The 60,948-nt window shown below is 47.4% G+C and overlaps 3 protein-coding genes across 3 annotated transcripts in view; all 3 read right to left on the bottom strand.

The window, feature by feature from the left end:
* Window positions 1–203: 203 nt before the first annotated feature.
* Window positions 204–31,556, bottom strand: ACADVL (acyl-CoA dehydrogenase very long chain). The gene is made up of 20 exons (XM_080979755.1): window positions 31,385–31,556; window positions 30,492–30,570; window positions 26,543–26,617; window positions 21,745–21,817; window positions 19,836–19,900; window positions 19,231–19,365; window positions 17,976–18,120; window positions 16,987–17,116; window positions 15,263–15,388; window positions 14,474–14,672; window positions 12,990–13,094; window positions 11,895–11,981; window positions 11,618–11,680; window positions 10,136–10,237; window positions 6,690–6,787; window positions 4,790–4,862; window positions 3,702–3,774; window positions 2,238–2,310; window positions 1,715–1,790; window positions 204–998 (listed from the first exon to the last, which is right to left on the bottom strand). The coding sequence occupies exons 1-20, from the start codon at window positions 31,447–31,449 to the stop codon at window positions 861–863; spliced, it is 1,980 nt and encodes a 659-aa protein (XP_080835881.1). The 5' UTR covers window positions 31,450–31,556; the 3' UTR covers window positions 204–860.
* An 8,799-nt stretch (window positions 31,557–40,355) lies between these two features.
* Window positions 40,356–58,424, bottom strand: DVL2 (dishevelled segment polarity protein 2). Its single transcript, XM_080977666.1, has 15 exons — window positions 58,230–58,424; window positions 57,307–57,376; window positions 56,729–56,883; window positions 55,537–55,646; window positions 55,273–55,405; window positions 53,311–53,401; window positions 52,970–53,039; window positions 51,144–51,283; window positions 50,912–50,988; window positions 50,756–50,823; window positions 50,326–50,460; window positions 47,629–47,760; window positions 47,293–47,469; window positions 44,919–45,143; window positions 40,356–43,670 (listed from the first exon to the last, which is right to left on the bottom strand). The coding sequence occupies exons 1-15, from the start codon at window positions 58,415–58,417 to the stop codon at window positions 43,195–43,197; spliced, it is 2,247 nt and encodes a 748-aa protein (XP_080833792.1). The 5' UTR covers window positions 58,418–58,424; the 3' UTR covers window positions 40,356–43,194.
* Window positions 58,425–60,830: 2,406 nt separating this feature from the next.
* PHF23 (PHD finger protein 23) overlaps window positions 60,831–60,948 on the bottom strand; it is a 9,805-nt gene continuing 9,687 nt past the window's right edge. The window contains exon 5 of the mRNA XM_080979841.1: window positions 60,831–60,948. This exon is cut by the window's right edge and continues 1,420 nt beyond it. The gene's annotated coding sequence lies outside the window, so the exon portion shown is untranslated.

Genomic DNA, 60,948 nt, shown 5'->3' with positions numbered 1-60,948 from the left:
GAACACCAGTTGTTGGGAATCGCAAGTGGCAAAAGCATGTCTGCATACAGCTTCTGGGATTCCCACAGGGGAATCTGGTTGGCTGCTGTGAGAACAGGACGCTGGATTAGGTGGGCCTGATCCAGCCGCAGGGCTCCTCTGATGTCAACACGTGCATTACACTGGACAGCTTCTCTGAAAAATCTATCCCACTTCAGCAGCTCTTCAGATTTGTCGATGCAATTTAATAGGTTTTTTCTCCCGCAGAAAATACAGCAATCAGAGGCAGAGGGCTTTATACTTGCCGCTGATTTATAGCTAAACTTTCCAACTCAAGTGGCTCGTGAATTCTGGGACGCCAATGAAATAGGCAAGCAGCTGGATTTAGGAGTCTGGTACCCTTTTGCAATTCAGAGAATTCTGACCTCAGAATTTATGATAATTGCACTGGGGACGGGAGAAGAGTCTTCGCTAAGGTCACGGTGCGCATGCGTGGAGGGGAAGATTTGCCACACTCTCAAAGGAAGCCAAATACAGAATTCAAATGAAAGCCTCTCCCCACTCCTTCAAAATTCGACCTACTACTTGAGCACAAGAATAGCTGAGATTCCTGCATTGCAGGGGGTTGGACTGGATGACCTTCTGGGTACCTTCCAACTCTACAATTCTGAGATCATACTCTAGTCTTCACGTACCCTGCCAAAACGCACAGGAGTCCATTAAGGCATTTATAAAGCAAAGAGGTATATTTCTCTTGGGAGGGGGAATGAGCTACGGACGGTTGACCCCTCCTTTCTGAATCTGCAGGCTCTAATCGTTACATCTCTTAGGGCGGGGGCAAAGAGGGTGTAGGAGGCAGCTCCAGGAACAGCTGGCGCGCCTCAGATGCCCAGAGGGTTGTGAGAAACCACCCCTTCGTTTTCCACCAACGCCTTGGAGATGCCCCGGAGGTTCCTGAAGAAGTGGCGCGTGTTGTCGGAGCGCAGGGAGGTCAGGTTCTGAGTGATGCGGTCGTAGGCCTGAGTGGGGGAAGAGAGAGAGATGGAGCATAAAAATGGTGGAGGTCTCAGCACATAGTACCAAGTCTCCACTCTCTTTGATGCGCCACACACACCTTTGCTTAAAGTAATTATTGTGCCTCAGGGTTTGTTTGTTTTTCTTCCTCCCTCCGGACCCATTTTCCTTTTGTGCTATGACTTTTAAATTGTAATAATAATAATAATAATAATAATAATAATAATTTATTATTTATACCCCACCCATCTGACTGGGTTTCCCCAGCCACTCTGGGCGGCTCCCAAGAGAATTAAAAGCACAATAAAACATCAAACATTAACAACTTCCCTAAACAGGGCTGCCTTCAGATGTCTTCTAAAAGTCAGATAAGTTGTTTATTTCCTTGACATCTGGTGGGAGGGCGCTGCACAGGGCAGGTGCCACTACTGAGAAGGCCCTCTGCCTGGTTCCCTGTAACCTCACTTCTCACAGGGAGGGAGCGAGACAGGCACTGCCTTATAGTTTACATTCATAAGCCACTCAAAGGGTTGTCCAAGAGTGGGATTTTTTAAAAAATGCTTTAAATAAATGAGTAATACAATCACAGCCCCAAGAGTGAAGCATGCACCACTGATTTCTGGGCAGAGATCACATAAAACAGGGATTTTACCACTGATTTCTGGGTCTAAAAAACACAACGGCTGTTCTCATGCAAAGCAAAAACAGGGGCGCTCCTTACCTCAATGCACCAGGTGTCGCAAAGCATCTTCTCATGCTGGGCTGTGGGTTCTCCGCGCTCCAGGGACCGGGATGCCCTACCAGGGAAAGTCAGAAAAGGCATGAGAATTTGTTTTGGGGAGGGGAGAAAACTGACCCCCGAGTTTTGCAGAAAGAAGCTTTCTTGAAGGCTCAGATTCCTGCATTGCAGGGGGTTGGACTAGATGACCCTTGGGTCCCTTCCAACTCTACAATTCCAAGATTCTAGGACATGGCCTGCCAATGGGATTTGGGGTGGGGGACTTATCCTCGGGGCAACCAGAAGAGGGGAAGGGTCATAGCTCAGTGGGGGAGCATATCTGACTGCATGCAAAAGATTCCAGGTTCAATCCTTCATGGCATTGCCAGTGAGGGCTGGTAGAGACTTCCCACCAGAAACTCGGGAAAGCTGCCGTTTCCAAGTCAAGGTGGACAATAGAAATGAATCAGTGGGTGTGACTCAGTATACAAGGCAACTTGCTATGTTCCTGGAAAATAGGCCTTACCTGGAGAGCACCACAACCATGCCATACAAATCAATTGCACTGTCAGCGATGCGTTTCAACACGAATTGTTCATCTGGGATTTGTGGGAAGGGGGGAGAAGAGCAGAGAGAGAGAAAACAGATACCAGCAGTTATACCAGGAAGCCAGAGAGGGATGAATGGAGATAAGCACAGCAAAAAAAACCCCAAGAGATCCAAGTTCCCAGGATCCTGTTCCCAATAGTGGGCAGCTGGGTTCTCTTAAGAAGCCACCTCATTCCTGCTGCTCCTGCAAGGAGTCCATGAAACTAACAGCTCCTCTCCAGTTGCTTACCCTCAATATTTGATAAAAATGCGACTGAATACCAGTTTCTGGAAACCTCAGGAGGGAAGCTCTTGTGCTCAGATCCTGCTTGCAGACATCCAAAAGGCATCTGGTTGGAAGTCCGCAGGCAGGACCTGGGTGACCACTGTGAAAACAGGATGCTGGCCAAAGTGGGCCTTGTGGTCTGATCCAGCCGATGGGCTGTCATTATGCTCTAGCCCCCACTGCACCCCTGCAAGTGTAGCTAAAGAATCTGGGGTTGTTCATCTCTTTTGCGCTTTAATTTAATGGGATTAAAACTAGCTTTGATGACAGATTTATAGAACCCCTTAAAAAGGTATGGGAACTGGATATCGGAACACAAATTCTTTGCAGGGATGGGGGGGGGGGAAATGTTTCCAGTATTCTTAGGGGAAACTCCTTAAAATTACTACACAGGTGGTATTGCACTCCTCTGTAAATGTCAAAAATGTTTTCTTCTATATCCTCTAATTGTTGGAGGGGTTGCAATAGACTTGGCAAACTTTTCATTTGTGGTGGAAACTTCAGTTGGTGCAAGATTTTTGGAATATAATTTTGACCGAAATGATAAATATCACTAAAGAAACAATACTGCATGTTGTCCAAAATAAACATTACTGAATATTTTTGAAGAGACCAATGCAAATATACTGTAAAAAGAACTGATCTTATATATGATCCTGGCAGCATGAATAGTAATTGCAACTCAATGGGAAACTGCCCCAAATCTTACACTGGAAACTTGGCGCTACTCATTCACAGCTATCATAAAGAAAATTATGCGTAATTTTGAGATTTTGACAAGGACTAGAACCTACAGACCCCTTTTATATGGTTTGCCATCCCTTTATGACATATACAGCGGAACCACCATTTCCAAGGCAATCTGGAACTCTTGTTTGATGAACTGATATATGTTGATAGTCTTCACTTGGACTTTGTTATCTTAACTCATGTGCAACTGCATTCATTGTACGTGCCTATTTTACAGTTTTGCTTTTCCACCTTTTCATCTTTGCCCTGTTGTCATCATTGTTGTCTCTGGTTCACATACATTATCAAATGAAGTAATAATTTGAAAAAAACTAACCGAAAGAGCACGGATGGTGCCATTTTGGCTATTAAAAAACACACACTCACCAATAATCTTTTTGCCGTGTTTCAGAATCTTCTCTTCTACAACAGCACCAAAAAGATCGATCGCCCGTACTGCCTAAAAAGAAGGAAGAGGTTGAGAATATGGCAGCCAAAAGCCATGCAGAGGAGGCAACTAAAAGTTTCCCTCTCTCTATCAGACACGCCCCCCCTCACAATTCCAAACACATTTGTCAAAATATAGATAAAATCCACAGGTTTTGTTTTGTTTTTTAAATAAGAATACATGTCTGAATATGACTAACTCTCTCCAGTTTAGTGCTTTGTTTATTTAGCAAGATAGAATTGCGGGAACCTTTTGGAAAAAGTGTATTTCTGAGGTTTGATGGCTCATAACACCACTTTTTTTTTTTTAAATAATACCATAAAATTATCTTCATTTGAAAGTAGCCAATGAACATGAGTGTTTAGAGAGCCAATCAGGTGTTATGAGCCATCAAACCTTGGAAACAAACTTTTTCCAGAAGGCTTCCACAATTCTGGCTGCTAGTGTATACTGCTGGGGGGAAAATCTCTATGCAGTTTATAAAGTGCAGTATTCATCAAAATTAGCTGCGTAAGCAAGGCAAAAAGAGAGAGAGAGGGGTAAATTTGCATTTTGTTACACTGGTTTTGCCAATGTTGCTTCAGAACCTGTTTCAACATGCTTGCAACTTGCTCTCTAGTATTCATCCTCAAAAATCAATGTAAACCCTCGCCCCACCCAAAAAACCCCATGTCATTTGGAAGGTGGAATGTAAATCTGTGCAATAAAAAAAATACAAAATAAATCCTGCTTGGCTCTTCAAAAGGCAAGTGGAGAGCTAGTGTGGTGTAGGGTGCCGGGCTAGGACCTGGGTAAGATCAGGGTTCGAATCCCTGCTCAGCCGCGAACCTCACAGGCTAACCTTAGGGGCCCAAGTCACTGCCTCTCTCAGCCTAACCTACATCACAGGGTTGCTGTGGGGTTCAAAGTGAGGAGGAGGAGAACTACCCTGAGCAAACTGGAGGAGGAAAAGTTGGGATAACGATGCAATCGATCAAAGTGCAGAGGATCCAAAAAGATCAGCTGGGTTTCAAACGCCACCACTTACCCGCTCACCGCTCGAGTCCAGACTTGGGTGCACTACGGACTTCAAGGTTATCCCCGTTCCTAAACCGGCTTTCCTGGAAGGGGCAGGAGGAAGACAAAGAGGGCATGATTCTTAGGGCAAGAGAAGGTATAGAAAAAAGGAGAGCCCTTAAAATAAAATGCTTTCAGAACAGTGCCTATCAGGAAGGGGGAACAGAGACACACAATGAGAGAATGACTCAAACCAGGACTCCAGACAGGCTTACAAAAATCATGAATGATGTGGAAAGACGGACAGAGAGAGAGAAATGGTTCTCTTTCCTCCATCTACTGAAAACTCAAGGTTGGTTCGGCAGAAGGTAGCCGGCGTTTATAAGGACGACAAAAGGGCGGTTGGAGTTTATTTGTTTCGGTCATGCAACACGTGACTAACTTATGGAACTCACTGCCACAAGGCGGAAGGGGCAGCTGCCACCTGTCCAGATTGCTTTGAGAGAAAATGAAGAAAAAAGAGAGGCAAGGATTAAAACAGATTCACTGGACAAGGAAGAGGAGGAGAAGGTGATGAAAGCTGAATGTGGGGCGTCCGTATTCAGAGGCAACGTAACTTCCAGTGTCCACATAGCCAGGGCCTGAAGAATCATGGAGTCATCTAGTTTAACCCCCTGAAAAGCAGGAATCACAGCTAAATGGGGGGGGGAAGGAACCATTTTATGGCCACATCTCCTCATACGCATCCTCCAGGGTGGCAGGGGAGAGAGATAAATGGTCAAATTAGGTCACATTACTTCGTTTCATTTACTTAAACAGCCCTGGGTCAGGTCTGCTAAAAATCCCATTTGTTATATAAATTGGGGGCAAGGCATTGCCATGGAAACTGGATAGCAGGAGAAAGGTGATAGCCAGTCTGACAAAAGGGGGCGGGCAGGCCTTTCTTCCCCACTGTCCCCTGGCTGGAGGGGATGTCACTCGAGGTGTCTGCATGTGTGAAAGAGAACAACTGACTTGACAGCTTTTGCAGTCACGGGGGGGGGGGGGGAGCTAACAGCATGGGGGGGGCTGGTCACGTCCCCCAGAATCTGGTGGGAAGGCAGCAAACTTGGACACCTTAGTTAAGAGTTGCAGCTACTCTGCCTATTCTCCCCTGGATACAGGTGTAATTAAAACTGTATGCCACAAACAATCTGCAGCTATTGTTGTCGTTTATTTAATAAAATTTACAGTGGTACCTCGGGTTAAGTACTTAATTCGTTCCGGAGGTCCGTACTTAACCTGAAACTGTTCTTAACCTGAAGCACCACTTTAGCTAATGGGGCTTCCTGCTGCTGCCGCGCCGCCAGAGCACGATTTCTGTTCTTAACCTGAAGCACTATTTCTGGGTTAGTGGAGTCTGTAACCTGAAGCGTATGTAACCCGAGGTACCGCTGTATACACCGCCTGACAGCAAAAAGCCCTCAAAAAGCTCTTACAAAAAAGGAATTTTAAAAATCAAGTGAGAAAAATTAACAAGAAGGGGTCGATATTGGGGGAAAGGCACTCACTTAAGTACTTGGGTCCCAAGCCATTTACGGCTTTAGAAGCTAGCATTTCCACCTTGAACTGGGCTTGCCAGCTGACTGGCACCCAGCCCTGTGCTTTTAAAAAAATGGCGCTCCATGGTCCCATCATGTTGCCCCTTAGCAGCCCCATTCTGAGCTAGCTGCAGCCATCTCCAAGGGCAGCCCCATGTAGAGTGCATTGGAGTAGACCAAACGGTAGATCACTAGCCTCCAGTGGCCTCATTCAAAGGAAACCACCCCAGGGTGCACTGCTGGAACCCCGAAACGTATTCCCGCTCAGGGATGGGGATATGCGCAACAATTGCATGGCTTTAATTCTGTCGTATGCCCACCCGCACCCCACATCCCTTGGGGGATCCATACCTGCGGACTCGCTTCCCAACCTCGCTGACTATGAGCCCAGCGTTTCCAAGAGGATTCTTGATGGCACGCTGCAACCCGCGGAGCTCGTTCCCGGCGTTCTGGGGTAGAGAAAGAGGAGAGGAGAGGTCAGCACGAGGGAGTGGTTATATTGAAAAGTCAGGTGGATTCCGAATTGAAGAAAATGTTCCAACTAACATTTGTAAAAAAAGCCTGAAGCATTTCTGTTAGGGATTGTAGGAAAAGACCTGCCAAGGAAATTGAAGAACATGCCGTATTTTTCGCCCTATAAGACCACAAGACGCACCTAGTTTTTGGAGGAGGAAAACAAGAAAAAAAATATTCTGACTCTCAGAAGCCAGAACAGCAAGAGGGATCGCTGCGCAGTGAAAGCAGCAATCCCTCTTGCTCTTCTGGCGTCTGGGATAGCTGCGCAGCCTGCATTCGCTCCATAAGACGCACACACATTTCCCCTTACTTTTTAGGAGGGAAAAAGTGAGTCTTATAGAGCAAAAAATACGGTATTTATGTATGCGACAACGGCGGCCAGAGTCTTAATAGCACAAGGATGGGAGAAGGAAGAAATCCCGACAAAAGAACAGTGGCAAGAGAAACTGATGGACTATGCGGAACTGGCGAAATTGACATACAAACTGCGTGATAAGGACAACTGTGATTTCAAAGAATGGGAACCTTTAGCAAAGTACTTAAAGAAACAACAAACTGAATTAGACTCCTTTGCAGGTTTTGAATAAACATACACAAATTTATTATGGATTATATAAAGACAGATAATTTAAGGACCTTTACAATTTTATAATATGCAAAGAATAACATGTGCTGAAAAACCAGAGAGAGGAGCTGAGGGAAGTCTGAGTGGGGGGAGGGAGGGTGGTTTTTCTTTTTTCTTTTTTCTCATGAGGGGGAAGGGAAAAATTGGTGGCAGGAAATCAGGATGATATGTTTTCGATAAAGTGTTATGCTGAGATTTTGAATAAAAACTATTTTTAAAAAAAGTCAGGTGGATTTCAGGCTTTGAGGGCTCGTAAAAAGGTAGCAAAAATGTGTCTAGACTACTGTGACACGCTCTAGATAGGGCATCCCTTGGTGTTGGCTCAGAAACACCACTTGGTCCAGAATAGCGAAGCCCCCCAGAATACGTATGTGAGATCGTAACAAAGCTTATTCTGCAGGATCTGGCTGCCTTTACGTTACCAGGCCCAAATTAAGATGCTAACGCGGATGGGGACACTCTTTAATATTTATTGCACTGATATGCCACCTTGGAGGAGACTCTTGAGAGTCCCATGGACTGCAAGAAGATCCAACCTCTCCATTCCGAAGGAAATCAGCCCTGAGTGCTCACTGGAAGGACAGATCCTGAAGCTGAGGCCCCAAGACTTTGGCCACCTCATGAGAAGAGAAGACTCCCTGGAAAAGACCCTGATGTTGGGAAAGATGGAGGGCACAAGGAGAAGGGGACGACAGAGGACGAGATGGTTGGACAGTGTCCTTGAAGGGACCAGCATGAGTTTGACCAAACTGCGGGAGGCAGTGGAAGACAGGAGTGCCTGGCGTGCTCTGGTCCAGGGGGTCACGAAGAGTCGGACATGACTAAACGACTCAACAACAACAACATGCCACCTTCTCTCCAAGGAACTCAAGGCGGCACTGACATGCTTTCCCCCACCCTCACCGAATGCCCACAGCAACCTTGTGTGGTAGGCACAGTTGACAGGCAGTGACAGTGGGGGTTTTTGTGTGCCCGTGTTCATTTCCAGGAAGCAGTTCTGGTTCCAGGAACTGTGGCAGCATTTGAACGCGTGGTTGCAAAAAGCAGATACAAAAACAAGCAAAAAAAGTTCCGTTTTTAATTTGAAAGGCAAAATTAACCCACGGAACTTACAGCCACAGGATGTGGCTTCTAAAGATGATTAAGCCACACTCACGGAGGGAGGCGATGTCTGTGAACAGCTATTACTCACAGCTTAAACACTAGGGACGCGGGTGGCGCTGTAGGTTAAACCACTGAGCCTAGGACTTGCCGATCGGAAGGTCGGCGGTTCGAATCCCCGCGACGGGGTGAGCTCCCGTTGCTCAGTCCCTGCTCCTGCCAACCTAGCAGTTCGAAAGCACATCAGATAAATAGGTAAATAGATAAATAGGTACCGCTCCGGCGGGAAGGTAAATTTCCGTGCGCTGCTCTGGTTCGCCAGAAGCGGCTTAGTCCTGCTGGCCACATGACCCGGAAGCTGGACGCCGGCTCCCTCGGCCAATAAAGCGTGATGAGTGCTGCCACCCCAGAGTCGGCCACGACTGAACCTAACGGTCAGGGGTCCCTTTACCTTTAAACACTAGCCAACAGGGAGCTGCAAGGTTGTTTTGTAAGAAATCCACTTTAGCCATTGGGAGCACTGCTTTTACTGTTTTGGATATGAATTTCTGTAAGCTGCTGTTTATTTTATAAAGGAGAGTGTGATCTCTCTCTCTCTCTCTCTCTCTCTCCATATTAAAAAATCAACCAAACAAGCAGAGAGAGAGAGAGTGGCTGCCCTCACGCCCTTCCTGTGGGTCTGTCTCCCTGAGGCATCAGGCTGGCTCCTCTGCTAAGATGAACGCTGGAATAGGTGGGCCTTATTATTCTTCTTCTTATTAAGAAGAAACTCAATACAAAAAGTTAATAAAGATTGGATAATTTTTAAAGAATACATTAGAAATTGCTGTGATAATGCTAACCTCCTGGCAGACGCAGAATGAATCATGAAAAAAAAAAAGAAAGTATATAATAAGATCAGTTGGAAGAAATGGAAACTAAAATAATGACAATGAAATGCGTACAGTTTAACAAAATGTAATATAGCACAATGAAAAGAATCGGAAGTTAGTGTCAAGGGTGTGTTTGGTGTGTTTAAGTTGTAATTTGTGTAGTGTGTATTGGTTGTGTTGTATGTACTGTCTAAGTTAAATGTTATTAGTACAGTCATACCTTGGGTTACAGACACTTCAGGTTGTGTTTTTTCGGGTTACGGACGCGCTGAAACCTGGAAGTACCGGAACAGGTTACTTCCGGGTTTCAGTGGTCGTCCATGCGCAGCAGCGCTAAATCACACTTTGCGCATGCGCAGAAGTGCCGAATCGCAACTCACACCGCTGCGGATTGCGAGCGTGCATCCCGCACGGATCACGTTCGCAACCCGAGTGTCCACTGTAATGTGCAAAGTGATCTTAATTGACGTATAATAAAGTTTATTTTTTTAATTTTTTTTTAAAGGAATAGATGGGCCTTAGGCCTGATCCGACAGAGCTCTTCCAATGTTCTCATCAATGGCTGAAAGCCACGGGGGCAACACAGAAGCTCCGCCTCCCACCTTAAAAAACACTGCGCTCTTTCCTCTCTTCCTCCTCTTCCCCAGATTCTGAACCACAGACACACATTCCCAACAACCCACCTGAAATCCATTGAGCGCGACAAACAGCCGCAGGATGTCATTGGTTCCCTCAAAGATCCGGAAAACTCTCAAGTCACGCAGCACACGTTCCACTCCGGCATCCTGCAGCAGAGCGAGAAGAGAAGGAGAGGAGGGTCAAGGTGGACAGAACCAGGATTCCCCCACCGGTTCTGACCTTAACATGGGGGGCTTTCAATCCAAGGGTCTGGATGGCCCAGAGTCCTGGGCAAGGCAAGTTTAAAATCAAGAGCCTGAGCATGAACAGGACAGATTCAGGACGAGATGAAGGAAAGAGAGCTCCTTCACGCAGTGCATAAACTCTGGAACTCCCTGCCACAAGATGGCCACCAACCTAGAGGATGGAGGAGAGGGTTGTATACGTTGTGCCTCCACTTTCAAAAGCAGCCATGCTTCTGAATCCTAGTAATCATACCCAGCCTTTGTCCATCTCCTATTTGGGGGCAGGAGGTTGCTTTTGGCTTAGAGTCGCAAGGCCAGGTTTCATTCATTTCAGAAAGGAAAATCTGGGGCTGAGCCACAAAGGCCAAGTTTTGGAAGGATTTCAGTCCTGGCAACCTGGACTGCTGGTTTTCCAAGTCTTGGAAAATTGCTTTGCTTGGGGAAAACACACACACACACAGAGAAACAAATTCAAGGTGTCCCAGAGCACTCGAGATTAGTTTCCTCACCACTTGGTTTAATTTTATTTCAGATACAAATACAGGTCAGGAATGTCAGGTCCCGTGAGTTCATGCAAATATCTGGATTTAGCGTCGCTTAGAATTATCTTTTGTCTCCTTTATGAAATAATTTGTAGTTGAAATTACAACCCAACCTCTCTCTCCTTTGCCCATTCCTTGATTTCTTATCAATTCAGTAAATTACAAAGCCGTGTTTTCATTTCTTCTCTTTGTATTTTTCTGTCTGTTGTTATTTTATTTATTTCATAAATTTATACAGTGCTCGATTGTTTTTAAAAAAAACCAACAACCTCAAAGCGGTACACAAAGAGAATAAAACGAAAAGTAGCAGTAAAAACAACTCCTTAAAAGCACTCAGAAGATTAAATCAGCAATAAAGTGAAATCAGATTAAAACATACAGCAACGTTCTACGTGTCTGGGCAGGCTTGTCCAAAGAAAAATGTTTTTAGCAGGCGATGAAAAGAGTACATGTCAACAGGCAGAGAGTTCCTGCGCGTAGGTGCTGCCACGCTAAAAAAATTGATTTTTTTTAATGAATGAGGAATGGGTATCATTTTGGCACCTGGAATACTGCCAGTTCCATAGATCAAAGCGGTCAAATGGGCATAGAGGTGGTACGACAATCTTTCACGTATTTACTTGCCTTTATTAAAAAAAGGGGGGGGAAATCGTTTTGGAAAGGAAAAGGGAATGAAAACCTGGAACTACGAACACTGTGGATGACAACTGCTGGTTTTGGAGAAGGTGGTGGTGGAAGAGATTTCTCCCAATTGACTCACCTTCATGAAGCCCATTCCGCCCATGACCTGGATGCACTCGTCTGCAACAGTCCAAGCGGCCTCCTGGGCAAGACAAAAGGGAAAGGGGGGGAAATGACTCTGTCTTCTCAGGCTGTAAAATGGGCGCACTGAAACACCACCAGCAGCAGCCGCCGCCAAGGGAGATGGTCAAAACAGAGGGACCTTGCCCGTTAAAACAGGGGTGCAGCCAAACAGGTGACCGACAGACAAGGGGGCAAGGCCACCTTCCCCATTTCCCACCAGGCCCCTTTCTCACCGAGCCAAAGATTTTGCTGATGGCCGCCTCAATCTGGAAGTCGGTCGCCCCTTGGTCCATATTCGCGCTGATCATGTATGCCATGGACTGTAGGGAAGAGGAAAAGAGCCAAGGGAGTGAGATTCTGCTTCAGGGGTCAGCAAACTTTTCCAGCAGGGGGCCGGTCCACTGTCTCTCAGACCTTGTGGGGGGCCGGACTATATTTTTTTTGGAGGAGGGGGAAATGAACAAATAACCCACAAATAACCCAGAGATGCGTTTTAAATAAAAGCACACGTTCTACTCATGTAAAAACACCAGGCAGGCCCCACAAATACAGTGGTACCTTGGGTTAAGTACTTAATTCGTTCTGGAGGTCCGTTCTTAACCTGAAACTGTTCTTAACCTGAAGCACCACTTTAGCTAATGGGGCCTCCTGCTGCTGCTGCTCCGCCAGAGCCCGATTTCTGTTCTGAAGCAAAGTTCTTAACCTGAAGCACTATTTCTGGGTTAGCGGAGTCTGTAACCTGAAGCGTATGTAACCCGAGGTACCACTGTAACCCAGAGATGCATTTTAAAGAAAAGGGCACATTTCTACTCATGTAAAAACACGCTGATTCCCAGACCATCCGCAGGCCGGATTTAGAAGGCGACTGGGCCGGATCCGGCCCCCGGGCCTTAGTTTGCCTACCCACACTCTGCTCCATCACTGTTTTGAAAAAGTCTGCGTCGTAACAGGATGCGCTGAAACTAACAGCTTCTGGCTGCGTCCTGTTAATTTCACCTTTCAGTTTACAACCCTTTGGGGAATTCAGTTGCACTCATCCCCGCCCCCCCCCCCCCCCCGGTTGGCCACTGTGAGAACAGGAAACTGGGCTAGATGGGCTTTGGCCTGATCCCGCTACAGGGATCCTCTTGACGTTCTTCTCAAGTTCCTAGTCCTTAAGAAGCAAAGATTTAAAGGCGCGTTGCCAGGCTGGGGGAAGGTGGCGGGTCAGGACGGGCTGCAGTCGGGGGGCTTTGGTGCTGAGCACTGCGCTTTTTTGGCACGCCACAGCAGTTCACGTGTCGCTGCCCCAACCTCATGTGCTAGCTCACTTTCGCCCTTGCGCTCACCTCTGTCACGTATTGTAAAACTGCCATGCGAGCCAGTTTCTCCTTAATTCCCTCGAAGTTGTGGATTTTGTCTCCAAACTGGGTCCTGTTTGCTGCGTAGTTCACCTTTTTGGATAATAATAAATAATAATAATAATATATGAATGAATTTATTAATACGGTCACAGACCAGCGTCAACACACACAATATCACAGATCATAAAAAAAAATCAGAAATACAGAGGTCAATATGAGTGTAACAAGGATTTTTAATTATTAGCGTGCCCCCTGTAATTAACATTTGGGGGTTTGGTCATTATGGGATAGCACTTGCTTCCTGCGATTAATTGCAGACGCACAGAATTTGGCTACATTTAATGTAGTCTTGGGATTCTTGTCCTCTAGCAGTAGTTTTAAACTATGGTGTTCCGATTCTTTCCTGGACTTTTGCAAGACAGGTGTAATAAAAGTCAAACGTATATCCTCATAAAGACGGCAACGTAATAGTACATGTGAAGCAGTTTCAACTTCCAACGAGCCACAGGGGCAGACCCGTGCTGTGTATGGTTTACCCTCAAATCTGCCCTAATAATAATATATTTATACCCCGCCCTCCCTGGCCAAGTCCTGGCTCAGGGCACCTAACACTGAATATAAATATAGTAAAAACATTAAAACAAAAAACAAAAAACCAGTGGATTAAAATATAAGTTAGAATACAGTTTAAAATGCAGTTTAAAATGAAGCCTCATTTTAGTGGTAGCCTATAGATCAAAGCCATAAGGGGTAAAGGTAAAGGGACCCCTGACAGTTAAGTCCAGCCGCCAACGACTCTGGGGTTGCGGCGCTCATCTTGCTTTACTGGCCGAGGGAGCCAGTGTCCAGCTTCCGGGTCATGTGGCCAGCAGGACTAAGCCGCTTCTGGCGAACCAGAGCAGCGCACGGAAACACCGTTTACCTTCCCACCGGAGCGGTACCTATTTATCTACTTGCACTTTGACGTGCTTTCAAACTGCTAGAGAGCCAGCGTGGTGTAGTGGTTAAGAGCGGTAGTCTCATAATCTGGGGAACCAGGTTTGCGTCCCCGCTCCTCCACATGCAGCTGCTGGGTGACCTTGGGCCAGTCACACTTCTTTGAAGTCTCTCAGCCCCACTCACCTCACAGAGTGTTTGTTGTGGGGGAGGAAGGGAAAAGAAGAATGTTAGCCGCTTTGAGACTCCTTAAAGGGAGTGAAAGGCGGGATATCAAATCCAAACTCTTCTTCTTCTTCTTCTAGGTTGGCAGGAGCAGGGACCGAGCAATGGGAGCTCACCCCGTAACGGGGATTCGAACCACCAACCTTCTGATCTTGGCAAGTCCTAGGCTCTGTGGTTTAACCCACAGCGCCACCCATGTCCCCCAGCAGATATAGGAACACGCTAAAACACCAAGCATTAAAAAAATTGGAAAGAGGGGGGTCCTCTTCCAACTCAACAAACCAAAGGTACTATGAGACTTCACTCACCGCTTTGCTGATCAGCCCCCGCATGGTGCCGGCCGTGGCAGCGGCCATGCCAAACCGCCCGTTGTTCAGGATATTCATGGCCACCTTGAACCCAGAGCCAGGGGCCCCTATGACATTCTCGACAGGAACACGGCACCCGTCAAAGTGGACCTCGGCCGTGTTGGACGCCTTGATGCCCATCTTCTTCTCTGGGGGTCCGCTGGAGGGGGGTGAGATAAATACCGTATTTTTCTGTGTGTAACACGCCCCTGTGTATAAGACGTCCCCTATTTTCGGGGACTCCAAATTAATAAAATGGGGGGAGATTGGCCAGAGTTGTTAAGCTGTTTTGGGGGATGATTGGCCAGAGTTGCTGAGCTTTTGGGGGGGGAATTGCCAGTCCCCCCTATGCACTATGTATAAGACAATCCCCAATTTTAAACCTAAAAAAATAGTCTTATACACGGAAAAATACAGTAAATGCATTTAACCTTTAAATGCCTGCAGGAAATTTTTCTACATCGCCAAGCACTGAAGACTAAGGAAGCACCTTCCTTTAATAAGTTAGTGGAGAGTCCCCAATTTTAAATGTTCGTGTATGCATCATTTGCAGGCATTCTTGTAAATTCCCCGTTTTTTAAGTGCAGAAGCTTCCAAGTTCAATCTCCAGTGAGCAGAGCCAGGAAATCTCTCCTCCTGTGCGTGGCCTGAGAATCTGGAGAGCAGCTGAGAGCCAGAGCAGGCAATACTGGCCCGGGTAGAGGAATAAGCCGAAGCTGGAGTGAGCTGGCTTGCTCCGATACTACTCACCGTGTGACGCCCCCAAAGGCTCGCTCCACTATGAAGGCCGTGATCTTGTCCTTCACTTCCCCAGTCGCCTCGTCCTTGATCTTCGTTCTTGCGAAAACGGTAAATATATCCGCAAGGCCGCCGTTGCTGCAAGAGATTTGCCAGTCAGGGGTGGGGGGTTGGCGCTCGTAACTGCAGGACCACAGGCAAGCCTCCAACCTCACATTTGAAGGTCTATATTAATATATTTGCGGCTGCCCATTCCATCTGGGATGAATGGCTATGCGAGAGAGAGGGAGAGAGCCCCTTTGGTGGTCGCCCGCCATTTTGGAATTCTCTCCCCAGGAAGTCCCAACTGACACCTTCCTTATCGTTCTCTTTTTGTCACCGGGACTTTTTTTTAAAAAAAGATTCTTTAGATACCATTTTAAACCTCCTAAACCAGGCATGGCTAAACTTGGCCCTCCAGCTGTTTTGGGACTACAACTCCCATCATCCTTGACCACTGGGTCCTGTTAGCTAGGGGTGATGGGAGTTGTAGTCCCAAAACAGCTGGAGGGCCGAGTTTGGCCATGCCTGTCCTAAACTAACACACACAAGCAGTTTGGCAGCTTTTAACTTATGGTGGTTTTTCACATCCTGACATTTATATTTTTTTATTTTTGGGGGGGATGACATATTTCATTTTGATTTGATACCTGCATTCCGCGCTTTTGCAACAACACACGTCGAGCTCAAAGAGGCTTTGGGGTTTGGGGGGGGAAACATTGCAAACATTGGAATATCAAACACAGCAGTATACAAAGGAAGGAAACTGGGGGGGGGGGGAATTCATCAAAAAATAATTAATACAAAAAAGTCAGTATATATAAATGTGTGTGTGTGTGTGTATACACACGCACACATATAAATACATACACACACACACATATATATATTTATTTATTATAGATAGATATAGATAAAGGTAAAGGGACCCCTGACCATTAGGTCCAGTCGTGGCTGACTCTGGGGTTGCAGCGCTCATCTCGCTTTATTGGCCGAGGGAGCCGGCGTACAGCTTCCGGGTCATGTGGCAGGCATGACTAAGCCGCTTCTGGAGAACCAGAGCAGCGCACCGAAACGCCGTTTACCTTCCCGCCAGAGCGGTACCTATTTATCTACTTGCACTTTGACGTGCTTTCGAACTGCTAGGTTGGTAGGAGCAGGGACCGAGCAACGGGAGCTCACCCCGTCACGGGGATTCGAACTGCTGACCTTCTGATTGGCAAGTCCTAGGCTCTGTGGTTTAACCCACATCGCCACCCGCGTCCCTATATTATAGATATAGATAAAAACAAGTTCCTTTTTAACCAGGCCTTTGGTTGACCTGATCAACATCCCATACCCTTTTAAAATATGGCTCTTTTTTTGGGGGGGGGGGTATTATTGGGTCATTGATTTTATTTTTATTCTTCATACTGTGATCTTTTATGTGAACCACCCTGAGACCTCTGGCTATAGGGTGGTATATAAATTCAATTAAATAATAATGGTAGTAATATATGATCAAAAGCGGCAGTATAAAAAATATCCAAAATATACTGAGGAAGGGGGTGTTTTCCAACGAGAAGTGCGGCAGGTTCAAGGCTCTTTTTGGTGAAATCTCTGCTCCAAGGTGGGTGGCAAACACTCCCCCCACCCTGCCCCAATCCGTGCCTCCTCCTCCTCCTCCACCGACCCACCCAGGCTGGCCCCCAACTCACCTGATCCAAATCTTGCTCCCGTTGAGAGTGTAGTAAGTGCCGCAGGGGCTGAGCTCAGCCGTGGATCGGATGGAAGCTGCGTCCGAGCCGCTAGTGGGTTCCGTCAGGCAGTACGCAGCAATGGTCTCACCTAGAGAGTTTTATTTTATTTTATTTTTTAAAAAAGAGGGTCGTCATGGGAAGACAGAGGCACCCAAAATACGCACAGCCACCTTTGCCTACAAGGTCTGAAGCGGCTTCCAAGTTTTGTGCGATATAAGCATGCCTCAACCCTCGTGATCCAAATAACACAACCCGGATGGGAAAGAAGAAAAAAAAATCCCGACCAGGGAAGAACAACAAACCAAGTTGACGGACTATGCCGAAATGGCCAAATTAACTGGAAAGCTAAGGAACCAAGATGATACGAACTTTAAAAAAAGAATGGGGGGGAAATGTATATAATTTATTTAGGAAACTACTGTAAGCAGATGAAAACACTAGCAGGATTTTAATCTCACTTGCAAGGTAACAAAGACTACGGACAATTTACATGGAGAGAAAAATGTGGATAACAGGCTGCTATGCAAATGTAAATATTGACACTAGGACCCTGGAAGGGAGGGGAGGGAGTCATGAGATTCAGAGAGATCTCGCAATATGGATTTTCAATGGATTTTATTATAAGTTTATATATTATAACTATTTCAAAAAATAATAACAACACAACCCAACCTTGTGCATACACAAAAAACACACATACACCATGATGAAAGGGAATTTAGGCAGGTAAATGGGATGTTGGGCGGTGAAAGGGGGAACTTGTGAAGCGAGGAACCCTTGAAGCGGGGATTCACGCAGCAGGAGGGACCGTGTTGCAGGGTGCACTTCCCTCCCTCAACTTCCTCCCTCAGCCCCTTATTCTGCCCCTCGCCTCCCCATCGCCTGTCCCTGGTTATGATGTCTCTGCCCCTCAGCTCCCCACCCCCCACAAGGCCACGACCCCTTACCTGTTGCCAGTTTGGGGAGGTACTTTTCCTTCTGCTCCTTGGTGCCATAGAGGAGGATGCCTTTAAACCCGATTGACTGGTGGGCCCCCAAGGTGATGCCCACCCCCAGGTCGTGCATGCCGACGAGCTCCACCATTCGTGCATACTGTGGCAGGAAGAGAGAAAAAGAAGGGGTGTCAGCCGTGAAGCATTCAAAGCTCTCTTGCGCGCCTCTGAGCATGGGCAGAGCACATTTTTCTCAGCGGCAAGAAAGCTCAGCCTTCCTCAAAGCAGGAAAGCCACCCCCATCCCTGAAAGGACAATGTCTGAGAACATTCCATGACATCACAGCAACTTGACCAATGGCTGCACAGAGCAGCAGGAAATCCCTCTAAGCTCACAAACTTCCGTGTCGTTTCCTTCCTAGGCATAGCTGTCAACTTACAGATTTGAAAATAAGGGACCAGCAGCCAAAATAAGGGATTTTAGTCAACCAGCTGAAATACGAAGTTAAAAGGGACCAGATAATTTGGGAGAGCAGCGCCGGGTTTTAGCCCTTCGTTTCCAGAGGTTGCTGCTCAAGACACCAGCTGATGAAACACTGCAATTAAATAACTACAAGCATTAACCACTTTTTACGCAAAACGAAGTCCAAGCTACGAAGATGCTGCTGCAGTTCTGTATCTTTTCTCTCGTGCTCCATCTGCAGCTCTCAGTTCCATCAGGCGGGGCGGGAGGAGGGGGGGGAAATAGCGCCCAAAGTAAACCCGCAGATCAGACCATCTATGCTAGTCTACCACTACAAATCTATGGGAGAAGCACTTGCGGTCCTTCCTCTGCTTTCCCCCTCTATGGTTAGCCCTTGGAACACCTGTCTGCGCCTCCGCCTCCTCCTCCTCTCTCTGAACTGCTTTCTCTATGCTTGCCCTTGCTCTCCTCTCAAGGCTCCTCAGTCCCCGGCGGGGAGGGGTTCCCGGGGGCCGAGGCTGGTGAGAGGAGGCCGGAGGGGGGCGGGCCAGGCAGCCAAGCAACACAGTTGGAGCCTCCCTCCTCCCTGGCCGGCAGGGAGGGAGGGAGGGAGAGGAGCTGCTTCCTTTGAAACCCGGGAAATTTAAGGGACATCATCAACAAGGGACAGCAGCGGGACACGGCGCTGGGATAAGGGAGTTTCCCGGCAAATACGGGACGGTTGACAACTATGTTCCTAGGCTTCCCTCCGAGTCTGGTACCATTTAGGGGAAGGATGGGGGGGGGGGCGCCAGCCCTCGAGCCTCACCTGTGTGTTGCTGAGCCCCAGGCCCCCGAGCTCGACGGGGATTTGCAAGCCAAAAGCTCCCAGCTCCTTGAGGCCTTCCATGGTCTTGTCCTCCACTTTCTCCAGCGCATCATTTTTGGCCGGGTCGTTCACCTCCTGGTGGAGAGAGGGAGGAAGGGAGAGTCCGATGATGGGAAAAGCATCTATTTCAACCAGGGGTCGGCAAACTTTTTCAGCAGGGGGCCGGTCCACCGTCCCTCCAACCTTGTGGGGGGGGCGGACTATATTTTTTGGAGAGGAGGAAATGAACGAATTCCTATGCCTCACAAATAACCCAGAGGTGCATTTTAAATAAAGGGACACATTCTACTCATGTAAAAACACACTGATTCCCGGACCTTCTGCAAGCCGGATTTAGAAGGCGATTGGGGCGGATCCAGCCCAAGTTTGCCTATCTGTGATTTAAACCCATTCTGCGTTTCCCCTTGCTGTTGGGAATGTGTCCCCCAAGGTTCAGCCAAAACCTGCCATTTCTCCTCAATTCCCACCCACATAATTCTGGCCCTGCCCTAATAAATTATTATTACTATTATTATTAAGACAGATGCCATTCTGGGAGTCCTCACCTCAAAGAACCGAGAGACGGGGCCCACGAGCTCTCTCAGTGTCTGGGCTTGATCTTCATTTAGAACTGTAATAAGAGAAGGGAAGGAAAACATCAGCCCCTGCTAGCCTGCTAGCCCTCCTAGCAAACTGCTTTTCCAAACCCCAACATGCACCTTGCGGCGGAACCAATTTGGATTTCCTTGCCTCCTGCTTTTTATACTCTCCAAGCTTTTCCCATCTGAGATGGCTGGCTGCATTCTCTTAACTGCATGCCAAGCCGCATTGTTTTGAATATTCGTTTGGAAGCCGCCCAGAGCGGCTGGGGAAACCCAGCCAGATGGGTGGGGTATAAATAATCAATTATTATTATTAAGGAAAAGGGGGAAACTTAGCCCTGCACACCTAGAGTTGGTCTTTCCTATCCTCAGCCAACGTTCTTAGACTTAAAACGCAAACCCACAGACCTCCCTCTGCCTTGCCCTTTACGGAAGAAGGAAGCGAGATTAAGAAATGTGTTTGTCTAGGACAGGGGTCAGCAAACTTTTTCAGCAGGGGGCCGGTCCACTGTCCCTCAGACCTTGTGGAGGGCCGGACTATATTTTGAAAAAAATAATAATGAACGAATTCCTGTGCCCCACAAACAAACCAGAGATGCATTTTAAATAAAAGCACACCTTCTACTTGTGTAAGAACACCAGGCAGGCCCCACAAATAACCCAGAGATGCATTTTAAATAAAAGCACACCTTCTACTCGTGTAAAAACACCAGGCAGGCCCCACAAATAACCCAGAAATGCGTTTTAAATAAAAGGACATATTCTGCTCATGTAAAAACACGCTGATTCCTGGACCGTCCGCGGGCCGGATTGAGAAGGCAATTGGCCTGGATTTGGGCCTAAGTTTGCCTACCCATGGTCTCTAGGACTAGGTCAGGCATCCCCAAACTTGGCCCTCCAGATGTTTTGGGACTACAACTCCCATGATCCCTTGCTAACAGGACCAGTGGTCAGGGATGATGGGAATTGTAGTCCAAAACATCTGGAGGGCTGAAGGTTGGGGATGCTGGACTAGGTCAAACATGGGCTGCTGATTGAAGTGCCTAGTCCTCATGAGAAAAGTACAGGAAATGAGGCAGACCCAGGACTCAAAATGAAGGGGGTCTTGGGCTGGGTTTCTGGCAGGTGTATGAATTGCTATTATAATATTATTATTATTATTTGCATTTTCTTTCCTTCTGTATATAATTTTATTAAGTTTTCAGTTTTACAATTTAAAATACCCATTTTACATCCTTAAGATACCAATGATTTCCCTTCTTCTCTTTCCATGGTTCATTTTACATCTCACAAATCCCTGCATATTTCACAAAAACGACACCATTCAGTATTCCATTATTGCACCCATCAAAACTTGTTTACACTGCTGAATTGATCTTAATGCTGCCCGCGTTTTCAGCTGTACACAATTATTTCCCATATAGTCAATAAACGTTTTCCAGTCTTCTTTAAAAGTATCTTCTTCTTGTTCTCTCATTCTATATGTCTGCAAGCTGGGCATATTCTGTCAACTTAAGTTGCCATTCTTCTTTGGTTGGGACCTCGCTTGTTTTCCATTTTGGGGCTAACAAAACACGGGCCACAGTAGTGGCGTACATAAATAACCTTTTTTGACACCTGGGAATTTCAGTCTGAATTATCTCCAAAAGAAAGGACTCTGGGTTTGTTTGGAAAGTACTTTTAAACATTTTTTTCAATTCATTATGGATCATTTCCCAATAGTCTGGACTATTATTATTATTATTATCTACATGCTGCCCATCTGACGAGGTTACCCAGCCACTCTGGGCAGCTTCCAACGAACTAAAACACAGTAATACATCAAACATTAAAGTCCTCCAACCCATCTCCTCTCCAAGCCCCTGGTGTTTACCTGAAGGATAAGGGAAGACTTGTTCTGTGTTGACCTGGCCCTTGAACATCCCAACGGCAAATGACTTCGACTCCTGGATGGAGAACAAGAGGAAGAGTTGCAACACTTGGGGCTTCTTAAAGTTAGAGGAAATGCCAGCGAGAGCCGCCATGACGGAATTCGATAAAATCATGCATATCCCAGAGAAAGAAACAAACGTTTTCTCCCTCTCTCACAGCACTAGACGCTGAATGTTGGAGGTATTCAGGACAGATTAAAAAGGAAGCCGTTCGGTAAACGATGCATAGAAACTCTGGAACTCCCTGCCACTGGAGGGAAGGACGGCAGCCAACATGGAAGCCTTTAAAGATGGATTAGACCAACTCAGGGAGGACAAGTAGTCAGGAGGGCTCTGGAGGCAGTAAAACCGTATTTTTCACTCCATAAGACGCACCAAGTTTTTAGAGGAGGAAAACAAGAAAAAAAATATTCTGAATGAAACAGTGGATGTATTTTTGTGGTTCATGCTATGGCCACAGACACGTGATCTGATGATGAATTTGGGGTGATCCAATGCAAAAATCCTGAGGATCCATGGGCTTTTACCTCCCCCCTCCCAGGCAGCCTCCGCTAGCCTCCCTTATCTCCCTTCTGATCCCACAGATCAGCTGTTTCCGTTCAACACTCCCTTCCCTCTTGTTTGCCTTAGTGTCTGTTCCTTAACTGGAGCAGTTTTTTGCTCCTCCTTTTCTTCTAATTTCTCTCCTCATTGCTTTGGTCTTCCTGTTTCCCCCCTTTGCAAGTTCGCTGTCTTTACCTCCCCCCTCCCAGGCAGCCTCCTTTATCTCTAGCGCCCCTTATCTCTCCCTGAACCGATCAGCGGCTTTGTTTCAACACCCACTTCCCTCTTTCAAAAAAAAAAGAAAAAAGAAAAAAAAAAGCATGACCTGCTTTTTGCCCCTGGGCAATTCGACTCCAGGAACCACGCATTCGCTCCATTAGACGCACAGACATTTCCCCTTACTTTTTAGGAAGAAAAAAGTGTGTCTTATGGAGCGAAAAATACGGTACTTCTCAATATTGGTCGCTAGGATAAGAAAATGGCACAGGCTGTGAGGCAGGGCAAAAGAGAAACGGCCTCCACCCAGTGGGGGCTGAAGACAACCAATGGAATACAATTGGGGAATGATGTTGTTGTTGTTGTTTAGTCGTTTAGTCATGTCCGACTCTTCATGACCCCATGGAGCAAAGAACGCCAGGCCCTCCTGTCTTCCACTGCCTCCCGCAGTTTGGTCAAACTCATGCTAGTAGCTTCGAGAACACTGTCCCACCATCTCGTCCTCTGTTGTCCCCTTCTCCTTGTGCCCTCCATCTTTCCCAGCATCAGGGTCTTTTCCAGGGAGTCTTCTCTTCTCAAGATGTGGCCAAAGTCTTGGAGCCTCAGCTTCAGGATCTGTCCTTCCAGTGAGCACTCAGGGCTGATTTCCTTCAGAATGGAGAGGTTTGATCTTCTTGCAGTCCATGGGACTCTCAAGAGTCTCCTCCAGCACCAGAATTCAAAAGCATCCATTCTTCGGCGATCAGCCTTCTTTATGGTCCAGCTCTCACTTCCATACATCACTACTGGGGAAACCAGAGCTTTAACTATACGGACCTTTGTTGGCAAGGTGATGTCTCTGCTTTTTAAGATGCTATCTAGGTTTGTCATTGCTTTTCTCCCAAGAAGCAGGCGTCTTTTAATTTCGGGACTGCTGTTACCATGTGCAGTAATCATGGAGCCCAAGAAAGTAAAATCTCTCACTGCCTCCATTTCTTCCCCTTCTATTTGCCAGGAGGTGATGGGACCAGTGGCCATGATCTTCATTTTTAATATTTCACACCAAAAGCTGCATCTGCTTTTGTATATGGATTAATGTGAAAATGAGGGTGAATTGTTGGTCTTTGCGAGCTTCCCCTAGGGCCCGGGGGCTAGCAAGCTAGGATTTTCTTTTCCACGTTGCTTTTCTACGGAAAACTCGTATTTGGACTATCAGCTCGTTAAAAGATCTGAAAGACTGCTGGGCCTAACTCAAACGAAAGAGAGCCCAGAGCTTGAAGATAAAACTGTGGAATGAAGGGAGGGCAAGCTGAAAATCAACCAATGGATAACAAGACGGAATAAAAAGGCCTCTTGCAGGTTAATAGACATATGGACTTGATAAATATGATAGAAAGTCATACACCAGCGATTGCAATGATAAGACAGAGGTTAAGAGCGGAATTATGAAACTGGAAAAAAAAATGCAGGAACTAGTGAAAGAAACTTTCTCCCGACAGCCAGAACATGGGAAGTCCCATTAAATTATTTAATTTGGAATATATAACTGGCTTTATTTTTTTGTATTATGATTATGCACGGCTGACGAAGCCCAGCAAGGCAAAACAAAATATTATTCCGGGAATCCTTGTCACGTTTAAGTTCTTTCGACTGACACCGGCATACAGCAACTATATTTTGCAAAGGCACATGTTAAGATCTTTCGTATCCTTCGTCTGATACCTGCATACAGCAGCTGCAAGCAACAACCGTACTTTGCAAAAGGAAAATGTGGAACATTACAAAGAAAAGTTCCATCTTTTGCAAGTACTGCTCCTTAAAGTTGTTACGTTTGACACTTGTATGCGCTAAGACATACGTGGAACACAAAAAGCTTCCATTTGGACATTATGTATATAAGAACTGATCTATTTGTATTTCCTGTTCTAAATGTTGGTCCTTAACTGCTTCTACTCAATTAGATAATGTGAAAAGAGTTATGCTTATATGATGTATAAAGAATTTAGACAGTTAAACACAGCCAGTTACGTTGTGGGTATATTTGCATTATGATGTGGCAAGATTTGATTTGATCTGTTACCAATTGGAATGTTATTAATAAAAATTATGTATATATATAAAAATATCGGTCGCTGGAAGCCACAGGAGGAGGGAAAAGGGCTCTTGTGATCGGATCCTGCACGTGGTTGGCCACTGTGAGCAGAGGATCCTGGGCTGGCTGGGCCATGGGCTTGATCCAGCAGGTTTTCCTCTCATTCTTAGGAATCTGGTGGGAAAGGCACCTGTGTGGCCAGCATAAGGTCTTGGGTTCAATCCTGCCACCTCCGTGAAGGGCTTGGAAGGAATAATCAGAGACCCTGGAGAACCAGCCAGCCAGTCTGGATTAGAGGGCCTCACTCTGCGTAACAAAAACAGCCCATGTCGGTTCAGATGCTCCTGCGCTAGCTCACAACTGACAGCCGCATGCAGACCGACATAAATTTAAACCACGTCTCTCTCTGCAAAGGAGAATAAAGGCAGGGGAGATATTAATACCAGCCAACTTTCGCCGGTGCAGAAACACCCACGCGCGTACGTTTTGGAATTATACCTGCCCTATAATTAGCTGCCAGGGCTGTCGCGCTCACACCCTTATCAGCCCATTTAATTACAGTGGTGCCCCGCAAGACGAATGACTCGCAAGACGGAAAACTCGCTAGACGAAAGAGTTTTCCGTTTTGGAGGTGCCTCGCAAAACGAATCTGCTATGGGCTTGCTTCGCAAGACGAAAATGTCTTGCGAGTTCCTGGGTTTTTTTTTTCCTTTTCCCCCTCTTTTTCTAAGTCGCTAAGCCACTTATCTGCTTATCCGATAAGCTGATAAGCTGCTAAAAGCCGCTAAAAGCCGCTAAAAGCCGCTAATAGCGCTAATAGCGCTAATCCGCTAATCCCATCAATGGGCTTGCTTCGCAAGACGAAAAAACCGCTAGACGAAGAGACTCCCAGAACGGATTCTTTTCGTCTTGCGAGGCACCACTGTATATTTGTTAATTTACATTTTGCTATATTTTTGGAAAACGGCTCTGCTGTCGGAGGCAAGGTTACTTTCGACGCCAGTCGCTGGAAACCACAGGAGGGGAGAGGGTCTTGTGTTCAGATCCTGCTCGGGGCCCAGCGAGAACAGGGTGCCGGCCTAGCTGGGTCTCTGGTCTGATCCGGCACGGCAATCCTTACATTCTTAAGGTATTCCAAAGACAGGACATGAAAAAAGGCCTTTGGCCTTGGATACCACCTGCCCAACCGTGTACGGTGGCGGAGACCAGGAAAAGGGCCTCTCATGGTGAATAGGGTGGGGGAGGTTGCAGAAGAATTATCACCATATATTAAATTTGCACACTGCCCTATGCCCATAGATCTCAGGGCAACACAACACAAAATTACAATACATTAAAAAAAATTAAAAATAAGAACAAAAACAATCCAATTATATTTTAAACTGTATTTTAAATTGGTTTACTTTTTATTTTTAATTTTAATTGTAATTTTACTGGCGTTAGCCACCCTAAGCCCGGCTCTGGCCAGGGAAGGCGGGGTATAAATAAAAATTTATTATGATTATGATTATTATTATTAACCCCCCTCGCACGGCACATTGAAAAGGGCAGTTAATTTAATTTAAAAGTCAGCCTTTCAACCAGTTACATCCCAAAACGCTTGGGGGCCCTTGCTCAGGCAGCCCTCTCCCCCACCGCCCTCCGAGCACAGAGAACGAATGTTTGTGAATACCCCGTAACATCCTGGAAGCTCAAGGCAGTGGGGAGGTCAGGGGTTTGCACAGCAATAAACGACTCCGATTTTTCACGACAGCATTTTCCCTCGAAATTGGGGTGGCAGGTCAGAGAACCAGACCACCACCTAAGCCCATCTTTGTTTTTCTGAAAATTCAATTCAATCTGCCGAATATCTTCCCCACCATCAATTCCCTGTCATCGTCCCCGCCCCAAAATAGGAAAAAAGCACCTACTGCAAGTAAAGGTTTCTTTTCCGGTATCGCTTGGGAAACTGCGTCGGACTTCGCACTCGATTTATCCAGCACGGCCTGCAAAAAGTGACAAGAACGTTATTTGGTGTTAGAGCCTTTCCGGCTAGAGAAATTATATATAAAGCTTTGTTGACTTATCAACCTGCTGTCCAGTCAACAGAAGGACCTCGGCCGAGAATCAAAGCAGAATGGGATGTTTTTTAAAAATTAGATGATGAAATATGTTTCCAATGATTACTCTTGATTGAGCACAGACTGAATTCTAGAGTTAAGAGAATGGTCCTCCGTAGAACAAGAATGGACGCAGAAATTTTAAGATATGAGAAATTGGGAAACGCATAGAAGGGAGTCATTAACAAATCAAGGAATAAAACCAGAGATTAGGCGTAGATAAGAAAGTAAGAGTAGCAAGGAGAAATTGATCAGGTGAAGATAAAAGGACCTCTTACTGGAAATATATGTTTATAGTAATGTCGATGATGGTTTGTATTTCTTAAACTGTATGTCTTTGATAAGGTTTTCGTTTAACTTTCTTTCCATTTTTTCTTCTCTTTTCTACTTCTTTTCTCTTTTCTTTTCTATTTTCATTTTGTGTGATTTTTTTTCTTTCATAACAGAATAATGTGTTTGATTATGTGTAATTTTTAATGTGTAAATAAAGATAATTAATTTTTAAAAAACCCCACACATAAAGCAGGTAACTCAGGCCTGGCTAGCACCGTTGCCAACGCTTGTCAGCCCAGTATACCTGATACAAACAGCCTCGGTCCAGTATCCCTGAAGGAGCGTCTCCACCCCCATCGTTCTGCCCGGACGCTGAGGTCCAGCTCCGAGGGCCTTCTGGTGGTTCCCTCCCTGCAAGAAGTGAGGTTACAGGGAACCAGGCAGAGGGCCTTCTCGGTGGTGGCGCCCGCCTTGTGGAACGCCCTCCCACCAGATGTCAAGGAAATAAACAACAACAGTGGTACCTCGGGTTAAGTACTTAATTCGTCCCAGAGGTCCGCTCTTAACCTGAAACTGTTCTTAACCTGAAGCACCACATTAGTTAATGAGGCCTCTTGCTGCTGCCGTGCCACCGGAGCACGATTTCTGTTCTCATCCTGAAGCAAAGTTCTTAACCCGAGGTACTATTTCTGGGTTAGCGGAGTCTGAAACCTGAAGCGTCTGTAATCCGAGGTACCACTGTACCTGACTTTTAGAAGACATCTGAAGGCAGCCCTCTGCGGGTTGCTAACATGCTTCCCACACGGATCACGTTCGCAACCCGAGGGTCCACTGTACTATGATTCAGCCTGTCCACTGCTGGGAGCAGGGAGCTGGTCCTCCGGCCGAACCCAGCACAGTCCCTCTTACTGGTTCAGACTGGAGCCGAACCTGAAATCAGTCCTGCAGTGGGAAGGGGACTGCAGAGGGAAATCCTGGCGGGATCCCAGGACGGCCGGGACATTTGCCGCTTTGTTCCAGGAATTCCAACGCAACTGGGATGAGCAATCCTCCTTTTGCAGCCACATCACCAGGGCGCCTGGGGCTCAGCTGGTGACAGCTCACCTTTCCCCTACATACTTCCCAAATCGGGGATTAAATAACCTGACCTTTCCCCTAGAAAATGCCGCGTGGAAGTCAGGGAGGGAAGGCTATCCAGGATAACAACTCGATTTGCAGAACCGGCAGGGCTGCAGGTGACACACAATCCCTGCTCCACATCCTCTAGTTATCTCCCGCTTGGACTACTGCAATGTGCTCCATGTGGGGCTACCTTTGAAGGTGACCCGGAAACTGCAACTAATCCAGAATGTGGCAGCCAGACTGGGGACTGGAATACCATATAACACCGGTCCTGAAAGACCTCCACTGGCTCCCAGGACGTTTCTGAGCACAATTCAAAGTGTTGGTGCTGACCTTGAAAGCCCTAAATGGCCTCAAAGACCCAGTATACCTGAAGGAGCATCTCCACCCCCATCGTCCAGCCCAGACACTGAGGTCCCACTCCGAGGGCCTTTTGGTGGTTCCCTCGCTGTGAGAAGCCAAGTTACAGGAAACCAGGCAGAGGGCCTTCTCAGTGGTGGCACCCGCCCTGTGGAACGCCTTCCTGTCAGATGTCAAGGAAATAAACAACTATCTGACTTTTAGAAGACATCTGAAGGCAGCCCAGTTTAGGGAAGCTTTTAATGCTTGATGTATTACTGTATTTTAATATTTTGCTGGAAGCCGCCCAGAGTTTTTTCAGGCAAACTACAAACAGGCAGGCAGGCAGATGATAGATAGATAGATAGATATAGATAGATAGGTAGATGAAAGTTTACTTTCTCTGCCCCCCTTTTTCTCCCCACTTCTATTTTCCCCCAAGTAATGTTTCACATTCAATCTATGAAGGACTCTATAAACTGAGAACAGACGCTTTATGTACTTTTGCTACCCAAGAAAACCTTCTAATAAAAGCAATTACCAAAAAAACATTTTTGTTTAGGCAAGCTTACCCAGGTATATGGAATGTTTGCACGTGTTTTAAAAAAAATATTTTAAGCTTATTGCTGACATTAATTGTTAGCCGTTTTTAAGGGTTTTTATTGATAATTTCACTGTTCCGTCATCTTCGTAAACCGCTTTTTGTTCTACAAGCAAGCAGCGTATTTACGAGACAAAATAATATACGTCTGGAAGTGACAAGTTACAAATCCGTCTGGTTTGAGGTGGTGGAAATGTGTGGGTAGATTCCACCATGGTGGGGTTGCGGCTGCCTCTGGGGTGGAGTGTTTATATATAAAAAAGGGGTGTTCAAAATGGATCTTTTGTGGGGTGGGCGGTTAATAGATGCCAGTTCCAGACATTTGGGTGAGAAAGGGTTGCCTTTTAGAGCAACCAAATCCTAAGGACACACTCTGACTTCAAAGCACTTCAACTGGGGAAATAAAACTTTGGCCTCCCTGTCATGGGAACCTGAAAAGGATTTGGGGAACCAGGCGTTCAGAATTTATATACAGTGGTGCCTCGCAAGACGAAATTAATTCGTTCCGCGAGTTTTGTCGTCTTGCGATTTTTTTGTCTTGCGAAGCACGGTGTCAGGAAAGTTTTGGGAAAGCTTCAAAAATCACCAAAGTCTTTAAAAACCTCAAAAAAAGGCTACCACACCGCGTTCTATGAGTTGCTCCTCGAAGTCAAGTCGCAACTGTATTAACGGTGTTAAGAAAAAGGAAACAAACTTGCAAGACGTTTCTGTCTTGCGAAGCAAGCCCATAGGGAAAATCGTCTTGCGAAGCAGCTCAAAAAACAAAAAACCCTTTCGTCTAGCGAGTTTTTTGTCTTGCGAGGCATTCGTCTTGCGAGGTACCACTGTATATTCTTTTTCCGGGGTGGGGTGGAGAAGATGAAAGGAATAAGTGAGGCCAATAGCTGCTGGGGTTCTCAATGAGTGTAACGGGGCTAGGCTAAAATCCGCCTGACTTTCAAAAAGCTACTTTTGTTTTTAAATCCACCACTCTCCTAGTCTTCATGGAGAAAGGAATATTGTTGTATTGTTTTTAACACTTTATTGGAAGCCGCCCAGATTATTATTATAACTTAACCTTACTCACTCCCCAGAAAGCGTCAAGCCCAACAAAGGGTGTTGCAAGACTAATTGATATTAATGAGTGTGCAATAGGCATTCATCAAATTAGGAAGCCACGTGCCTTGGGTAACGATGGAGGAAGGGCTAAAAAGGTTCACAGACCTGTTTTGCCAGCACCCGAACCAACAACCGTCCCACGCCACACGGCCCACAAATCCTTACCTTTTTTAACCTCCCCCCTAAAAAACAAAAACAAAAACCCCTTCGTACAACCATCAAACTGCAAAAGCCCCTGGGCCCGATCCACCAGAATAAGGGATTCCCATTAAAATAAAGAGGCGTAACTAGAAATAGACCCTGCCCCCCCCAGCACCCCCAAAATACCTCCGCAGTCTGCGTAGCATAGAGTCTCCTTCCATTTGGGTGGGGAGGAGGGTACGTCAAAGCCGGGAGCCCACCAGACCTGGGAAGGGGGGAAAAAGCGAGGGGTGATTCAGGAGGAGAGGGTAGTTTAGTGAAATGGATCCTGAACTACCTGGCCAGGTAAAGTGGCTGTGGTTGTAAATACATATAATTTTATTTTTTTAGAAACAGCCAAGTTTCTAAAAGCTTTATGTGGTTGTGGGGAAGGGGACCCCAATTTTGTTTTTAGGGCCCCCACCCCCTGGTTTCCTTAAACCCATCCACAGTACCCCCACCTCACTACCCTATAGAAAGAATTATTCAGAACAGCAGCCCGCAGGACCGACTTAGGAAGGTAATAACACAGTAAAGTTTGAAGCAGCGACGAATAATTGTATGTTTGTTCAAAGTCCAGTTAAGACTCTTCCGTTTAATTCCTTCCAGTTCGAAGTCAGTGCTTTTTTTCTGTGGGGTACGCATACCCCTAAACATATTGTGAATCTTTGTACTTTGGTCCATTTACTGTACATAATTCCCCCAATTTGAACTATAAAATTATGATTTTCTTGAGTTAAAATTAGAATACCCCCCAAAAAATTTCCCCATTTTTTTTTAAAGGAAAAAAGCACAGCTGTCTCCTATCGCCCCCCCCAACAGGTAACCCCACCGTCCCCCCCCCAATAAGGAACCACTTATGGGGAGGGTCCTGAAACCACACACTCAACATCTCCCCATCACGCTCTGCACCCCTAAACGCCTTTCCCACCAGCCCCATCCCTTCCAAAGCGCCCCACACTCAGATCCCCTCCCCAAAAAACCACCACCCCACACCCACCAAAAGGCAACTTTTCCTGCCCCTTCCCTACCAGACTCACCCTGGGGGGCTGCTCAGCCGCAGGAAGCTCCAGCAGAACTTGGGGGGCAGCCTCAAAGCCTGCATGGCTGGGGGGTGTCTATGGGACCTGCCTTCCTCTTCCTCGGAGGTGCTCCCAAGTTTCTGTTTGCCTGCTTCTCCCTCTTGCTCCTCCCCTCCCCTTATGCAAGGTCATCAGCTCAAATATGTGGGGGGGGGGGGATAGGGCTAATTACTTCCTGCCCCACCCATGGCCCCGGGGCATGCTGGGAGTTGTAGTTTTCTTCCCCCATGGAGACGTGGCTTTTCTTTCCAGGCCAGCAGAGGAAGAAAGCATGTTTTGGTGGGGGGTTTTTGGAGAGAGTTGGCCTGCCCTGAGCATATGCAAAGTGCATTTCTTCCCCCTGCTAATCTAGGGCTGTGCACCCCGGGGTGCATTTATTCCTTTACTGCAGTGCTGCCCCCGCCAAATGTCTCATTTTCCTACTCATATTGAAATAATGCCCCTCAATGAGGCCAAACTTAGATTCAGAAAATGTTTAGAGTTATGCATCCCCCCAGAAAAAAGCACTGCTTTATTGTATTAATGCCCCACTGAAATAAAAAATTTAATGTCATATGTGTGTGTGTATATATATATATATATATATATGTGTGTGTGTGTGTGTGTGTGTGTATACATATATATATATATGTGTGTGTGTGTACACACACACACACATATATATATATATATATATATATATACACAAACACACACACACTGTATATAAAAATGTTCATAACTGAATATATAAACCACATGTCTGAAACCCCACAGGAAAAAGTCCTGAAACCATTTTGTACCTCCCAAACTGACCTCAAATATTTCTCTGCAAGGTTGAAGGAAAATGGAAAAGCCTCCCCATTGTCTTTTCGGTTCACAAATCCTGTCTTAAGGGTATGTCTGTGTATGAATAGGGTGAGCCTGTGACCTGGCTCAGGAACTAAGTATTTGTCATTACAAAAGACTGGCCAGGCTCCCCAGGGTATCCAATCAAGTGAGCATTAACAGGTAAGCTGCCGGACAGGAGATATACAATGCACTCAAATTTCTGTTGTAGACCACCCTTCTGTGATGTATGTATGTAGTTTCTGGGGGTAGTCTTGGACTCCAGGGCGGGCAATTTAAAATGTCTATATAAGGGCGGGCACACCTTGGTTCTGGGTCCTCCTCCGTCCTCCTGCGTGTGAGGGGAGCACTCTGTTACAACAGTTCAATAAAGATCAGGCTTACGAGCTGCTTTGCTTCTCAATATTCTCTAGTTGGCCTCTTTTATTTTCTCCAACTGATGGAGAACCTGCAAAAGACTCTATAAGGGCTCGTGTCCCCCAGAAGGGAATAAGGGCAGATTTATGTTTATTACACCTTTTCTCTTTCAGGGAGATCAAGGTGGCATGCATGGTTCTCCGCCCCGCTAATTTTACTCCCCACAACAACCCTGCGAGGTAGGTTAGGCTACCAGTCAACCAGACAGGATTTGAAACCTGGTCTTCAAAGTCCTAGTCCGACACTCTAACCAATGTGCCATGCTGGTTAATTTAAAGCTATAGCCAGGGGTGCATCTGTCCATGTGCAGAGGGAAACAGGATGGCAGGCTGCCCAGTTTCCACCCTCCCCAACAACCAAGCAAGGGGATTCGGGCGCAAGGGGTTTCTAGGCCTTAGAAAGTGAGGTCCACAGCCCAGTCAGAAGAATAATGTTGGGGTCCCAAGGCAGGGAAGAAGAGGCAGAATTTAAACAAGGGCATTATCGCTTCACTTGGGGTGCCCCATCTTTCTGGCTCAGATCCTGGTTTGTCTTAGCCAGATGCAGCCATAAACTATGGTGCCACTGAGCTTGTGGAGTGCCCACCGCCTATCAACCTGCAAGGGGTGGCCGGCTTCTTCCAGGCAGCTGTTGGGGGGGAAACTAGTTCGCATCAGCTCCAACTGACATGTCCAATAGCCAGGGACGATGGGAATTGTATTTTTTTTTTTAATTTTTTTTTATTGGTTTTACAGAAAAATTTTAAACAATACAAACAAATAAAAAAGACATACAAACATGTATAATTTCATAACCTTTTTTTCATATCCCTCTCTTCTCGGACTCCCCCAAACCTCCCCTTCCTACATCCCAATTTCCAAAATTATTTCAGCAAATTCTAATTAATTTTATCAAATATATTTTTTCTTATTCTTTTCTTCAACTTAATCTTATGTCGCTGTAATCTCCTTTTCTTTCTCCAAACCTCGACATTTTAACATTCCTCAATTTTATAATAGTTCTTAAGATAAATTTTAAATTTCTTCCAATCTTCTTCCGCCGTCTCTTTCCCCTGCTCACGGATTCTGCCAGTCATCTCAGCCAATATCATATAGTCTATTACCTTCATCTGCCATTCTTCTCGGGTGGGTAATTCTTCTGTCTTCCAATACTTTGCGATGAGTATTCTTGCTGCTGTCGTAGCATACATAAAGAAAATTCTATCTTTCTTTGACACCAATTGGCCGACAATGCCCAAGAGAAAGGCCTCTGGTTTCTTAGAGAAAGTACATTTAAGTACCTTTTTCATTTCATTATATATCATTTCCCAGAAAGCCTTAATCTTCGGGCACGTCCACCAAAGATGATAAAAAGTACCTTCCGTTTCTTTACACTTCCAACACTTATTATCAGGCAAATGATAAATTTTTGCTAGCTTGACTGGGGTCATGTACCACCTATAGATCATTTTCATAATATTTTCCTTTAAGGCATTACATGCCGTAAATTTTATACCGGTGTTCCACAACCATTCCCAGTCAGCAAACATAATGTTATGACCAATGTCCTGTGCCCACTTAATCATAGCTGATTTAACTGTTTCATCTTGTGTATTCCATTTCAGCAGCAGATTATACATTTTTGACAAATTCTTAGTATTGGGTTCTAACAGTTCAATTTCTAATTTTGATTTCTCCACCTGGAATCCAATTTTCCTGTCTTGTTTATGCACCTCCATTATTTGATAATAATGGAGCCAATCTCGAACTTTGGGTTTCAATTTCTCATAACTCTGTAACTTCAATTTATCTCCATCTTGTTCCAAAATTTCCCAATACTTTAGCCATTCAGCTTCCATATTAAGCTTTTTCAGCGCCGTTGCCTCCAAAGGTGACAACCATCTAGGGGTTTTACTTTCCAACAAATCTTTATATCTTATCCAAACGTTATATAATGCTTTTCTGACAATATGGTTTTTAAAGGCCCTATGCACCTTAATTTTATCATACCATAAATATGCATGCCAACCAAATGTATTGTTAAAACCTTCTAAGTCCAAGATATCTGTATTCTCGAGGAGCATCCATTCTTTCAGCCAGCAAAATGCTGCTGCTTCATAATACAGTTTTAAGTCCGGCAGGGCAAACCCCCCTCTTTCTTTTGCATCCGTCAGTATTTTAAATTTTATTCTGGGCTTTTTGCCCTGCCAGACAAATTTCGAAATATCCTTCTGCCACCTCTTGAAACAGTCTATCTTGTCCAGAATTTGTAGTGTTTGGAACAAAAATAACATTCTAGGCAATACATTCATCTTAATAGCTGCAATTCGGCCTAACATTGACAATCTCAAATTTGACCATATTTCTAGATCTTTTTTAATTTCCGACCAACATTTTTCATAATTATCTTTATACAAGTTCAAATTCTTAGATGTCAAATAGACCCCTAGGTATTTCACCTTCTTTACCACTGTCAAACCTGTTTCATTCTGGAACTTCTCCCTCTCCATGACTGTCAAATTTTTTTCCAAAACTTTAGTCTTTTGTTTATTCAATTTAAATCCGGCCACCTGACCAAATTCTTGAATTAGCTCCAACACCCTTTTTGTACTAGTGTCTGGCTCTTGTAAAGCAAGTACTAAATCATCTGCAAAGGCCCTTAACTTGTAATGTTTGGCTCCGACCTGTACACCTTTAACCTGCTGGTCATCTCTAATCATATTTAGCAACACCTCCAGAACTGAAATAAAAAGTAAAGGGGAAATTGGGCACCCCTGTTGTGTCCCTTTTTCTATTTTAAATTCTTCAGTTATCACATTATTTACAATCAACTTAGCCTTTTGTTCAGCGTATATGGCACCCATACCATTCTCAAATCCTTGGCCTACCCCCATCCCATGAAGATTCTTTTTCATAAAACTCCAAGAAATATTGTCAAAGGCTTTCTCCGCGTCCACAAAGATCAGAACTGCTTTAGTGTTTATGTTCACCTCTAATAATTCCAAAATGTCTATTATGTTCCTCACATTGTCTGATAAATGCCTTTTTGGGAGAAAGCCTGCTTGGTCCTTATGAATCTTCTCCATCAACACTCTTTTCAGTCTTTTTGCCAGAATGTCTGCAAAAATTTTATAATCCACATTAAGTAATGATATTGGGCGGTAGTTCTTAAGTTGAGTCTTTTCAGTCTCTGTCTTTGGTATGAGTGTAATATACGCTTCTTTCCACGATTCTGGTGCCCTCTTCCCCTCTAAGATCTCATTACAGACTTCCTTTAATGGTTGTACCAACCACTCCTTCAAAGCTTTATAGTATCTGGAAGTCAGTCCATCTGGTCCTGGAGATTTGCCCAGTTGCATATTTTGAATGGCACTCTCTATCTCTTGATCTGTTATTCTCTGGTTTAGATCCACCTTACTTTGGTAGGAGATTTTTTGTAGTCCATACTTTTTAAGGAATTCATCTATATCCTCCTCCTTCTGCGGTCCTTGTGAATATAGCTTTTTAAAATAACTCAAAAAACAGTTTCTTATCTCGTTAGGTTTAGATATATTCTTTCCATCCACTTCTAGGCTTGTAACTGTATTTAGTTTCTGTCTTTTCTTCAGTTGCCAAGCCAGAAGCTTACCACATTTATCTGCTGATTCAAATGTCTTTTGTCTCATTTGTTTTATCTTCCATTCAATCTCTTGATTCATCAATTCCATATATTGTGTCTGGTATAACTTAATCTCTCTCAAAATCTCCTGGGACTTTGGTTTTGATCTCAATTTCTTCTCTCCTTCTTTTATCTTTTCCAAGATCTTATCCTTCTTCTCATTTTGCTTTCTCTTTTTTACTGAATTTTGTTGAATTAAAAATCCTCGCATCACTGCTTTACTTGCGTCCCAGATCACTCTTTTTTCTACATCAGTTTTTAGATTTATTTCAAAATAGTCCTTTAAAGTTTTTTGGGCCTTTCTATGGATCTCCTCATCTCGAAATAGGTTGTCATTCATCCTCCATCTGAATTGACCAGTTGCTGTAAATTTCATCTCCATCTTCACGGCGTTATGGTCGGAGCAAGTCTTTGGGCAGATTTCCACTTTCTTAATCTTTGGAGCCAACCCACTAGTAATCCAAATTTGATCGATTCTGGTCCAGGTCATCATTGCTTCAGAGAAGAAGGTTCCCTCTCTCTCGAGAGGATTCCTTGTTCTCCAGATATCAATCAAGTCCATATTTTCAGTCATTTCAAAGAAAGTCTTTGGTAGTCTCCCATCTCTGGTAATTACCTGTCTTTGTGCTTTATCCATATTTGTAGATACCACTCCGTTCATATCTCCCATCATAATTAATTTGTAATCCAAATAGTCCAACAATGTCTCATGCAACTTCTTAAAAAATTCTGACTTCCCTTCATTAGGTGCATAGATCCCTAGTATCAAAAATTTTTCACCTTGAATTTGCACTTCAATTGCCAAATATCTTCCTTGTTCATCTTTAAATATAAACTTTGGGGAAAGTTTTTCTTTTGCATAGATTACCACTCCTCTTTTCTTAACTTTATCCGATGAAATAAATTCTTGGCCTAATCTCTTATTGACGAGTAGTTTCCTATGCAATCTTGTTATATGGGTTTCCTGTAAACAAATTAAGTCCAACTGCTCTTTTTTCAATAAATGGAATATATTTTTCCTCTTTCGCGGAAGGTTGAGTCCATTACAATTCCAGCTTAGAAGTTGCAGGGCCATCCTGAAGCTATTTACCTCCTGTCGCTCCGAGTAGTTGTTCTTCTTCTGTCGGTGATTTCAGTCCAAACGTCAGGTTTAAAATGTCTGTTGCGTCTTTCGTTTCTGATGTTATTTCCTCTCCGACTGTTCCTTTCAGAAGGTCTTCCCTGTAGTGATTTAAGAATTGATCTCGATCTTCTACTGATCTTATCCTTATTTTCCTACCTTTGAATTTAAAAGATAGGCCTTGCGGGAATTCCCACCTGAAAGGTACTTCGTTCTTCTTCAGCAATCTGACCAGTTCTTTATAGTATGTTCTTGCGTCTAGGATTTCCTTTGGGATATCTTTAAAAATCTCCACAAAAGACTTTTCAATCTCGAGTGTTCTTTGAAAATGCAAGCTCAATATTTTATCTCTCTCCTCTCTTGATCTTAATGTTATTAGGCAATCCCTTGGCTTCTTCCTGCCTTGTGCTCTTCCCAGTCTAAAAGCAGTGACTATTTTAATTTCTTCCTTCTCTAACTCCTGTTGCCAAAAATCAGAAAATTCTTTAGAAAGGAAGTTCGCCAAGTTGTCTCCTTCACTTTCAGGCACCGCTCGTAGTCTTAAATTTCTACCTCTCCTCTCCAATTCAAGCATGGACAGGGCCAATGTATGATCTTCTAGCTTTTTGCAAACTGGTACAATTTTTTCCTGTGTAGCATCCGCCGAGACTTTAGCCTCATCAGCAGAGACTTTGGCTTCTTCTGCGATTTTACGTATATTAGCAGAGTCCTCTAATATTTTATTAATAGATTCTGTATTAGATGTCACCCTTTTCCCTAATTCATTCACACTTTGTGTATTCTGATCAAGTTTGATTGAGAGTTCTGTCAATTTTCTACTATTTTCCGCCCCCTGCTTTGTCAAAGATTCCAAAGACTCATTTATTTTAACCAAAGCTTGTGTTACAGGGTCTGATGACATTGTTGTTCTTGCCTGACCAGTTGCAGCTGGTGCCACTGGGATGCCTGGGACTGAAACTCTTCGCTGTGAAGGTTTTGCTTTGTATTGTCTCCCAGACCTGGTTGTTGTCTCTTCTGATGCACCACTCATGCCTAGCCAAGGTCACTCTCGCAGCTGTTAGTTGTTTTTCAAGGGAAATTTCCACTGCCTTAATAGTTACAGCCCAATTTGCAACAGTTATCAAAGTGCCCTCTAGGGGAAAAAAGTTTCCAAAACTAAACAAAATGTCTTACAGTCAAAAATTCCCCTGAGGTTTCCCAATAGTCAATTGTAACAGTTCTTATATTTTCAGAGTTCAACAAACCAGTAATTTAATATCTCTCCTGAGCTGAGTAGTTTGAAACAATGTAACAATCCAAGTGACAGCTCACTGACAGTTCTCTCTCTCCAGGTTCCTTTGCCCCGGCAGTCCGTTTCAGGGGTGTTTGACACAGCGGTAAAAAGTTTTAAAATCTTTTTCTGGCAGGTTCTAATCACAAATTCCTCCCCCTTTTGCTCCTGCCTACCAAAAGGGGGAAAATTCACAGTTTATGTCTGGTTCTCTTCGCTCTTTGCGATCTCTCAATGGTTGCAGCTTTTAATCCTTCTTTGCTTTATCCTTATGCAGTCCGGGAAAGGCTGACTTCCTTACTTTAAACCAATCCCGTTTTCAGCCAAATTTCAAAAAGATAATTGTAAATCCCAATTAAGTCTCAGTCTTACTCACAGGTTTTACTTTGTAATCCAATTTTCAGGAAGAAATCGGCGCTCTCCGGCTATGGCGATGCGGCTTCGCTTTACAAGCTGGGTAGCGGCTCTCAGCACCGCTTCTCCCCCCGCTGCCGTTCCGGAGCCTTTAAAAAGGCTCCCTTGCGATTTCGGGGGGGCGCGATGGTGCCCACCGAGCCTCCTTGTTCACAGGCTTCCGCGCCTGTAATTTTTGAGGGTCCTCGCTTCGCCGTAGCGACAGGACCCGAACTTGTAAAGCAGACCCCCTCCGGAGCTCGGAGGGAAATCCGCCATTAACCGATGGCGCCGACCGGAAGTCTCGGGAATTGTAGTCTAGCGATACCTGTAGGGCCAGATTCTGCATTTGATGAATTGCGTGACTCTTCTAATTTAACCGCATGTTTATCTTGTGGGACAAATAGAGGGGGAGGCAAAATCTGTATGACACCCCCCCCCCCAATATCATGGGGCAATCTGCTTTTCTCTAGGTCTATAGCCGCTCCAAAGCAGCAAGGTCCTCCGTTCTGCTGCCAGCAAAACATCCCATTTGAAATTGTTCCATTATTTACCTTGCCTTGTGCTGTTAGAAAGTATCTTCTCCCACTCCCTGCTGCCAACCTTGCTTGGAATATATTTAAAGAGGGCAAAGCACTATTGATTTGGGGAAATGCTCCTGCGCTATTTGCATGCAGAATTTGGTAGGAAATGACTGGAGTGTGAAGAGACCTACCTATTCTGCAGCAGGAACACTGGAGGTTCTGTTACTTTCCAGTCAGCAGGGGAAGGAAAAAACCATTCCCACGCAGCGTAAATTTAATCCATAGCCACCCTGGACTCCCCTCCCCCAAACTTTCCTTTTTTTCCTTTAAGGTGCGCCAACTGCTGACCCTCCAGTTTGACCTTGAGCATGGGTAGGCAAACTAAGGCCCGGATCTGGCCCAATTGGTTTCTAAATCCGGCCCGCGGATGGTCTGAGAATCAGCATGTTCTTACGAGTTGAATGTGTGCTTTTATTTAAAATGCATCTCTGGGTTATTTGTGGGGCACAGGAATTTGTTCTTTATATATATATATTTCTGGCCCCGCACAAGGTCTGAGAGACAGTGGACTGGCCCCCTGCTGAAAAAGTTTGCTGACCCCTGACCTTGAGTATCGAAGACCGCCAAAGAACTGCAAGATGTCTGAAGCACTAATTCCGAATCTTGCCATTTGGTTTACCCCCCCCCCCAAAAAAAACACTCTCCGAGCATCACGTAAACAAAAAGCACGAGTTGACACACTTTGGTTTTATTAGGTTGTTTTTTTAATTATTACTGAATGGTGTTTTTTTGTGGTTTTTTTTTGTACACAAAAGAGCTAAAAAATAAATATGTTATTACAAAATAGTTATCTGCTACCGATCACACGCACGCACACACACACCCAGGCCCCTAGAGAGAGGGGAGGGCTAAATACTGGAGAGGGGCCCCAATCCCTAGGGGGGTGTCTCCTGCTGCAACCTAGAGACAAAGACTCGCAGGAACGTGCAGGCTGGAAGGAAGTAGCACCACTGAAGAGGAAGTTCGTACCCTGTTTGGGGAGGGAGGCAAGTCGGGGTGGGGCGGGGGGATGGAATCCTTCTCCTCCTCCCTTCCACTTTTTCCCTTCTTCCCCGGATTAGACTCTGCAGGATTCAGGGGAGAGAGAATTGCTACAACTCTGGATGGGGCAGCGACAGGAGAGTTTAAAAGAGAGAGAGAGAGCAGGAAGCGAGACCAACATACTACCTGGCACCGCTCAGGAGGTAACAAGAGGCAAATTTCAACATCCACGCTCTGCGCTTGGGTGTGGAAACTGAGAGGCGCAGCGCAGCCGGCCGAACCACCTTCCCATCCAGGTGAGGAAAAGGTTTCGTTCTGCAAGAGTCCCTGGCCTGGCTTCTGAAACCGGGAGGATGGAAGTGTCGAGGAATCTCGGCTCTCAGCTCTTATCCTGGGCGTCCCTAGTTAGAAAGGCCCTGAAAGTGTTGCACAAACCCCAAAATATCCCACCCCGATTCACTCACGTGTTCCAAAAGCCACAAAACCAGGCCTTTACTTTGCATAAGCCCAATTCGCTCCTGCGATTAAAAAATGAAGAATCCCGGCTTAGGAGATGGTGGCTTATTTGGCCCTAGAATAGGGTTGCCATACGTCCGGGAAAACCCGGCTATGTCCTCTTTTGGGGGGCTAACATGCCCATCCAGATTTTTACATTTTAAAGGCAATGTGCAGGTTTTTTTGGGGGGGCGGCTCTGCACACCCGCAACCGCATGCCTAGTTCCCCAGCTCTGGCTGGCAGCAGCTCGGAAGGTCCTCTTTTTTTGCTCCTAAGATACGGCAATGCTAGAGAGACTACAATTTCTGGGGTCGGGCATAATACTAAGGCAGGAATTGTGGTTTCTTTCTCCCCAGCTCGAGAGGGAAGGAGCAAAGCGGGCACAATCTGCCCGGGCCCCATAAAACCTGGTTTTAGGGCTTACTGCGACAATTTGCAGGTGGAGATTCTTTGGGGTTTGTTCTCCTGCCCACCTACATCGCAAGGCAAAGCGTGAACTATAAACCTGAAGATCCTGCCCAGTGAAAGGCTTCAAAACCGAATTCTCTCTCTAAAAATAATTTTAAGGGTTTGGGGGGGGACGACACCTATGAGCAAAACAGACGCATTTCAGTCCTAAGCCGTGTTCTCCCAAGTGTCGCACACAAGATGTCCATACAGGCTTAGATCCAAGAGTTTCCCCTTTGTATTCCTCCTTTCGTTGGCAGAAGAGAACTTTTGGATCCAGTCTCCGCTGCCAACCAAATAATTATTATGTACAGCCAGAAGATGGAATCTGAACTCTGTGCCCAAGACCCAAAAGGACTCCTATCCCACATCAATGGCCTGGTCTTTCCCTGGGATTCAAACGGGGGGCCAAGGATGTTGGGATTTTGCCTCAAGTTACCTCCGCCCCCCGCACGGGATGGAAAACTTTAGCAGCTGAAACAGCAACAGGCTGCAAAGGAAACAAACACATTTTCTATTACAAACAGGGCAAAGAGCACAATTCTGGCAGCGACCCTGGAATCAAACGTCACCAGTGACACTTTGGTTGTAAACCCTTCAAAATGCAAAGAGTTGTAGTGTTAGGAACACACGGTAAAAAAAACCCAAAAGAATGATCTCACGCTGGGGGGGGGGGGTGTAGTGTAAAAATCAGATCTGGGGCAGGGGGTAGACTTTTATACAAAAGGAAGGTTTTTTTTTTTAAAAAAATGAACCATCTTAACTCCAAAAACATGAATAAAAAAAATTAAGAAAGTTTCCTCTTTAATAGAAAAAAAACATAACAGCACAAAACAAAATGAGCACTTCATTGACACCGGGTTTTTTGGGATCAAGTGGGGTGCAGGGATGGGGATCAAATGAATCTACTCTTCTGCTAAGAAGCGGAGGCATCGAGACTCACCTGCTCACAAAACCATAGAACAGATCAGGTCATGTGACAGGAAGTCCTGGGCCGTTGCCCTGGGTCATGTGACATTCCAAGGCGGCCACCTGACCACGGAACTCAAAGGGGGCCAAAATTCAGAGGACACCAGTTCAAGGCAGATACAAAACAGGAGGCAGAGGTCACATGATTCTAGAGACCTGAGTCACATGATTAAAAAGTGGCCAAGCCAGCCACGGTACTAAAAAAAGAGGTAAAAAAAGACGGCTCACAATATGGAAGGCGGAGCCATTTGAACGCAATAAACGAGAGAGGACCCGTCAAGCCATCTCCTGTGGCCACGGAAGCCACGTGTGACATCACGGGATGAAGGCAAACGGTTCTGCTGGTGTAGGAAAAATTGCTGGCAAGGCGGGCGTGGGTCACGCGAGCCCTAAGCTGAGCCACGGAAGGGGATGGGGGCCACATTGCTTCTGGCCGAGGCAGACGACCACAGCATTGTGCCAACTGACGGCAAGAAGCAAATGTTGGGTCCATCCGAAAGGCTCTCTTGTGGCGTGGGGGGGGGGGGCACAAAGCCCCGGCAGAGGTCAGAGGCTTGTGGAAGGCTCTGGGGACGGAGGCCACGGCGGTGAGCGCAAGGTGGGGCTCAGGGCCCCCCCAGCCTCAGTTCACATCACGTCGACAAAGAACTCGCTGGGGTTCCCCATGGCCATGTGGAACGACTGGCGGCTGGCCGTGAGCTCGGGGGGCACTGAGCCCAAGTCGCGCACCGGGGGGGCGCCGGGGGGTTGGACGGCCGCGGCAGCCGCGGGCGGGGCGGGGGGCGGGACCATCATGACCACCATGGGGTTGTAAGCTAGGGGGATGCCCCCGGGGGCAGCGTAGGCCGCATGGAGGGAGTGGTGGGAACGGATGCTGCCACCCCCCAGGCTGTGCTGGCTGCGCTGGGAAGACCCCTCCCCGCCGGGCCCCATCGTCACCCCGCCGCGCTGGCTGCCGCTGCGAATGGAGTACTCCGACTCGCTGCCGCTGCCGGACTTGGAGTCGGCCCCCGCCTTCTCCTCCTTGGGCTTGCCGGCCCCTCGGCCAGCTCCACTGCCACCGCCACCGCCATCACTGCGGTTTGACCCACTGCTCCGGCTGCCTGCAGAAAAGAAGGGAGAGAGGAGGCGTGTAAGTCAGGGGAAGCAATGCTTACCCACTCTCTAATAATAAGACTTAGTTGTTGTTGGCAGCTGTCTGTCTCAAGAAACAATGGAGTGCGCCTCCCAATGGAGTATTTAAAGCATGATAAAACATCAAACATTAAAAGCTTCCCTAAACAGGGCTGCCTTCAGATGTCTTCTAAAAGTCAAATAGTTGTTTATTTCCTTGACATCTAGTGGGAGGGCATTCCACAGGGTGGGCACCACCACTGAGAAGGCCCTCTGCCTGGCTCCCTGCAACCTCACTTCTCGCAGGGATGGAACCGCCAGGAGGCCCTCAGAGCTGGACCTCAGTGTCCTGGCTGGATGATGGGGGTGGAGACGCTCCTTCAGGTCTACTGGGCCTTTGAGGCCATTTAGGGCTTTCAAGGTCAGCACCAACACATTGAATTGTGCTCGGAAACATATTGGGAGCCAATGTAGGTCTTTCTGGACCGGTGTTATGTGGTCTCAGCGCCCGCTCCCAATCACCAGTCTGGCTGCTGCATTCTGGATTAATTGTAGTTTCCGGGTCACCTTCAAAGGTAGCCCCACGTACAGCGCATGGCAGCAGTCCAAGCAAGAGATAACCAGAGCATACATCACTTTGGCGAGACAGTCTGCAGGCAGGGAGGGTCTCATCCTGCGTACCAGATGGAGCTGGTAGACAGCTGCCCTGGACACAGAATTGATCTGAGTCTCCATGGACAGCGGTGAGTCCAAAATGACTCCCAGGCTGTGCACCTAGTCCTTCAGAGGCACAGTTACCCCATTCACGACCAGGGAGTCCCCCACACCCACACCCCCAAAATATACTTCTGTCTTGTCAGGATTCAACCTCAATCTGTTAGCCACCATCCATCCTCCAACCACCACACAGGACTTTCACTCATTCATCCAGAGAATCCCGAAGGGCCTTTGCTCGCGAATGAGCATCGCGCAAGGCTGGGAACTGGTTGTGCCAACTGGGGGACCCAACGGCTTCCACTGGGCAGCCCGCAGCCCTGATACCCCAATATAGCAGTCGGAAGAGCCTGACACTCTTAATCTCAGGGTTGTGGGTTCGAGCCCCACGTTCAGCAAAAGATTCCTGCATCGCTGGGGCTGGGGCTAGATGGCCCTTCCAACTCTCCTATGATTCTGAGCGAGGGCCATTTGCAAACACAATAAAAGGGCCAGACGAGATCCAGGGCTGCCCCCCCCCGTACCTTCGCTGTGCTGGCTGCCAGCACTCCCCATGCCGTAGCTGTAGGAAGAGAGCTCATGGTAAGGCGGGGGCTGTGGGCTGTAGGGGTGGGGCGCCGGGTACTGGTAGGAGAAGGTGGGCATCAGAGGCCAGGGGGTGGCGCCCGGCAAGGGCAGCGGGGCCAGGGTGTCCTGGTCGGAGGCGCCGCTGGAGCCGTCGTTGTCGTTGAGGGAGAGGTTGGCCATGTCTGGAGGAGGAAGAAGAGGAGGAAACTGGGAATGAGGACTCCATCCAAGTGGAGAAAATGCAAAGAGACGGGCTGATGGATCAGGCCCATCCAGTCCAGCACCCTGTTCCCACAGGGGCCAAGCAGAGAGAAACCCAAAATCAGGATCTGACCAGAAAGAGCCTTCTCCCCTGCTCCGGTGGTTTCCTGAAACTGGAATTCAGAAAGACCACAACCACCATGGTTAGCGGCCACTGATAGCTCTCCATGCAAGGAGGCAGCCCAAAGCAAGACACTCAAACTGGCTTTCGGCTGTCAAGCGGAACAGTGAGGGGCTAAGGATGGAATGGAAAGGACAGGAAGAAACATCACGGACAAAATAAATGTCACACACAGGAAGAGCATTGATACAGTAGGAGATCTGCACTTGCAGTCTTATAAATTACTTAATGCGTCAACAAGAATAGAAGTTATGAATATTGCAGCTGTTGTATAAGGGATTACTATCATGACAGGAATGTAATTGAAATCAGTTAGATTTTGGAACATAGAAATAAAGTAAACCATCAAGTCGAGCACGCAGGGGGCCACCAAAATTATGTAATTTGGTATTTGAATGATTTGTATTAGGATTTGCATTACAATTTGGCGTTGTTATAATGAGGCTATTATTGGATTGTTGTGAATGAAAAACTAATAAAAATTATTTTATTTTTTTTAAAGATGGAATGGAAAGGAACGAGGCACAGATCATTCCTGAAGACAATTAAATAGGGCAGAGGGAGAGATTTAGCAACTACCGTATTTTTTGCACCATAACACTCACTTTTTTCCTCCTAAAAAGTAAGGGGAAATCTCTGTGCGTGTTATGGAGGGAATGCCTACGGGTGGCATGCCTACGGATTTTCCTCCTCTAAAAACTACGTGCGTGTTATGGTCGGGTGTGTGTTATAGAGCGAAAAATACGGTATGTTATTCTCCTCCTCAGGACTCTCCTATGTTACAGCCTGCCTAGGGGGAACCCCAAACCATCTGAGCTGAGCTGGCTTGGACTGACCATACGGTCTAGTCCAGCAGTGCAATTTAGTGTGCATTTGTATTCCACAGCCTGGCAAACTATGGCATGGAGCATGCAGAAAATTCAACAAAGTCCGCGGCTGCGACCAGGTTTAGGGCTTTCGGCAACAAGGCAAAAGCTGAAAGCTGCAAGCAGGTCAGGCAGGCAAAGGCAGTGCGGGTGTGAGATCCGGCAAACAGAGAACAGAGCAGCCTTCTCAGCCCCCTGCCCAAAGCTGGCACCCTCCAGATGTTTCCGACAACTCCCACCAGCACAGATGTTTCCATCCCTTGTCTCATGAGACCAGGGCCCTGCAGGGTCTGATTTCTTTCCGCAGTGCCTGTAAGACAAAGTTGTTCCACCTGGCCTTTGGCTTGGAATCAACTTGATCCCCTCCCCCTCTTTCCTTTTTCCTTTCTCCTGTGACAGAACTCCTATTTGGGGACTTCCCTGGCTTTTTTCTGGCCCACGTAGGACCAGTCTGGATAGTTGGCCTTGGTGAAGATTTGACGTTTTCATCCCAAAAAAATTTTTGATTTGAGTTTCTACTGAAATGAGGCTGCATTTTAATGTACTTTAATCTTGTTTTTAAGTTGTATTTTAATCAATTGTTTTTATACCTGATGTTAGCCACCCTGAGCCCGGTCTGTGCCGGGGAGGGCAGGGTACAAATAAAATTTATTATTATTGTTATTACTAGTATTACTACACTATTACAGTATTATTATTATTATTATTATTATTATTATTGCCTTAATCATCTCTTCTCTTGGGCTGAGGACCATCCAGGTTGAATGCCCAGAACCTGTTTGAAGGAATTCAGAACAGGGTGTCTCTGAGCATGTCTGGACCGTGTTTCCTTGCACTCCAAGCAACCTTCACCGCTGCGCTCCCATTAGGAATGTGGGTTTGGTTCCAGGTGTTTTTGACTACAACTTCCAACAGGTGCATTGTTATACATCCACATGGGTTGGGGATGATGGGAGTTGTAATTCAGAACAGAGAGACAGAGAAAGAAAAAGAGAAGGAGAAGGAGAAAGGAAGAAAGACAGACAGAGCCTGGGGAAGGCTGGAGCACAGCTACAGTTCTGAGCAAAGCCTTTTCCTCCTTACAGTTTTCGCAGCCGCTGAAGTCTCCGAAGATGTAGTAGCACTGCTCAGAGAAGGTGATCTTGTTGACCGTGTGGCGGATGAAGCCAGCCTTCAGGAGGTTGCTAGCGTACTTGCGGGCCTCTCGGCGGTCCTGGAAGCCCTCCACGTGGTGGTACAGCCAGTCCACCACATCCGAGCCTGGGGGGGGGGCGACAGGGGTGAGGGAGAGAGCCGGGGTGGGCCAGGTAGGCTGCCACGGAGGGCTGCATGGGTCCCACGCTTCAGGGCCTGGGGAGGGGAATCCCACTCCCTGCCGCCTTTCCACCCTCCCACCTGCCCCGCTCCTCAGCACGGTACCTAGGAAAGCGTTGGGGATGGTGATCTTCAGCCACATGCGGTCGCGGACCTCCAGGCCCGACTCTGGGGAAGCCATGGCCTTGGTGACGGAGGCCATGTCGGTGTGGATGGACAGGTTGAAGTCGTCAAAGCCTGAATGTCGGACGACAGGGGAAAAGGGAAAGAGAGACCTCCGTCAAACCCCCTGGGATGCGAGATCCCAAGCGAGCTTTCCCCCAGGGGAGCTGAGGCATCATTTTTCTGCAGCAACTAAAAGTGCCCAGGGGCCAACGCGCTCCAGATTGTCTTCTTGGCATATAAAACGAAATCAGACCAAACGGCAAACGCAGCAGCTCAAGTCCCACAGGTCTATCAGAGTGTCTACTTTTTCTATATATATTTTAAAATAAAAATATTGAAATCGTTATGATTCAGACTATGGAGCTCTTTGTAAAAATCATGGGCCACAATGCCCCTTTCCTCTATGGTATGTTCTACCACCAACTCAGTAAATTGCAGAGCTGAACTCTACATTTCTTTATTGACAATTGTGACAACTAAGGTTTTTTAAAACTCATTTTGCTTTCACTTCTTTTTTCTGTAACTGCCTGTCATTATTAACACTCAATTAAATGTATTTTTTGGGGGGGAAGGTTGGGGAGAAAGAAATAATGGTGAGGGAAAGGTGTGGAAAATGCTCAGATCCTGGGATCTTCTGTGGATGTGCAAGACAAATGAGGCAATTGGTGCGAATGACCCAGAAACAAGGGAGTGAGATGGGAGACTTAAGATAATCCTGCATATAAAAACAATGTGAAAGGGAAAAAAAAAAAAAAAAAAACACTCTCTCCTCCTGCGTTTTTCAGCAACTGTGGAGGCAAAGCACAGCCATCCTGGCTACAGCAACTGAGAGTCCTGTTAGTGGCTATCATTGTCTCCTGCTGGAATGAGTTCCATAAGTTGGGCAAAAACAAACAAGATGAATTTTAACAGGGAGAAATGTAAAGTATTGCACTTGGGCAAAAAAAATGAGAGGCACAAATACAAGATGGGTGACACCTGGCTTGAGAGCAGTACATGTGAAAAGGATCTAGGAGTCTTGGTTGACCACAAACTTGACATGAGTGTGACGCGGCAGCTAAAAAAGCCAATGCAATTCTGGGCTGCATCAATAGGAGTATAGCATCTAGATCAAGGGAAGTAATAGTGCCACTGTATTCTGCTCTGGTCAGACCTCACCTGGAGTACTGTGTCCAGTTCTGGGCACCACAGTTCAAGAAGGACACTGACAAACTGGAACGTGTCCAGAGGAGGGCAACCAAAATGGTCAAAGGCCTGGAAACGATGCCTTATGAGGAACGGCTAAGGGAGCTGGGCATGTTTAGCCTGGAGAAGAGGAGGTTAAGGGGTGATATGATAGCCAGGTTCAAATATATAAAAGGATGTCACATAGAGGAGGGAGAAAGGTTGTTTTCTGCTGCTCCAGAGAAGCGGACACGGAGCAATGGATCCAAACTACAAGAAAGACAATTCCACCTAAACATTAGGAAGAACTTCCTGACAGTAAGAGCTGTTTGACAGTGGAATTTGCTGCCAAGGAGTGTGGTGGAGTCTCCTTCTTTGGAGGTCTTTAAGCAGAGGCTTGACAACCATATGTCAGGAGTGCTCTGATGGTGTTTCCTGCTTGGCAGGGAGTTGGACTCGATGGCCCTTGTGGTCTCTTCCAACTCTATGATTCTATGATTCTATTCTATGATTCTAAGTTTATCTATGCACTGTGTGAAGTACTCATTTATCTCTCCTGAATCTTCCAACATTCAGGCTTCAGGGCTAATAACCTGATTAATCACTAACCTGGGACAAGGTGACCCAAAGGCTGCCTGCCCCTGGACAAAAGTCTTGGGTTGCCTGGACAAATTTTGCTCACGGCATCACATCTGGCAGAATATCATAAGGTGGTGACCCAAAGAAGGGGCATTTCCACCAGAAAGTCCTTCTCACACGCGAAGCAGCAAAGCATCTGTTGCTTCAGCCATCTTGTAGACTGGGCCTTTTTGCTCTCCCAGACCCAAAAGACTAAACTGCTTTACATGCCTAGATTCTGTTACAGTGGTACCTCAGTTTACGAACTTAATCCATTCCGAAAGTCGGTCCGTAAACCAAAACGTGCTTTCCCATAGCAGCAGGGGACTCAATTTACAAACGGAACACACGCAACAGGAAGCAAAACATGTTCTTATTCCAAGGCAAAGTTCACAAACCAAAACACCTATTTCTGGGTTTGCAGCGTTCTTAATCCAAATTGTTCATAAACTAAGCTGTTCTTAAACCAAGGTACCACTGTCTTAGCTTTTCTATCCTTTTAAATATGCTTAATACCACTGATTTACTGGATTTAGATTGAATTTTTACTCAAATAATACTGTTTGCTCTTCTATATTATATACTGCTTAAAGGTTTTTTTTTTTAAAAAAAATTAGCGCTTTGTAACTGCTTTTAAATAAATACACCAGATATAGGATTGCATTCATGCTGCTGGCTTTCCCACTGGGTTTATTTTTTAACCTACCACAGTGTGGTCCAGCAGCAGACACCTGGTGTTTCTTGAAAGAGGGGCCACAGAGATTTTCAGAAGAGGGCTTACACCTCCTTCTGCCCCTGTCCTCTCCCTCCCACCCCCCGGGTAATAATCAGGGGAGAGCGATATGGGTCACTCACGTTCAGTCTCAGTGACGGAGGTCCCCGAGGTGATGGTGCTCATCGAACTGCTCCCAGGGTAGGCAGCAAAGGCCCCAGTCAGGGCAGCTGAATGGGACACCCAAGCCGCTGGGTCGATAGGCTGGATTGGCTCATCTGGACGCAACACAGACAGGGAAGAAGCCTTAGGAAACTCCCCAGCGAACCGAGGCTCCCGGCCTGCCCTGCTCTCCCCCATCCCAGAGTCTAGGCCCTAGAACCAGGACATTTCCAGATCCGGAGCCCAAACTCTGCCTATGCAGGCCCGGCTGTTTGGCAAAACATCTTAGGTTTGGGGGACAGGGGGACCTGTGGCCTGCTATGGCCATTTCACTCCTTTTGGGTCTGGCGGAATCAGAGCAAAGCCTCTCGAGGGTTTGGGGGGGGACACACACGGGTCCCGGCCACTTACTTCTAGGCAGGGTGAAATAGCCTTGCGGGGAAGGGTCCCAGCACTTGGCCACTGTCAGCACAATCGGGCTGCAAAGGAAAGGCGAGCGTGAGCTCAAGGCTGCCCCCGCAAGGCAGCCCAGCGCTCAGGAGGGTGCCCAGGGGAAAGCCCACTCACCCAGGCTTGTGGACAATCTCCCGCAAGACCCTCACGGCGTCGTCGTTGCTCATGTTCTCAAAATTAATGTCGTTGACCTGGGGCAGAGAAGAAACAAGCACTGCTAGGCCGGCTTGATGCTGTGGCTCCGGGGCGCTGCTCTCTCCCCATCCTCAGCCCCCCAAAACGGGAAGGAAGCTCCCCAAAGGCTTTGAGGAGCAGCCTCTCTCCCCCCTACAGCCGCCGGGCTCACCTGCAGCAGCATGTCCCCGGGCTCGATCCGGCCGTCTGCCGCCACCGCGCCACCCTTCATGATGGAGCCAATGTAGATGCCCCCGTCTCCTCGCTCGTTGCTTTGCCCCACGATGGAGATGCCCAGGAAATTGTACTTTTCTGCTCAGGAAAAAGGCGGGGGGAGAATAAAGGAGGTCAAGTCCAGCAATTAACTAGAAGGTGTTCACGGGAGGTTTAGAAACAGAGACTGGATGGCAACCTGCCAGGCATTCTTTGGCTGTGATTCCTGCACTGCAGGGAGTTGGGCTGGACAACCCTTGGGGTCCCTTCCAATGATTCTAATAAATGATAATAAATGATTCTAATAAATCAGGCATGTCCAAAGTCTGTTTCAGGGGCCTAATCCGGCCCACCGGTCGGTTTAATCTGGCCCCTGTTTATTTCCTGGGGTAAAAATCCTAAAAAAAAAAACCTTAACAACTTCAAACCTAAAATAAGCTCAACAACTCCAACCGTAAAAGAAACTCAACAACTTCAATCCTAAAAGAAGATCAACAGCTTTGGTTGGCCCTCTTGCATGTTCACTTCATCTATAGCCTTTAGTTGTGAGTGTGTGGGGGGGGGGTTGTTTATTTTGGGGTAAAATCCTTTTAAAAAATCAACAACTTTGGTCGGCCCCCACGGCCCTTCACTTCATCAAATCTGGCACTCTTTGAAAAAAGTTTGGACGCCACTGTAATAAATGAAGAAACTGAGGATGGCAGATCTGGAGAGGAGGATTGGTGGATTTGGTGGACCACCCAAGTCAACGTGGAGGAGCCAGATGTGGTTCCCCCCCCCCCATCATCCCTGAGCGTTGGCCCTGCTGGCTGGGTCTCGTGGGAGTTGAGAGTCCAACGAGCTTGGGGTGGGGCAAAGGCTCCCCCACCCCTGATCTACCCCTTAACCCCCCCCGGCAGGTTCCTGCCTTACTTTCTCATAAAAGTAGAGAAGAGATGCTATGCCCACCAGAAGAACTCTGCTTGCAGTGTGGCTTAAAAATGCCCATTCTGGCATTTTGCTGTTCAGCTAGCCAGCCTACAGACTTCAACCCTCTCCCGTGTAGTGATTCGCTCACACGCACAGTCCTGCCTTCCATTGCCTCTGCAATTCCCCATTTTGGCCACTCAACCTTCTCCATTACAAGTCTCTCTCTCACCTCACCCCCCTCAACTGCTCCCTTGCCCAGTGTTTTTTTTTTTCTTTAAAAATGTTTAGGGGTACTCTCATTTTCCTACTCATACAGTGGTACCTCGGTTCTCAAACAACTTGGAACCCAAACACTGCAAACCCAGAAGTAAGTGTTCCGGTTTGCGAATTGTTTTCTGAAGCCGAATGTGCTCCGGTTTGAGTGCCACACTTCCGTTTGGAGTGCTACGCTGAGGTCTGTCTGTTTTTGCTATTAATTTTGCATTTTTGCAGCTCCTTTGTTTTTGGGACTGGGACTGTGTGGAACCCAGTTCAGCTACTGATTGATTGTGTGACTGCAGTACATTATTTACTGCTTTCATTTTATGGCTCAATGTTCTCGTTAGATAGTAAAATTCATGTTAAATTGCTGTTTTAGGGGTTGTTCTTAAAAGTCTGGAACCAATTAATCCATTTTGCATTACTTTCTATGGGAAAGCGCACCTTGGTTTTGGAACGCTTTGGTTTTGGAACGGACTTCCGGAACGGATTAAGTTTGAGAACCGAGGTACCACTGTATTGAAATACTGCCCCTCAATGAGGCCAAACTTAGATTCACAAAATGTTTAGGAGTACGCATTCCCCTGCGTCCCCCAGAAAAAAAAGCACTGCCCTCACCCATGTTCAGGGTAACGGTGATGATGTTGAGAGACATGGTCGAGTCGGTGACACTGCTGAAGGACGAAGTCTGAAAGAAGAGTTGGGAAAGAAAGGAGTGAGCAGAGGGAGCTCAGAAGAGCCTGGAGGCAGGATCAGGCCAATGGCCCAAGTAGCACAGCAGCCAACAAGACACCTGTTGGAAAACCCTCAAGCAAAGGGGGAATCAGAGTGAGGATCAGCCCCACCCTCCCAGAAGCTTACTTCTCTCGCCCTCCATGCAGGGCAAGAGATCCTGCCTCCTCCATCACCCACGGAACAGCAATCCACATGGCCACTGCAGACCCCCCATGCCAACCTACCCGTTCAAGACGTGGCGGGCGCTGCTTCCGCCGCCTACGGTGGCGCTTGAGGAGGCGAGAGGCGCTGCTCTGCTCTGTGGAGCTGCTGAACCTGCCCAGGAAAGAGGGGGAGAGAGACCCTGAAGCCCAACTGCAATATATACACATACCGCATTTTTCCGTCTATAAGACGTCCCCATGTATAAGATACCCCCAATTTTTCCAATTTTGGGGGACTCAGATTCAAGAAAATGGGGGGGGGGAGATGCCCCCGTGTATAAGACGCCCCCTAATTTTTGACATTATTTTTTAGGGGGGAAACCTAGTTTTAGACACTGAAAAATACGGTATATTTTATTGAATTTAACTACTGCATCACAAAAGTAAAAAGAAAACACATCATCCACCAACGTGCAAAAATATGTTACACAGAAAGCAAAATGTTACCAAAAAATAAATGTTACATATAAATAAAATAAAATTCTTCCATCCTTTAAGACTTCCGTCTCTCTCAGCATGGGTCCTTTGTTTCCTCAATAACTGCATTATATTATAACAATTAACTTAAGATATGTTGTCCGTATTCTTTATACCATATTATATTGCGAGCGTTAGTCAAAGCGTGTTAAAGGTTTCGTATGGGAACTATGTTTTTTTAAATATGCTCTATAATTATCCCATTCTTTACTGAACTTTTGGGTTGTTTGATTCCTAATTCTCCCTGTTATTTTTGTCAGTTCCGCATATTCAAACATTTTCACCTGCCATTCTTGTTTTGTTGGCAAAGTCTCTCCCTTCCACCTATCAGCATCCTCGCGGTAAGGTCTCAAGGGCAAGGAGACCATCCAGCGAAAAGGGGGTTCTCGTCTGCCAAGAGGTTTGCCTACCCCATGGGTAGGCAAACTAAGGCCCGTGGGGCCAGATCTGGCCCAATCACCTTCTAAATCTGGCCTACGGACAGTCTGGGAATCAGCGTGTTTTTACATGAGTAGAATGTGTCCTTTTATTTAAAATGCATCTCTGGGTTATTTGTGGGGCATAGGAATTCATTCTTGGTGGCTTGCTGCAAATCGCTCAAGCCGAAAAGAGGACATCTGGCCAAGAGAGAGCCCAGAAGCCCAAACAGAGCTCATCACCCAGAACTGAGGAAGGAGCCTGCTGCACACCTGAGAATCATGGACCCTCCTGCAACAGCAAGGGGGTAACCCTCCTAGGCTTAAACGCAGGTGGGACCAAGGATTTCACACCCAATTCTTAATCCAGCCAAGGCAAATTCCTTCCTTTGGTCAAGTGACATACAGCCGTACCTTGGATTCCCAATGCCCTGAAACTCGGACGTTTTGGCTCCCAAATGCCACAAACCCAGAAGTGAGTGTTTCAGTTTGCGAACGTTCTTTTAGAACCTGAACATCCGACAGAGCTTCCGTGGCTTCTGATTGGCTGCAGGAACTTCCTGCAGCCAATCAGAAGCCACGATTTGGTTTTCGAACGGACTTCCGGAACGCATTCCATTTGACTTCCGAGGTACAACTGTATTTAGCAGCCAGTGAAGTGCAAGTTTTCACTCCCGCTAGATGGCAGGGCTCTCCGTTCTTTGACACCCTGAACCTGGGTGAATCTCACCGCTTCCCAGCCTCCCACCTTTCATCTTCTTGGCATCAGGGACAGCTCCGGGAGGTAGGCTAGGCTAAGAGGGGATGGCTGGCTCAAGGTCACCCAGCGAATTCCCTGGGTGAGTGGCGATTTGAACCCTCGAAGTCGGACACTCTAACCACACCACACTGCCTAGGGCCAGGAGGTGAGCGTTCCTGACTATGCAATGCTCTTGGGGAGACTGCGGGACTGGAAGAGACCGAAGAGCCCCCTGAAAAGCAAGACTTGTTTCAGACCCCACCCTCCACAGATCCCAGGAGAAGCATTTCCAAGGGGAAGGACCCACTGGCTACTCGCAACCGAAAATGCTGGCCCATTTCTGCCCCTCACCTGCTCATGGTGTCATCATCATCTGAGTCGCAGAGGCTGGTGGTCTCAAGTTCGCTGGTCAGCAGGGTGGAGGAGCTCTCGTACCCAGCCAGGTGCCGCTCCAAGCGGGACTGCCCGTTTAGCCGGTGCCCACCTAATTATTTATTTTAAAGGCAAGGAGAGAAGCGTAAGGTGGACTCACAAAATGTCCACTTCACACACATGCACACCCTCCCCTGCAGCCCACAGAGACCCCAGAGTTTGTGCTCCCAGGTGGCCACTGACCTCCGTGCTCCATGCTCTCCCTGCGGCGTGGCCGCTCCCGCCTCAGAGACACAACAGACTCAGTCTCAGTTTCGTGGTCCAGGTTCTCGTGGCTGCTGGAGATGTTTGGGCTGCAAAAGCAGGGAAAGGGTCTCCACCACTGAATTGTATCACAACAGTACCTACCAGAATTAAGAATGGGCACCTCCCCAGGTCCCCAAACTTGGCCCAGAAAAGAAAAACCTATTGCATAAAGTATTTTTTTGTTCTCATGTTGTGTTTTAATGTTATGAACCACCCCGTAATATTTGGATAAAGGATGGTATACAAAATTAATAAATAAAACAATAATGTATTGTACAGCCCAATACATTTTATTGATGTACTGTATAGTTGTTACGTATAATTTATGTCCGTATGCTTCTGTTTGACTGCAACCTGTATCTGGTTGCCTTGTTAATAAATCTGAATTACAAAATGTGAACTTGGCTCCGTGAAATTTCCTGAAGAATACCACAGATTTATGCTCTGGGCTCCTTTGGGGGAAGACGCAAAGCATAAATCTAATAACTAATATTTCCTTTTATGCAGCATGCAATAGTCAAAGTAAAAAGGTAAATGACCCCTGGATGGTTAAGTCCAGTCAAAGGCGACTATGGGGTTGCGGCGCTCATCTCGCTTTCAGGCCAAGGGAGCCGGCGTTTGTCCACAGACAGCTTTCCAGGTCATGTGGCCAGCAGGACTAAACTGCTTCTGGCACAACGGGACACCGTGACAGAAACCAGAGCGCATGGAAATACCATTTACGTTCACTCCATAGTGATACCTATTTACTTGCACTGGCATGTTTTCAAACTGCTAGGTTGGCAGGAGCTGGGACAGAGCGACGGGTGCTCACCCCGTCATGGGAATTCAAACCGCTGACCTTCTGACTGGCAAACCCAAGAGGCTCAGTGCCACAGCGCCAACTGCATCCCAAATAGTCAAACACTGTAAGAACATAGGAATAACTTGATGGATCAGGTCAATGACCCATCTAGTCCAGCATCCTGTTCTCACAGTGGCCGACCAGATGCCCATTAGGGGAAACCTGCAAGCAGGACCTGGGCACAAGAGCACCTTCCCTGTGGTTTCCAGCAACTGGTACTCGGAAGCACTGCACACCCACCCAGCAGTAAACCCCAAAGCCCACATTCAGTCTCCCCTTACTCACTGGAAGGAAGGGGGTCGGGAATCCCCAATGCCACTAGTCCGCTCCACGGGCAACGGAGGAAGTGGCGGTGGTGGTGGCGAAGGTTCTGGTAGTACCTCTACGGGAGGAGGGGGAGGGGGAGGGAGCTCAGGCTGGGGGTTCTCAGAAGACACAAGCTGTGGCAGGGAAAAGGAGACGGTAAAATGAGGAACATATCATAATCCCCCATCCTTACCTCCCCAAAGAGTGACCACCTGTCTGGGTGCTAAATAAACCCTCAGAAGCCAAACGCCAGGAATTTAAGTAGAGGAAATGGGCCCTGCTGGATGAGGCCAGAGGCTCCTGCTAGGCTGGCCTCCCACAAGCCCCTCCAGATGTTTTGGACTAGTACTCCCCACCAGGTCCAGCCAGCATGGCTGTGGCAAAGAAGGCCAGCCGGGTGCCTCCAGGAAGCTCATAAGCAGGACTTGAGGGTAGGAGGCCTCCACTGTTGTGCCCAGAGCCCAAGCAAGACCCCAGACCTGTGGCTTAAAGCCAACCCACAGTTAGGTCTAGGGTAGGGAGGGTGCCCACAGCGAGACGATGTACCAACTTCATACCCAGGAAACGACTCTGCCATTGAAGCAAGGGAGCTTTGCGTTGTCATCGGAGATCTCCTCCTTTACAACCCTTCAGCAGAAGGAAGAGAAAAGGGAATCAGGAAAGGGGGCTTCCGAGGAGCAAGAAGCGACTAGATGCTTGTGGCCCCTGGGACACCCAACTATGAAGCAATGGGAAGCCACTCCAAAGTGCAGAAAGGATGTGCTCTGAGTGCCTGTGGGAGGAGATGGGGTGGATCCTGCCTCCCAGAGGCCTGGTTCCCTTTCTGTGAAAGGTCCACATCTCAGCGGTAGGAGCATCTCCAGGTAAACCTGGGAACGTCTCCTGGCAGAGTTACTGCCAGTAAGTGCTGACCCTACTAGGTTAGACGGACCACTGGCCGGATGCAATGAAAGGCTGGGTGTCCTTTCTCTCCCAGGTGCCTGGTGTCTCTGTGAAGTGTGTGGCCAGGGGCAGGGCTGTCTCCCAGACCCCTTAAGGAGGGCAAGATCCTCCTCCTCAAGAACAACAGAGCCCCTTTCTCAGGGTCCTCTGGTGTGAGGCAGGAGGGCCAGGTTGGCACAGAAATGTGTGGGTGCTGGGCCCCTGGATGGGGAATTTTGTGGGTGCGTTTGCCCCTATGGTGTGAGGGGAGCACCTTCTCCCAAGCACCTGGGTGACCACAAAGGTGTGCCAGGACCCCTGGGTCCAAGGAGCTGAGGGGGTGGGGGTGCCTCTCCCTCTCTCGGACGCCTGGGTCCCAAGGAACTGAGGGGGTGGGCGTGCCTCTCCCTCTCTCGGACGCCTGGGTCCCCAGGAGCTGAGGAGGCGGGGTTGCCTCCCCCTCTCTCGGACGCCTGGGTCCCTTCCCCTCGAGGCCTCTCTTCTTGCGCGGGGGGAGGCCGGCGGGCCCTTCCTCCTCTCTCTCTCCGGGGTCGCGTACCCGAAGTCCTGGTCCATGCTCTTGAAGAAGTACTTGGCTCCCGGCCGGGCGAGGGCCGCCTTGACGTGGCCCAGGGTGATGCGCTCGGCCGGGACGGGGATCTTGACCAGGTAGGGCGTCTCCTCCTCGTCCAGGTGGTAAATCACCTTCGTCTCCCCCGCCGCCGGCCCCGAAGCCGCCCCCGGCATCCCTGCCGCCGCCCCGCCGCCGCCACAGCCAGGCCCGGGGCCCGCCGCCAGCGCCATGGCAACCGCGCGCCCGCCCGCCCCGCCCACCAATCAGCTCCCGCGCGCCGCCAGACGGGCAGAAAACGGCCGACGTGGGAGGAGGCGGGGAGAGAACGTTCGGAGGAGGCGGAGGGGCGGGGGGGGAAGAGGGCAGGCGGGGAGCGCGGCGCGAGACTCCTCTCGCGCAGCGGCAGCGTTTCCCGGCGCGTCTCTACGTCATCACGTTTCACTCCTCCGTCGCCGTCCTCCTCCCACTAAGCATAAACAGACGTGAGGGGAAGGCGTCGCCGCCGCCGCGCCACGTGACACGGGGCGGGCCCTCCTTCCCCCGCCCCTGCCCTTGATTGGGCCAACCGCGGGAGGAAGGGGTCACGTGCTCGAGAGCCGCGGTCTGAGGCTCCGGTCACGTGAGCCTCGCGCCCACGCAATGACGCGGCACGCCGCGGGGCATGAGGGGAGGCGGAGGTGCGTGACGCCCCGGAAGGGGAGGGCGGAAGGAGGAAGACATTCCCCGTCTTTGTCCTCCGGCAGGAACAGCCTCCTGTCACGTGAGCGCGAGACTGACGGCTCCCTGGGAGGGGGAGGGGCCTCTGGCGGTGTCAGAAACTCTGCACATGCTCAGGAGCCGCGCCGAAAAAAATGCTCCGAGGCTTTTCCTTTCATAGATCGGGAGGTGACCTAGTATTTAAAAGAATCGGGAGACGGAGAGGAGGCGGTGCTGGGATTAAAGGGGGCCTGGGAGGCAGTATAGGCCAGCTGCTCAGCAAGCCGTGCTTGGCCACAGCAGAAAGGCCACAGATCCACACAAACATCAGACCCTGCCAAAGTTCTTTTGCACAAGGATCAATGGCCAGTGTGGTGTAATGGTTAAGAGCGGTAGCCTCGTAATCTGGGGAACCGGGTTCGCGTCTCCGCTCCTCCACACGCAGCTGCTGGGTGACCTTGGGCCAGTCACACTTCTTGAAGTCTCTCAGCCCCACTCACCCCACAGAGTGTTTGTTGTGGGGGAGGAAGGGAAAAGGAGATTGTTAGCCGCTTTGAGACTCCTTCGGGTAGTGATAAAGTGGGATATCAAATCCAAACTCCTCCTCCTCCTCCTCTTCTGCCTGCTAAAGGCCAGAGAAACAATAAGAGACTCTCCACCCCTCTCCCAGGAGAGAAGATTCCCTTCACCTGCCATGGATAAGACCACCCAAGCGTGCTTTGCAGGGGCAGCAGGGGCACTTAAAGGTAAATTTTCCTTAAAGCTTGAATTTCTTTTATTCAGGATTGGTTGACTGGATGTAAACCACTTTGAGATATATGTAAAGCGGTATAAAGGTAAAGGGACCCCTGTCCATTAGGTCCTGTCGTGGCCGACTCTGGGGTTGCGGCGCTCATCTCGCTTTATTGGCCGAGGGAGCCGGCGTACAGCTTAGGGGTCATGTGGCCAGCATGACTAAGCCGCTTCTGGAGAACCAGAGCAGCGCACGGAAACGCCGTTGACCTTCCCGCCAGAGCAGTACCTATTTATCTACTTGCACTTCATGCTTTCGAACTGCTGGCAGGAGCAGGGACCGAGCAATGGGAGCTCACCCCGTCGCGGGGATTCAAACCGCCGACCTTCTGATCAGCAAGTCCTAGGCTCTGTGGTTTAACCCACAGCGCCACCCATGTCAGCAGGGGCACTTAGGAACACGCAAAGCTGCCTTTCACAGCAGCAAGGCAGCTAACTCAGGACTGTCTACAGGGAGACTGGCAGTGGATCTGCAGGGCTTCAAAAGAGGGCATACGCCCAGACCTACCTGGATCTGCCAGAAATTGGGCCTGAGCCCTTTTGAATACAAAGCAGGCACTCTGCCACTAGAATACTGGCACGGAAATCTAGAATGGTCACACTGGAAGCAAGTACACTTTGATTCACAGCCCATTGCACAGAAGTGGGTGCATGCTGTGTACAGGGCTCTAAATGTGCGTGTTGTGTGTGTGTGTACGCATGGCCATGGCACAAGACACTCGGGGCACTGGCCCACATCAAATGTGGCCGATGGGCCAGAAAGGTTCAACCACATTCAGAGCATTGACCAACTACAGTGGTACCTCGGGTTAAGTACTTAATTCGTTCCGGAGAGCCGTTCTTAACCTGAAACTGTTCTTAACCTGAAGCACCACTTTAGCTAATGGGGCCTCCTGCTGCTGCCGGAGCACGATTTCTGTTCTCATCCTGAAGCAAAGTTCTTAACCCGAGGTAATATTTCTGGGTTAGCGGAGTCTGTAACCTGAAGCGTATGTAACCTGAAGTGCATGTAACCCGAGGTACCACTGTACACCAATCCGCCCCCCTCCCCAAAGCAGTGCCTTTGTTTTATAAGGAACATTAATGATGACCACAGCCTTCTGTACAAACGCAAAAGGGTCCACATCTTTTATTTACATTCAAAAACTCTGCCATGTACACAGTTTCAAATATTGTAACGAAAAAGGGTGGGAGCTGGAGGGGGGGAACCCAACCA

The sequence above is a fragment of the Podarcis pityusensis genome, assembly GCF_964106645.2.
Source record: "Podarcis pityusensis genome assembly, chromosome: 13".
Lineage (NCBI taxonomy): Eukaryota > Metazoa > Chordata > Lepidosauria > Squamata > Lacertidae > Podarcis > Podarcis pityusensis.
This window is presented reverse-complemented; position numbering and strand designations above follow the sequence as displayed.

Bases quoted from the DNA above. Each gene is read 5' to 3' on its own strand.
- ACADVL (XM_080979755.1), bottom strand. From the start codon at position 31,449: ATGCAGGCTTTGAGGCTGCCCCCCAAGTTCTGCTGGAGCTTCCTGCGG. The intron at 17,117-17,975 runs GTAAGGGGTCGT...AAAACTCTCTAG, and splicing joins CCTCCCCAAACTGGCAACAG to GTGAGACCATTGCTGCGTAC. The intron at 6,788-10,135 runs GTGGGTTGTTGG...TCTCTACCCCAG, and splicing joins TCGCGCTCAATGGATTTCAG to AACGCCGGGAACGAGCTCCG.
- DVL2 (XM_080977666.1), bottom strand. From the start codon at position 58,417: ATGCCGGGGGCGGCTTCGGGGCCGGCGGCGGGGGAGACGAAGGTGATT. The intron at 56,884-57,306 runs GTATGAAGTTGG...TCCCTGCCACAG, and splicing joins ATGGCAGAGTCGTTTCCTGG to CTTGTGTCTTCTGAGAACCC. The intron at 47,470-47,628 runs GTACCGTGCTGA...CCCCCCCCCCAG, and splicing joins CATCCCCAACGCTTTCCTAG to GCTCGGATGTGGTGGACTGG.